The 69970-nt window shown below is 38.7% G+C and overlaps 7 protein-coding genes across 10 annotated transcripts; 5 read left to right on the top strand and 2 right to left on the bottom strand.

The window, feature by feature from the left end:
* Positions 1-17377: 17377 nt before the first annotated feature.
* cfd (complement factor D (adipsin)) lies at positions 17378-20380 on the top strand. Its single transcript, XM_033988107.2, has 5 exons — positions 17378-17477; positions 17878-18034; positions 18895-19036; positions 19486-19776; positions 20149-20380. Exons 1-5 carry the CDS (start codon positions 17414-17416, stop codon positions 20317-20319), a joined length of 825 nt encoding a protein of 274 aa, XP_033843998.1. The 5' UTR covers positions 17378-17413; the 3' UTR covers positions 20320-20380.
* Positions 20381-23523: 3143 nt separating this feature from the next.
* map7a (microtubule-associated protein 7a) lies at positions 23524-32568 on the top strand. 2 transcript variants are annotated; one of them, XM_033988685.2, is made up of 15 exons: positions 23524-23643; positions 24826-24918; positions 25489-25563; positions 26138-26301; positions 26386-26482; positions 26618-26737; positions 27305-27453; positions 27616-27752; positions 28132-28391; positions 28662-28839; positions 29287-29455; positions 30286-30390; positions 30816-30866; positions 31334-31547; positions 31854-32568. In XM_033988685.2, exons 1-15 carry the CDS (start codon positions 23538-23540, stop codon positions 31862-31864), a joined length of 1929 nt encoding a protein of 642 aa, XP_033844576.1. In that variant the 5' UTR covers positions 23524-23537; the 3' UTR covers positions 31865-32568. The 2 variants fall into 2 exon arrangements, with proteins under 2 accessions (XP_033844576.1, XP_055087308.1); XM_055231333.1 differs by lacking the exon at positions 26618-26737 and having other exon boundaries at positions 27329-27453; positions 31854-32516.
* A 46-nt stretch (positions 32569-32614) lies between these two features.
* Positions 32615-35726, bottom strand: LOC117390875 (uncharacterized). Its single transcript, XM_055231263.1, has 11 exons — positions 35633-35726; positions 35233-35352; positions 34788-34907; positions 34591-34710; positions 34183-34302; positions 33685-33893; positions 33541-33586; positions 33339-33472; positions 33143-33274; positions 32922-33036; positions 32615-32841 (listed from the first exon to the last, which is right to left on the bottom strand). The coding sequence occupies exons 1-11, from the start codon at positions 35724-35726 to the stop codon at positions 32615-32617; spliced, it is 1437 nt and encodes a 478-aa protein (XP_055087238.1).
* An 89-nt stretch (positions 35727-35815) lies between these two features.
* Positions 35816-46682, top strand: ahi1 (Abelson helper integration site 1). 3 transcript variants are annotated; one of them, XM_055231331.1, is made up of 26 exons: positions 35816-35962; positions 36245-36321; positions 36460-36575; positions 36732-37270; positions 37491-37579; positions 38633-38822; positions 39176-39368; positions 39442-39540; positions 39651-39836; positions 39908-40060; positions 40210-40342; positions 40428-40551; positions 40800-41136; positions 41217-41335; positions 41806-41936; positions 42014-42154; positions 42490-42689; positions 42778-42823; positions 42902-42954; positions 43521-43638; positions 44124-44182; positions 44250-44321; positions 44441-44603; positions 44875-44957; positions 45083-45171; positions 45603-45893. In XM_055231331.1, exons 2-26 carry the CDS (start codon positions 36312-36314, stop codon positions 45802-45804), a joined length of 3645 nt encoding a protein of 1214 aa, XP_055087306.1. In that variant the 5' UTR covers positions 35816-35962; positions 36245-36311; the 3' UTR covers positions 45805-45893. The 3 variants fall into 3 exon arrangements, with proteins under 3 accessions (XP_055087306.1, XP_033844376.2, XP_055087307.1); XM_055231332.1 differs by having other exon boundaries at positions 35825-35876; XM_033988485.2 differs by lacking the exon at positions 45083-45171 and having other exon boundaries at positions 45603-46682.
* Positions 46683-48432: 1750 nt separating this feature from the next.
* Positions 48433-53190, bottom strand: slc18b1 (solute carrier family 18 member B1). Its single transcript, XM_033988242.2, has 14 exons — positions 53014-53190; positions 52744-52886; positions 52321-52416; positions 52168-52241; positions 51566-51713; positions 50904-51060; positions 50469-50605; positions 50282-50383; positions 50108-50199; positions 49700-49795; positions 49526-49600; positions 48926-49019; positions 48589-48638; positions 48433-48498 (listed from the first exon to the last, which is right to left on the bottom strand). Exons 1-14 carry the CDS (start codon positions 53042-53044, stop codon positions 48444-48446), a joined length of 1350 nt encoding a protein of 449 aa, XP_033844133.1. The 5' UTR covers positions 53045-53190; the 3' UTR covers positions 48433-48443.
* A 2979-nt stretch (positions 53191-56169) lies between these two features.
* LOC117390873 (high-affinity choline transporter 1-like) lies at positions 56170-58948 on the top strand. The gene is made up of 9 exons (XM_055231262.1): positions 56170-56362; positions 56452-56568; positions 56664-56819; positions 56886-57034; positions 57362-57505; positions 57574-57727; positions 58106-58323; positions 58397-58457; positions 58611-58948. Exons 1-9 carry the CDS (start codon positions 56179-56181, stop codon positions 58946-58948), a joined length of 1521 nt encoding a protein of 506 aa, XP_055087237.1. The 5' UTR covers positions 56170-56178.
* Positions 58949-60134: 1186 nt separating this feature from the next.
* Positions 60135-68163, top strand: LOC117390872 (high-affinity choline transporter 1-like). Its single transcript, XM_033988679.1, has 8 exons — positions 60135-60318; positions 62562-62678; positions 63086-63241; positions 63748-63896; positions 65829-65972; positions 66783-66936; positions 67071-67288; positions 67603-68163. Exons 1-8 carry the CDS (start codon positions 60135-60137, stop codon positions 68161-68163), a joined length of 1683 nt encoding a protein of 560 aa, XP_033844570.1.
* The last annotated feature ends 1807 nt before the right edge of the window (positions 68164-69970 follow it).

The following is a 69970-nucleotide window of genomic DNA, read 5'->3' as shown; positions in this document are numbered from 1 at the left end:
CTACACCAAGCACATGTTGGTGAGTATTTAATGTTGTATTTTGCTCTTCACATAATAAACTGAGGTGGTGTGGAAAGAAGAAGAGTGAAAAGAGAAGGGCTCAAACTAGAGCAGCTGCTTCTCCATGTTGAGGGGAGCGAGCTGAGGTGGTTTGGGAATCTGTTCCAGATGTCTCACGGGCCCCTTACTGAGGAAGTGTGCTGGAAATGTCCCATCGTAAGGAGGTCCTGGGGAAGACCCAAGACCCGCTGGCAGGACAATGTCTCTCGGTAGACTTGGGAACACCTTGAGGTCCTCGTGGAGGAGCTGGTAATCCAGGGTGTGAAGAGTGAGGGAAGTCTGGGAGTTTCTGCTCAGAACACTGCACCCGTGAACCAACCCCAGGAGAAGATGGATGGAATTGTGTCATTGGGCAAGACACATCATCTTGCCTAGTGTGAGCGACTGAAGGTTGGTGATGATTGGAGAGACCATTGGTGCAGATTGGCATTCAAATTTGTCAGTTCTAGGGCAGAGTAGCTTACCACCTGGGGCGTGAACTGCAATTAGAGGTGGCCAACTATTTCAATGTCATCACAGTTCATGCAGTTAGTTTGTTTTTTGTATGAAATTAAGAGGAAACCCAAGCCATCTTCTGCTTGTGACAGTTCATACTTCACCATGACTGGTTAAATCCAGCTTTCACTCCCTCAAAGCATGACAGAGAATAACCAATAAGACAAGTATGTGGAAAAAAGTGTAGCTTCAATCATAATATGAAATTACAAAAACAGTATATCATCAGAAACCGTTTTTTTATCACCATGTGAAGTCAGATGTCTTGGCCCAGGCTCAAGATTAGAGGTAGTTTATTTTTGACTAATACAATCAATGCAAAGCTTATTTCTTATTGCTTTGCAGACAATAATAAGTTCCTTCCCAGAGCGCCTAATACAGTGCTTAACAAGTCCCAACAGCTCCAGTCCCCAAATGACAGGTTAGACCAGGACTTGCCCTGTCTGTCTGTGACTACAATCGACTACAATACTGCGCTTAGTACACACAAAGTACACAGCCTAAGTACTTCTACTCCACACCTCCCCATGAGTCATTTGTCACATTTAATAAGGTTTAAACCAAAGTCATAAATCTATCAGAATAAAACAGCGTGTGGAGAAAGTAGCATTAATTACTGATGGAAATTAAATTTCTTGAATCTGAGGTGGGTTTGAGTTGAAAGATGACATTGTTTTTGAGATCTCCTGTAGCAAAGGGGGGATAAGAGCAGGTTAGGACAGGACTCTGAACAGGTGCATGATGGGAGTGGGAGTCTTTGAGGTTGAGGGGGAGGTGGTTCATACATAAGACAAGAGGAGTGAATATTATTTTTTCATGAGATAAGTTTGTGGTAGTGTATGTCTGTCCCAAGCCCAGACAAATGGAGAAGGGCCTGTATGAGGAAGGGCATCCATTGTAAAACTGCACATTGAGCAGCACTCAGAGAGAAAGAGGTAATATCAAATAAAAATAAAAATCTAGTAAAATTTGTAGATGTCTGTAGGCTATACTGCCTGTGATCCTGTGTGTGCCATAAATTAAAAACAGGATAGTGCATGTGATTGAACATACATCATATATGCTGTAAACACAACAAACTGTCGCCTTGGGCTATAAGTTCCATCCCTTTTCCCACATTTGCTCTTGAAAAAAACTCTCATTATTACACATACACCACAGGAGGCTAGGTGCATGAAATGTCTAGCCCAAGGACACGACAACAGTATGCACTTCAACCACTGAGTCACTGCTGCCCCACTATGGCACCTGATACTCGCCCCTTAACATCCGAGATCAGATGAGATCAATTTGACATTCTTAAGGTGGCATTTTTTAACAAACATTCAACTTCTGACATATACAGTTGCACTGGATCATTGCAAATCTAATATACAATTTGAGCTTGAATAATGAAAAAATGCAGGTTCCAGTAACATATATATTGTATCAAAAAATATTCCTGAATATTACCGACATATTCACATACACTGGTCATGGTTTAAATCCTGCCCCCCATGAGCTGTGGTCCGGGAGGAGGGTTCATCCGGAGGGCAGAGGCAGCCTCCGTGGACGAGCAGGCTGGGCTGTGCTTCACCGCTCTGGGTGTGAGTGAGCAGGTCAGGGCCCAGCTGTGGTCAGGAGCTGGAAGTGGCGGCTCACTGACAGGAGCTGTGTGCACTGGCTCAGATCTGGATTGGGGCTCCAGCAGAGGGGGGCTCATCTCACCCCACAGACGTCAGGGTCACTGGGCTGAACAGACAGGGTCCCGTTGGAACAAAGGGTTAATGGCTGGAAAAATGTTTGCTTGGTCCTTGGGAGGGGAGCAGGGAAAAATCTGAAAATTCAGCCAAAACCGAAAACAGATTGAAATGACTCATATTGAATCAATGGAAAATGTTTTTAGGAACATGATACAATTAAACTTCAAATTTTCAGATTTAAAACTTTTTTAAAGCAAAACAGAAATCCTGTCTTTGTCAACATGGCTCATTTAAAAGCGCTGAAAATAAATATAGTAAATCTAAATGATATCTTCTTTATGCACACAAAATACAGTCACAAAATATAAATATATATTACCACAAATACTTGCCAAAAACAGATTCATTTCAGTCTGGTGTCTTGCTCAAGGGCTGTGGTCAGTAGTGAACTCTCTCAGCAGTGAGTTGGTGATTGGCAGCAGTAGGTGTGTGTTTTTATGCGTGTGTGTGTGTGTGGGGGGGGGGGGTTGCATACGTGTGTGTGTGTGTGTGTGTGTGTGTGTGTGTGTGTGTGTGCGTGTGCATGTGTGTGCCTGTGTTGTTTACAGTTTACACAGCAGCCCACTGCCGCAGCCTGTTGCTTTTTGTTTTGAGGTAAACACACCTCTCACCCTGAGACTGCCCCAGGACAAACAGGGACTCCCTGGGACGCCGCTCACAGGCCATGATACCCCTCATCAGCACGGGACACTCCAGAAAGGCTGTGGTGTGCTGTTTGCATCTAATTATAAAGCCTATTCATCCTGTGCGAATCAGGAAATAAGGTGGGGAGCGGGCAGCATGCTAGTTGCTGTTAGCAGTGGCATGAAGGCAAAACTCTGCTCTGATCTCTGAACCTTGTTAAATGTGCTTATAGAGTTATAAGTGGTGAAGAATCAGGATGCTCGGAATGCGTTAGGAAAGTGAAGTTTTTTGTTTTTATAATGGTAAAAATGTAGTACAGCACATTTAACTGGAGTCAGTAATAAACAGTAGTAAATGACCCTTAATGACAAACCCTAACATAAAGCTACATTTATGATGATTGCAGTAATATTTATTCACTTGGCAGTCGTAAGCCGATTCTGCAGTCAGATTTGTCATGGGGCAGAACTGACAAAAGTTCGGCTGGAAACCTACACCCATGACCCGGGCGACAGTAGTTCAGTTGGTAGAGTATTTGTTCACTGATCCTAAGGTTGGCGGTTTGAATCCTGCCCTCGACATAAACAAAGAGCAGTCAGATCCGCTGACCCAAAAGGTTGGTAGTTCCAGCTCTCACAGATGAATGCTGTCATTATGTCTTTGGGCAAGACACTTAACTCACCTCACCCCCAGTGTCTGTGTACATTGGTGTATGAATGCGTGTGTGAACAGACGAGTGGTTCCTTGATGTAAAGGGCTTTCAGTGCCTAGAAGATGGAAAAGCAGGATGTAAAACTATGACCATGTGGGACCATCCATTTAATACAATGTGGTTACAACAAAATATAATCAAGTTTATCAAGAATATTCTATACTTAACAAATAACAAGGATTATGCCCAGATGAATTCCTGCTGCAGTTAGTACAAGTAGACACTAAGCCCATTTTTCCGGAATGTCATACTTAGTCTTTGGTCTGTAGTGTGTGAACAGGGGAGCAGTGGAAACCCCCCTCCAAAGGTACAAACCAGGGTCATCCGCGCCGGTCCGCCAGCTCTGCTCCGGGATGGTGAAGGGGGCAGGGGGCAAGCTCTTCTCACCCCTCTGGCCTTCTTCGAAGCTGGTCATCTGAACACAAATCTGGATGTGAGCCCAGTGGAGCCTGCCAGAGAGGAGGAGGAGCGGGCGCAGGGAGGGCACCCAGCAGGAGATACAAACCTCAACTGACCATTCTGCATGCCCATCAATCGCAGAATAATTATAACCATGTAACGTGCATTTTCTCACAGATTACTTAAGACTCTGACTCCTGATATATTGCAATGTTTGAGTGTCACCCATTGAATTTCCTTTGGATTTTATTCCTTAATTTTTATATCTAACAGAAGTTTAAACATAATTTTGTTTGATCTCTACTTCTTACTTTATTATTTTATTTGACAGGAAGACAATTTTTTTTTATAATATTTGAATTATTTTTTCAGACCAATGTTTAGTTTGTTTTCAAACTTGACAGTTTGGACTGCTCACTCATGGTCTTCCTCAGAGTGGTCACTTGATGTTGCTGTGATGTGTCCGGTCAGCTGATGTAAACAGGTTTTGGTGCTGTCTTCCTATCGGTGAAGGCAGCATGACGGCACCATCTGCACTCCAACTTCTTCAGGACAGTATGCCAGGTGTGTGAGAGTAAAAAAGCCCCCTCATCTTGGTTTAAGGTCCCGTGGGCATGTTTCAGTATTTCGATTGCCTCCTTAATCCAGTGACGTAATCCAGTGTTTCTTGTCCTCTGCTCGTATGACATTTACTCCATTCCAGTCCATAACCTGTTTAAATCATCTGACCTGACACGTCACAGCAACATCACGTGACCACTCTGAGAAAGGCCACTAGTGAGCAGTCAAACCTGGCAGATATGAAAACAAACTAAACCTTGGTCTGAAAAATAATCTATTAAAATAAATTATCAGAAGACCAGATGAACATCATTGGACTACTTTATTATAGGTTTCTATCTTATATCATCCTATGTTTTCCTACTTTTACAGTCAAATGTCCCTGGCTGAATACCCTCTGGCCATGCCACAACTCTTAACCTGATAAATGAAAGCATGACAGTGACCAGGAGTAGTCATGATGTTCTCTATTACGCAGTTCACCTCTTTTTTATTGTTCTTATGGTTCACCTGCTGTCTGTGAGGTCCACATGTGCTTCGGCAAGCTCTACAGCCTAAGAGTCGGTAATAGGAGGCAATAAAGTGGGCGGTACAGAGTGGCACACAGCAGGCAATTACAGCCAGCCTGCCTCTTAAACACTTGTTTGTAATGATTCATGGGTTGCACATAATGTAATTTTCTTGTCAACTCCCTCTCATCTCTCACCGCTGTTCGCCTGGATCCACAGCTAGCCCTCTGCTCACCCCAAAACTCAGGCTCTCAGCACTACCATAGCACTTAAACACCAGCTATTGGTTTTAATGGAGGTATTTATTTGCACCATTGCTTCCAGCGTAAAATAACACCATGTATGAAATTATGTTGCTGAATTATGTAGCGTCACATTTCCAAATAGAATGTCGGAAGGTTGGTTAAGGTTAAGGTATACTTTACTGATCCCACGTGAGAGAAATTCATTCTCTGCATTTGACCCATTCTTCAGCCCGGGCCGCTGGGGCTACCTATCCGGAGGCAAGGCAAATTTATTTGTATAGCACAATTCATACACAAACTAATTCTAAGCGTTTTAAAGAATAAAGAACAAATTAAAATGGGAAATAATCATCAGAAAATTACCATTAAAAGAGAAGAGTGCAGAATAAAAACCTTTCATTAAATGTCATTAAATAGAAGTGTCCTCATGATCTTGAGCTAGAATTGGTCAGGACTACCATAGTTGAAGTACTTTACCAATTGTGCATGTTTTGGGTTGATGGGAGAAACCGGAGTGCCCAGAGAACACCTACCAGACATGGTTAGAACATGCAAACTCCACACAGAAAGGCTTGGGTGACCAGGGAATCGGAATCTTCTAGTGGGACTTCTAGTGGGACATATGTTCAAAGAAAAGTGAGAATAACATTTGTAGAATTGGTAATGTATTGTTTGTTGGATGTGAGTTTAGTCTGTTAATGTCTTAAAATAGGACGCCTGATTGGTAACTGTCCTCTTATCTGACCCACACATTCAAAGGTTATAATACTCCCTACAGTGGATGTGTAGATATCCTTGGATGGACCTAAGTGTTGAGCATTCAAGCCACAAGGTTAATAGTTATAATAAAGAAAAATCTGAAGTTGACTCCAATACGTGCTTGTACTTGTTTATTAACAGAAAGATGAGGCTTGAGATTGACTGGTAAATGCAGTAACAGTCCTACAGTAATGTGGTTGTTGTATCATGTGGTGGAGAAGCTGAATGTAGTTAACACATTTTTACTGTTTACATGTCCATGAGAAATGATATGATACGTTTCTTCCAGTTGTGCAGTCCCCGAGAGATGGGTTATGTAGTTCTATTTCCCAATAAGATCTCAGAGTATAGCTGCTGCTCCTCCTGATCAAGCTTAGGTTATAATAGGAAGTAGCGTTTGACTATAATTGTATGGACCTTGATCTCAGGAACAAGGAACTTTCTTTGTCCTACTTGTTTTCATATATAGTTTTGATATCATATGAAAGAGTGCTGTCCTCATCTATGTCCGTCTCTGTTCTTTGTCTGTGAAGTCATCCTCTGTGACCACAATAAAGCCCTCATACCCCAGGTCTCCTTTAATAACCCAGTTTGCCTGAGACGTCATTCACACGTCCCACAGAAAACCCCTGCACTTCTCCTCTGCTGTTTGTCAAGGCAGAAAGAGACTCGCAGATCCATCCCTCAAATCCACAGCAGACTTCAAAGGCAGGTGGAGTGAAACCATGAAATTACAGGTAAGGTGTCAATTACCCCTTTGAAACCAGGCACTCTCCAAATCCCAGACAAGACCCGGCCAGTCCTGGAATTACGACAAATAAAGATGAACTGCGAGAGGTAGAGCAATGGGGGGAGAGTGAACGGCATGAAGGATCCTAAATCTACTTTAATAATATATCCCCTGTGCTGTTTGGGTGGGACAGTCTGGTCTGGGAAAAATACACTGAAAAATGTGTGTTTTTGCTCAACTTTCACTGAAGGTTTTTATCGAAAAATGGCATTGTAATGAGTGATACTTAAAATGATAGACAGTAAAAACGCAGGGGAAATCCACTTCTAATTTAAAGTGGTTTTATGAGAGATGTAAAAGGGCTATGAGGTGTTTTTCACAAAGTAAGATCAAATTGCTTTGAGAATATAGTTTGAGAAGTAATGCTCATTCAAAACAGAAACAGAGGAGTAATTACTTACATTTGATCACTTCAAGTGTAAGTGTGGTATGGGAATTATAGTTTTACAGTGAATTACATATATTTCACACTAGTAATGATTGCATAACTCAGATTCTCTCATAAAAATATAACCATTGTTTACGTGAGACCATGTGTATCAGTTTAGCTTGAATTAAAGCCATAGTAAGTGACATTTTTTGCATAACAATAAACTTTGTTTGTTTGTACTTTTTTTTTTCTTTATAGACATTTTTATTGCACTGAAAACCAGAGGGGAAAAACTTCATCCTTATTCTGAGTGAACTTGAATGTCCATAAACCTGACTCTTATTAGGCCTGGGCCTCCTCCTGCTTGTTTCCATGGAAATGTTGGTCCTTTGCCTATAATATTCTACAGTATGGCATAAAACTTATTTATCTCCACGAAGAATTTCCCACAGCATGGTTTTTGCTTTCTATTTCAAAAGAATCTTGCAGTTGACGTTCTACTTCCAAAAAGTTACATACTATCACTTTAATGCTCTCAGTACAGCACAGGTGTGGCCAGTTGTACCCTAGAAATGTGTTGTGGGTGTACAATTATTATTATTATTATTATTTAATAATGTCTGTGATCTGAGTCAGCCATTTGAGAATGTTTTGCCTAGAAGTATCGTCTTCATCATGGTGTTAATCCCCTGTCCCAGTCTATGACAGCCTGTGGGAAACAGTCCAAACTGGGTTTAATGTTACACAACACCGAGATCGCACTGACACGGGGAAAAATGCCCAACTCAGAACACCCACCATGACACCACTCCTTCAACCTGCTCAATGCTGTTGCTACAGGTTGCCAATTTAGGCCATAACTCATAGAAATAAAACATAAAACATGGGTTAATTAGGCAAGGTACTGATACGTCATTATGCAAATCACTGTACAAAGATAGATGATACAACAGATTAATACTGAACTTTTATGCTTAAGTCACCCACGTAGATGCCCACCCACTAGAAGACCACAAAATAGAGCTCCACTTCAGTGATGAACTGTGTAACAGCTATCTTTCAGCTCATCTTCTATCTCATATGTTTTGATTGATAAACAAGTGTTACTAGGTTGAATGAAAGACAACACTTCATCTACAAATCCAGCCTGACTCACTGCACCTCAAAACCCTGATAAGGAACCAGAAATGGCAGTAAAAGTTCATTAGAAAGTGTAAAATGAATTGACATTTGTCTGGCTTGTGTACTTGGGAAACCACGGCACCCAAACCCGTGAATGAAGCCCCAACCACAGTCGATGCCAGCGATGTTTAATAATAGGACATGCTTCGCCAACCCATAGAGGAACACAACGTATTATTGTCATTTCCAGTGTTGACAGACAGGCTCCTCTCAGACCTGTTTACACATGGCGACGCTCATTAGCATTTAACCGCAGCATTAAAGCCGTGTAATTATATGCACTGTTTATTAGATATTACTGTATGCACTCACAGTTGACACACAACAACACACAATTTGTAAAAATAATAGGATTCAGAACCAATATAAATACTAAGTGTAAATGTAGCACTTGAGAGTTGATAGGGCGCAGTAACGGGTTTTGTTCAATGAACTGAAGGTGGTTTGAATCCCGCTCTCAACATAAACATCATTGGGTGAGCAGTCAGATCCACTGACTCACAGGTTGGCAGTGTGATTTCAGCTCCCACAGATGTTGTTGTGTCCTTGGGCAAGACACTTAAGGCACCTCAATGCCAGTGTCTGCCGGTGTGTGAATGTGTGTGTGAATGGGTGAGTGGTTCCTTGAGTGGTTCCTTTCAAGTTGTAAAAGTGGTATATAAAAATGTGACCATTTACCATAGTAAATACACTGAATATCAGACTATGTCAATCATTCAGCATAAACTTAAACTATGATCAAATACACAGTTGGGTTCATGTTGAGCAGGTAGGTGAATGTACTCGTGTCCTCAATGCTTTTACACTGCACATAGATATAGAAATGTTAACAACAAAGATTTTAAACAAAAGATACACAGGAAATTTATTTGATATCATCCATAGCACACAACAATGGCTATGATTCTTGAATATTGGTTTGTCTTAGCTGTAGTTTGGGCCCAGCTCTGGTCTCATAGTTTTCAGATGAGTGTGATTGACAGACGGATTGTTCAATCAAAACATATGACAGCTCATGAGGCGTAAAAATGAATAAAATAACACAGATGATAAAAATACTGTTGACTAAATAACCAAAGCAAGCTCTGCATGTTAATATCAAGACAATGTTTGAGTTTGTTCTAAATTACAGACATCAGCACCTGATTGTTTGATTTTTACCTGAGACCCAGAGGACTTCAGTCTAGATTCACAAGACAAATACTTTATCCATTTGTTTCAGAATGATGAAACATTAGGACAGCAGCCATAGCAGTAAACTAATTATATCTTTTGAATGGTCAGTCGTCCTCAAAATGTCACCATATAACAGGAACTGAAACACATAAACAGCCTGGAATATTTTCCCAGCAGTGAGTAAACTGATGTAATGCATAATATTAGTTCAGACTTCATAAGTTGTAGCCACCTGCCTGTCAATGCCTGATCTCATCAAGGTCTCGGAATCTAAACAAGTCCAGGCGTGGTTAGGGAGACGATGGGAGACCACAGAGGGGCAGCAGTGGCTCAGTGGAAACTGTCGATGTCCTATAGGAAAGACACTTCACCAAGACACTTTGCCTTGTCTGAATGTGGTGTGCGTGTGTGCCAGTGGTAGTCGGAGGGGGTGATGGTGCAGACTGGCAGCCTTGTTTCTGTAAGCCTACCCCAGGGCAGATCTGGCTGAAGTAGTAGCTTGCTGCCGTCTAGTATGGGGTGAATGAATAATGCAATGTAATGCACTTTGGGCGTTTTAAAAGGCAATATATAGCTCCAATGGAATGATATTGTTAGGTTGGCCGCGTCTCTCCAGGTACCCAGGTGTAGCGGACCTGTCCTTGTCAACAGCACTTGGTTGACAGTTAATCGTATAGTCCACCTGAGAGGGAACTGATGCAACTTTGAGTCCAAAACAACATGAGGGGGGGTTCAGGGGCCTCTATGGGTATTGTTCAAAGAGGACGTCCCGTTCACTGACAGAGTCTTAAAGTGGTTCAGTTACATGCAGGCACTCAGGCCCTGCTGCAGTGCACTCTGAAATCAGTTTAAATCAGTACAGTTGTTTTTTGGGCGAATAGAGACAAGCTTGGCCTACGTCAGCTGTCTGCGTGTGGCTGTCTAATGAGTCAAGACATAAATTATACTTTAATGACACTTCAATGAGAAAGCTAACGCCGTCCAAAATATGTTCAAGGCTGCTATTGTTTCATTCATAAACATGTCTAGAGGAATTTTACATGTTTTGACAAAGTAAAAAAACACTATATCTCTGCACCGGTTGCAAGTTATTATTAGCCTAAAATGTACTGTATACTTTACAAACTAATAATAATAAGTGAGAGTACTTTGAATATGTATTGACAGATTTAGTAAGTAAAAGTAAAATTTGCCTTAGAGAAGAATTGACATGGTTTGTTCTGTTGCTGTGTTGAGACAAGACAAAATTACCCTCACACTCAGGCACAACAGTATTTAATGGAAATTACATAAATCATAAAAACGCTTGCCACATCAAATGAACAGCTTTCACCGTTCTGAATCTTGTTCTTTCACATGACCTTACTTCATTTATTACTTTGCTAAATCTTTGCTCTGATGAGTCTCCAGGTGTAATATGACCTTTATTTAAGGGCATGGTATCAAAATGGTTTGAGTAACATTTTAGAAAAGAAACTCTTACACATATCAAAAGAAATCTCATCTTATCACAGGATTTTTCAGCTAAAAAGATGTTAAAGCAGCTACCATTTCTGCTAAATCAACTCTCCAGAGCTTTTAACCATGTTATAGTTGTTTTCCCTTCACCATTTACTCACCCAACATTGTATTTGAAGTGATTTGTGCATGTTTGAGCAATTTTTAATCACTTATTTTCAAGATGCCATATTGCAGATCAATCCCCATCACCACCAGCATACACCCACTGCTCTGTACTTACTTCATTATTTTATTTTATTAATCAGTGATACACATAGGATTTGGCAGCGGTGCGTAGACATTTTTTTACAAATTTAAAAAAATCTTCTGCTCACTGGCTTGATCTGCATCTATGCACTGGAGGCGCCGACTCTTTCTGTGATGACGTTTACGCACTGCAGTTCCCTAACACAGAAGTCAGTGGGCTTATCTCTTTTATTAAGTCATTTTAGATTAATATTCTGACTTAAAAGGTCCAAATTATAACATAATGATCGTCATATAGTGTCATAGATTATAACTATATAGCACACACAAGCACAATGGGTCTTTTTTAAGCGTATTTTCTAAAACTTGTTGAAAGTTTGGTGCCAAAGAGGTGTAAGTGACATCATTTTCAAATATAAAATGTTTTACCAATTATATTACTGATTTATAAATTCAGTTGAAATTGTGAATTCTTTTGTGCTTTAAATCTACTAGATGGTCTTGTAAATCCTCTCGTAATCACTCATATCTCGTCTTTACACATGTCACCATTTATCTACACTACACGTATTAGTAGCAGTAGAATATTTAATGTGTTTGTTTTTCTATGATTTCACTCTGCTCTGATTGCTTAACCCACTGCAGTGACACACAATGCTAGCTCAGATCACAATAGCGCTGTTGTCTCCCGAGTGCGTTCCATATTCATATAAATCCATTAGCAGTTTGGATTGAGCTGTTTAGTGCCGAGCCCTCTGGGAAACAGGTGCATTTTACAACTGTACTCAACTGGAGACCACACCAGAGTTTAGATATTTCAATCAGCATTTTATATTAATCAGCCTTTGTGTCCAATCCCCAGCAAGCGCATGATGTTTTATACGGCCAGCGATGCTATCTATGACTCTGTGGGGGTGCTAGCCTGAAGTTCAACACGTCTTTCGTTTTAGTGCTAATCGCGCGGCAGGTGATAGCAGATTTGTTCTTCCTGCAACGCGGATGACAGTTATTGACAATCGCGCTTGAGTCTAGCCATAATAGGCCCAAGGCAAAGGAATTAAGCACTTCCAACATAAACAACGCTGACAAAAATGCGTAAAAAGGTGATTTTACCTTGACGACTGTAACTGTGTTGAAACAAATTAGCACAAGCAGATTTCTAGGATTAGAAATGAAAGGGGCGGCTTGTCTTGTGACTGACACTTGAGGTACTTCAAATATAGCAGACTGTTTGTCCTTGTGTGGTGGTGAAAGTAGTATTGTTATAGTAGATAAAAAAAAACAGTATATTATAAGTACAGTATAGTATTTTTGTCTTAGTCATATATAGACAATTGTGGTGTGGACTACTTCATGCAAAATGGGGGTAAAGAGTGGGGAACGACACTCAAGAAATGTTCTGACAGGCGAACACTGCTCTTCTCCCAATTATTTAATATTTACTTGTTATTCTTTTCATCTCTCAACAGCTTGTTTTTCTCTCACAATAAGAAACTTTGAAGCACGGATATATTGCGATAAACGATAATATTGAAACTACTTTATGACTGACAGAATAGGAATACGATAATTAAAGTCCCAAAATATATTGTCCCAGCTCTCATGACCGAAAAGTCGATATGCCCTCCCTCTAATCCCGACTCTCCATTTCTTTTTAGAATTATCATCCCCAAAAAAACATCTTCTAATTTCTAAATCTCTCTGTGCTTGACAAATACATTAAGTTAGATTGAGTAGGAAATGTTGTCTGACCCAAATAGGATCAAAGGTCATAGCTGAGTAGCTCCTAAAGCCCTTGGGTGTCTGTCCCGCTGAGTGACTCCCAATCCAGTGTGAAGATGTGTGGACGGGTCAGTGCCTCCTCTGACCCTCCGCCTCTGCTCCTGCTCCATCTGCACTTCAAACACACGTCATTAAAGGAACACTGTCACCATAAGACGGCATGGGGCAAAGACAAGACAGGGGAGGGTCATTCTGTTATTTCTGCATTATCTAGAGATTGTTTGAAAAAAAAAAAAAAGTAAAATCTGGTGGTGTGGGTGAAGACCTGATGGACAAAATGGAAAATATCACTTACGTCTCATCACCAAATCAAACAGTAGAGAGTGAGGCTTAGAAGACGGTTTCCTGTTATGTGTTGAAAGAGTTTGGGGAGACACTTTAGTCCTGAGGGTTGTTACTGTCCTCAAACTGCCCTGCCGTTTTGTGCGTTACATAAACTCCATAGCCGTTATCTGAATTTCTTGTCAAAAAATTGCATCACAATTTCCACCCAACATGTCAGAGCAACAGCTAGCATCAGATAGCAAGATGGTAGATGGGGCATGAACCTAAATTAAACTCCAAAACATCTACTGGACCCACAACATTTCCCACGATTGTTTGAAAGCCTGTGTTTTCCAGTCAATCTTCTAATTAGTCTTTGATATTTACACAGGGTTTTAGCAGATTTATTTGTAAGACTTTTTAAGGGTCCTAAAAGAGAGGAACGCTGACTTTGTTTAACTATTACAGTGGGAATATGGACAGTGCTTTTTATTCTTATGGTTCTCATCTGACAATGCCTGGATCAGCAAACATAAAGACATCTTTGCAGATATGGTGACAAAAGGCAGCTTATGGTTGGAGTCAAGTGGATCAAGGTGCATTGTGGGAAACCTGGAATCTCCCTCTCATTCCCCCCAAGACCACCGTCATGTAAAAGTCCATATTAGCATTAGCGGCTTGAGTCTAGCCTGGGAAATGCAATGTCTGACGCACTTGAATATACAGTCCCATAGACAATAATGTGGACCTGTGCTGCTGATGAGAACAGTAGACGCAGGGATTCGCACAGTCAGAGGCGGATTCAAACTTGTCGCTTTTTTCAGTGAAATTTGGCAGGTCTCAAACACTCACGGCTATTCAAATATCTGAGAGACTCTGGCAAACAGCGCCGGATTAGACAGAATTCATCAGAGCAGGATGGGAGAGTGGGAGACAGTCACATGTGGGTATCTATAAGAACAGATACACTTTAAATGTAGATGGACAATTGTGGACTTATGGTCGTGTTTCAAAGAATTTTTAAAAGACAGAAATAAACCATGTAAAAAAGAATTGTGTTTATCTTTTTACACAACTTCTACCTCACCTTCTGACTCAAATCTGTATTCAAATAAACAAGGGAGAAACCCTAATGACATGGACATTTTGGTATTTGGGGCTGAGACAAACTGAGAACGTATTGTCTCTGTCACCAATCACACAAAAAACAAGTACATTAATTGAACTTTACAAATAAGAAATATTAACAAAGGCATCATCCTCATCCTCACATCCAGAACACAATGAGGCTGAAGTCTGTAATTATCCCTTTGAGAAATGCCACTTAAGCATGACTTTTTCCCATGTTGCGCTTTCATAATGTCTGTAAGTGTTCACATCTCTGTGTGAGACTGTGGGTGCAGTAATCCAGTGGATCAGGCAGATTACAGTTAAAGAGCACATGTGGATGTGGAGGTCCCAGAGAGGAGCAGCTCTCACAGACCTGCGCTCAGAGGAAACACCAAACATTACACCAGGATTATACGAGGGGCCCACAGACCACCACTCTAAAGACAACATCAACTCGTCATTATTAGATTATTCAGTTTTTGATCATTTGTTTCTGAAAATATTTTTATGTCTAATTTGTCTTAAGTTATTTTAGTGAAGAGTGGAGAGGATGCAGGCAAAACACTGTCTGCTTAAATATTACCTGAACTTTATTTTAAATTCGTGCAGTTTTTGTGCATTTTTGCCACAAGGATCCTTCCATTTGTTTGTTGTGGGCTGGTTCAGTTTTTGTTTGCTTTAAAGACAAATTGCCACTACAATATCTGCAATAAACTAAACTAATACTGCATTACAAGAAAATAAGTGGCAAGATCAGCTCAAAAAGTGTTTTTTTTTTTTAAATAAATGTTAAAATGACTTTTTCAGAGTGCAGGGAAACCATGGAATTGTGAAATAAAAAACTTTTGAGGAAATGAAATGCAACATTCTCAGGTTGTGACATGTGGATTTAGTTTGCTTTAGTTTAGACAAGGCTTAAGCTCTTGCACTTGTTAAGAATAGATTATCTATATATTTCTGAGTCTTCCACAAACACTGATAGTAAATAGTCTTCCTTGTGTGCACTAGGATTAAACCTTTTCCAGATCATAAAAAACAGTTAAATATTTTCTTCTTTTGATGAAATCACTAAATCAAAGATGAATTAAAAATCAAAGGCCTTAAATGATTGATGGACGGAGCTGCTGCCAGACACACAGAAACTGAGTCATAGTCTGGGAATGAACGGGCGATCGAGGGACGAGAGACAACAGCTCAGACAGGGGAGAGAGAGTGAGGTGGGTGGAGAGAGAGTGCCACAGAGGTGCAGTAATTGAGATTCATAATGTGGAAAATGACTGTGATAACTGGTTGGGTGCCAGACCACACACACGCGGAGCACACACCTGGGTGGGCCCGGGACAGGTGAGGTGGACTCTCGGTCACCACGGCAACGGCAACTCTAGGATACGGATCATGTCGAGGTTTACGAGCTCTAAACACCACCTCTGATAACAATGGTGTCTTTGTTGTGCATCACTGTAATAAAGGTGTGCGATTGACAATTGTTGCTGGCAGGTAAATATGATATTGACTTTACTGACCTCAGGCCCGCCCACTTGTGCCATAAATGTGACTAAACCGCACTTTCTTTGTGGTGGGATTCCTGGTTAAGCGGGAATGTCATTTATTTCAATGGAGATTTTGGGAAGGTTTTGCAGCTAAAATATGATGTAAAGTAGGTTCATTTGTGTAAAATGTTCAATGTGTTCATCAACAAGTCCACGCTACAGTGATTCTCTGGGAGGCTTTAAAATGAGCCGTTTTAAAGCCTCCCAGAACTTATTTACTGTCAAGTTTAGTAGCCACATGCGAAATAATACTACCCCAAAGACGATGGCAATGCCCACGGTAACTTCCAGAATCAGGTGAGTAGGACTATGAGGGAAATGGCAGTTTACATTCATTTTACAAAGGCTAATAACTACATAGCTAATATGTATTCAGTTCTTCAGAGACTGTTAACTGATACAAATATAAAGTTAAAAACAGAAAATTAAACTTGATGTTGGTGCAAATTTCACTTCATATCTTTCCTGCAGCATAGTTCAAACTACTTGGGCCTTAGGTTCCTTGAACAGAAAGCTGTACATATACTACGTGGCTAAAACAAATACTTAATGTTGTATATGATAAGGGGTAGAAAGAGGTTGTGCTTCTGGTGAGCTCCCTGAAGCTTTGAAAATGATCAATATAAACAATTATTCCAGTAGAGAATATTACGACAACTATCCAACTGCACTACTGGAAACTACAATTAATGCTGTGAACATGTATGTATGTATCTATATGTATAGAAGTATGTATGTATATATGTATGTATGTATGTGTATCTTATGTAAAGTACAGATAGCTAAAATGTGCACTTAAGTACAGTACTTTATTACTTTTACATCATTATGTTCCACCATTGCTCATATGAAAGTCAGTGTGAGGCCCTGACCCTGAAAACTATGTACCACTAAAATACCATACTCATTCACTGCTCGATAATATTGGAAAGCTGTTTTCAAAGTGTAATTCGGGGCTTTTCGTTTGTATTTTCACTTCTGTATGTATGCAGCTAACACTTACATAACCATCAACTTTTTCACATTCAGCGTATTTTCTGCTGATATCTTAGATTCAAACAGATGTCTTCCTGTCCTGGACTTTGGGGGGAGCACAGATGTTTGGTCAGAGTTTGTTTTTTTGTCACGTCATAACTGGACATCAAACACAAACAGAGTTTATACACAATGACAGCACTATAGATAAATATTAAAGTGACCATAAAAGTGCATGAATGAAACATGGTGAAGCATGTGCACTATCACAGGCAGAAGTGTGTTTTCCTGTTATTGACTCAGGAAGGAGAAGGATGCTCCACATCACCATCACTTCCTCTTTTGAGTGAAAGTCCATAAAACCGCACTAACCAGAGTTTTTTGGTTTGTTGGACATAGTGATGGGGTCGAAGGGAGAGATGCTCGTGGCAGCTGCAGTTTGTATCTTTGCTCTCATTTCACAGAGTAAGTTGAAAACGTTTCACTGTAAATATTATTTTGAGAGTACCAAATAATTCCAACTTATCTCCACTTTGCGCTTGCACTTTGTGCTTTGTATGTCTTAGTGGTGAGTTATTTGTTGCAATTTGAGAAAAAGCTTTATTTTCATGCCTTTTTTCTGCTGGTACTTGTACTAAGGTTTGGGATATTTTCATTTGAATTGTTCAATCACTCAAGTAACTCAGAAATGTATGTTTTTCTATACACTTAAAACTAAACTACAGGTTAGAGAGCTAAATTAAAAGAAACAGATTTTTATTTTTATTTTTTGCATAAGTGGCATCATAATTAAATATTTTTTTATCAAAAGTAAGACAGGAGAATGTGATCTAACGATAAGTGACATGTATATGCTGCTGTCCAGGTGAGGGTATAATAGGCGGCCGTGAAGCTGTGGCTCACTCTCGCCCGTACATGGCGTCGATCCAGCTCTTCAACGGGGAGCAGAGGACTCACGAGTGCGGGGGCTTCCTGGTGGGGGAGCAGTGGGTCATGACCGCTGTGCACTGCTTTCCACACGGGTGAGACAATAAGCACGTAAACAAGTCCACCGCAGCAGTAAGACCATCAGCCACTTCAGCCTCTCCCTCAACAATGTTTGAGATATTTTCCCCAAGAAATAATCAAATATCTGTACTCTGCCTTTGTTGCATTCATCTGCACCACTGTCTGCTTAAGTTCATCTGAAAAGAAGCTTAAATGTTAAATATTAAACTATCAAAATGAACGTAGGTAACACTTCTTAATCACTGCAGTGTTCTTGTTAATTAGTTAAATTCAAAGGACATATGGTAAACAATGATTGATTATATAAGTTTAAACCTTAAAATAATCTTACTTAAAGCATGAACAAAGACTTAATTCATAATAAACAAATAGTTTATTAAGAATAATTCAGGCTTTGTAACTACTTAACTAGTAATCCCTTAATTAAGTCGTTACCGAGGCTTTTTTTTATGTTTTATTAAGTAAGATGCAGTTATATTAAAGCAGAAATGTAACCAAAAACAAATTAATAATTGGGTACCATATATTCAGTGGCAGTAGCTCAGTTGGTTGAGTGTTTGTCCACTGAAGGTTGGCAGGTCTTATCTGACTCTCGACTCTTCAGATCCACTTCCACAGATGTTGTTGTGTCTTTTTACACCTCGCCCCCAGTGTCTGTGTACACCGGTGTAAGAATGTGTGTGTAAATGTGTGTGTGAACAGGGGAGTGATTTCTTTGAAGGTGGAAAAGTGTTTTATAAAAATGAACATATTTTTGAAGTTAATTAATTTGCAAGGACAATTTGTCACGCACATAACATTTGAATTTAATTTAAATTTCAAATTGAATAAACCCGTAAGGTCACATTTAGTCATTTTCTTCTTGCTGGTTCAGTACTGATAACAGAAAAGTGGTGCTGGGACTGCATTCTCTGACTGAAGCTGAGGACACACAACAAGTCTTTGACATTCTGGAGCTTCACAAAAATCCAAACTACAGAGCGGAGAACTTCGACAACGACATCGCTCTGATTAAGGTAAGAACGCATGAGTCTTCTGTCTTTGCTCCTGTTGTTAAAGGGATGTTTTGCCCTGGTAAAGTAAATGTTCTAAACTAATATAGGTTGTCAGTGCACAGTTTTATATGTTACTGTGTGTTTTGAACTTTAACCCAAATGCCACTGCACCATGCACAGTTTATATGATCTTGACATTTCTTTTTTGAATCATTAAATTGTTTCTTTCATATCAAAATACTGACATAATCTGTAAAACGTACCTCAAAAAAGTGTTGATTCAATGCTGCACCATGACAAATCTGAAATAAATTACACCAAAGGAGCCCCCAAAAAATAAATAATGTGGATTTATAATAGAGAAAATGCAGAGGGGACAAAATGAGTTTGCATTTATGGCCCAGAATTTTCTGAAACCAAAACTGAACCAAACCTAGAAAACAGAGGGTGAGATGTATTTTTATTTACAGCTGGATCGTGTGGTCGTCAACTCCAGTGCGGTCCAAGTGGTGAAATTCCTGCGCAGTGGTGGCACTAACCCGACCACAGATGAGCAGGTGGACACGGCAGGGTGGGGGGCCTCTGATAACCTGGGCTCCAGACCGGACAAGCTGAAAGAGCTGACAGTGGAGGTGGTGAACCCAATGCTGTGTAGACGTGGTGACCACTTTGGGACCAGATACACCAGCAACATGATCTGTGCCCACCATGTGTACGACAAACCAGGGAGCAGGCTCAAGAAAAAGGAGGACACCTGTGACGTGAGTGTGCTACAGGCTTAGTCCTGCTTAAGTCTTGGTTGAGTTCAGTTTTAATCCTGGTTTAGTTTTATTTTATGTTTGATTTAGTGCAGATTTCTGTCTGGTTCATTTGGGAATTGATTCTGGTTTAGTCTTAGTTTTGTCCTGGATTGGTCATATAGTTTAGCCTGGGTTTAGTCATAATTTGGCCCCTAATTACTCTAATAGGCTCACCCACAAGGCAATTACTGTTTCCTTTACTACCAGTACTCAAGATACAATGCTTTTTTTTTACCGACACAATTATAGTGCATTACATGAAGTAATATTGAGTGAGGTTATTCTTAATGACAAATAAAAGTAACTATTTTTGTCCTGATTTTCTTCTGGCAGGGCGACTCTGGGGGTCCTCTGCTCTACAATGGTGTTGTGGTGGGAATTGTGTCCAATGGAGGGATAAAGTGTGGTCAGCTCAGAAAACCAGGCATCTACACCATTGTGTCCCATTACACTGAGTGGCTGGACGGCATCATGGGCCCACAGCCAACCGCCCCACCACAATAAGAGTCTCTCTGCTGCATTTAAGCACAGCTGTCCTGCCATACAAATAAACCACACAAAATAATGTTTCCGTTTGAATTAAATGTGTAGCACTTTGTCAGAAGACCATGGTGGAAATATAATGCAACCTACTGCTTTGGAATACAACGCAATATATATATATATATATATATATATATATATATATATATATATATATATATATATATATATATATATATATATATATATATATATATATATTATAACTTTTTTTTGTATTTTTTGTTGTTTTCTGATACTCTATCACCATCTAGTGGAAACCTTCTAAACTTTATATTTATATTTCTGTATTCCATTCACAATTATAAATATCATTAATAATAGAACATAAATTAAATTATAGCAAGGTAGTTCACCAAGGGTAAATTGCTGTAGAAAAGTCATAGAAGTTTATGTTTATGCCGTGAATAAACGTGGCGGGAAATTTCAGAGCTTTTTCAGGATCACGTCTGAATAAACAGAGTAGTTGACAGCACTACGCGGCCTGCCACAGCCGAAAGACACAGAAACCACGAGCTGCTCCTCACAAACCCAGAGCACAGGCCGCGCGCTCTGCTCCGGAGGCCGCGCGCTCTGCTCACGTACCTCCCGTTTACTTTGGCACATGCCCCGACTCCGCAGGACTAAGACTAAATAGGTTGAAGTGGTGAGAAGACAGTGGCTGCTGCTGAGCGCTCTAAAGGGCCCATGTTGATGACTGAAATGCGTTTTGAGTTGAAAATGCGGTGCAGTCCCGCGTAAAGCGTCCTCTGGTCACCCCAAGAGAACCACACTCATCCTCCGCCCTAAATAACTTTGTAGAATCCACGGCCATGCTGCTGCTCCATAAGTGAACACATTCCACTCTAAACTAGATAGGTTAGAGGTCACGTAGCGCCCTCTAGTGTTATCTCTGGAACAGCACACGGTGCGTCCCCAAACATGACACTCTGGTCTTTGCAGTGAGGTAAATCCTGCGAATTTACAGAGATTTCAGTCTAAATTCCTATTGTGATTTCATCTTCAGGTCTTTCATTTTCAGGCTGAGGGGACAACAGTATTCAAAGAGTGGGGTGAAATTCGACACTTAGAAAAAAAAAAAAGAAAAAAGAATAGTAAGCCAGATGGGCCATATATTTGTTATGTATTGCATCTGGAAACGAGTTCACGTGTTAAGAAGTAGCCTATCGAAGTTTACATTTTTAGAAGACTTATTTGATTACACTCCGAGTTATTTCACAGGTGTAAAAAAAAAAAAAAGTCCCCCTATTGTGGCCGTTGTTGGTACATAATGTCTCCCTCTTGTGGCCATTGTTGGTACATAAAAATTGGCATGATGAAAACTTATTTGGCTTGATAAAAACTTATCCTTTTAAAAACATATGTCAGAATTATGTATAACAGTTTAAAATCTAAATTATCATTTTATTACAGAAACAAATATTGTATCCCAATAAGTTACAGAAAAGAAATAGTGCAAGCAATCTTCCTATCCGTTTTGGATTATGGGGACGTGGTGTACGTGCAGACTTCATCCTATGCTTTTATAACCATGGGATCCACTATTTCACTCGGCCCTTCGTTTTATTACAGGTGATGGATTTGTAACTCATCACTGTTTCTCTATGAAAAAGTGGGTTGGCCATCACTGTTTGTTAGAAGAGAACAGCACTGTATGAAGTTTATCTATAAGGGACTACTTCAAAAACTGCCAGAAAACCTCACCTGTTTGTTAATCATTGATACCAGAACATTTAACACCAGATCACATGACTGCATAAGGGTAAGGACGAGCCGCACCAGAACTGAGATGGGAAAGAGGCTTTTAGCTGTTTTGCTTCACAAAAATGGAATATGCTCCAAGGAAAAGCAAAACTGGACACGTTGGTGACACAATTGCAATTTAATAATCTGATAACAAACTTTTATACACACACCTGCACTTTTATGATGTTTTATATGTACTTATTTGTTTTTGATTGTTTTTTCAGTTTTTATTGTATTTTAAACAGAGCACCCGTGAAAAAGAGAGTCTCTCATTGGGTCCCCCTGTATAAATAAAGATAAATAATTGCATTCAACTATACCCATGTGCAATACGAATACCATGTAAATCTACTGAAGTCACTTTACTGAGATTTATTCTGTTCATATGCTGCAATGTCACTTTTATTGTACATAATAGTCTATTTTTTATTAGAGTCTATTTTTAGTTTATTTTTTAAGTCTATTTTTAAATTATTTTAAGCTATTATCTATTATCTTGTTTTATTGCATATTACCATTTTTCTGCTGTTTTTCAACTGTGCGGTGCAATACTGGAATTTCCCCACTGTGGGACTAATAAAGGCATGTCTTATCTTATCTTGTAAAAATAAATTAAAGAAATGTCTCCCTCTAGTGGCCGTTGTTGGTACATACATGTCTCCCTCTTGTGGCCGTTGTTGGTACATACATGTCTCCCTCTTGTGGCCATTGTTGGTACATACATGTCTCCCTCTTGTGGCCATTGTTGGTACATAAATGTCTCCCTCTTGTGGTCGGTGTTGGTACATACATGTCTCCCTCTTGTGGCCGTTTTTGTTTCATAAATGTCTCCCTCTTGTGGCCGTTGTTGGTACATAAATGTCTCCCTCTTGTGGCCGTTGTTGGTATATAAATGTCTCCCTCTTGTGGCCGTTCTTGGTACACAAATGTCTCCCTCTTGTGGCCATTGTTGGTACATACAGGATGAGAATTTAGCGTAAAATTCACAAATGACATAATGTGAAGGCAGAATATCATGCACTTTACATGCAAATAAGGTCACTACACCGTTTGGACATTTTTGGTTTATTCCTCTATTGGCTCATTTGTTGTTTTTAAGAAAAGTTTGAATGGGTCTTACCAACACAAGAACAACAAATTGACATAAAGAATACAGGTATTAATTATTACAGGTATAATTTAAATGAACAAAGTATTTTACAGTGATTTATTCTTGCTTTGGTTTTGTGATCAGATGGACAGGTTGCTGATGCAAAAGGCAGATCTCCACTCTGAAACCCCCAAGGCTTCTCAAAATAGCATTTCAAACCAGGAGGAGGAAAGAGAGAGAGAAGGAGGAGAGAAAGAGGAGAGAGAGAAAAGAGGAGAGGGGAGGGGGAGTTTGGACTGCGAGCGTTGGTACGCCTGCCTCATAGCATCATAGCAGCCTTAGCATGGCTGTGCAGAAGAAGCAGAGTGTTGTTCCTCCATCGCAGGGACCACTCTCCACACGCACCGTCCAAAGCCAGAGGAGGGCCAGTCCTCCACAGACAGCCAAAGGTGAGTGGATTTTACTGTTCTCTTTGCCTGATGCTTGGATTTGCACTGTTGGAGATAGAACATACACAGTGAATCATCTGACTGTGCTGGTGACGTAGGATTTAAAAACAGTGTGTACTATAGAGCTGATCACAATAAGATCTGTTCATTTTCCATATAATTTTTTCAGGGCTATGATATGAAAGTCAAGGCGAACGACAAGACAGTATAGTAGGTTTAATAAATATGGAAATGTGTCAAATGTGGATGCATGAAAGGCAGGTATATGATGCTCCATATTAATCAGATTAAACAAACCTAAACTAAGACTACGAGTAATACTAACGTGGATTTAAACAAGATTAACTCTAGAACTTGATCATCACCAAACCAGGAACAAGGACCAAATCTAGGACAATAACAGCCTTAAACTATGTCTAACCTGAAAACAACCACACAATCCTCATCTTCATCAGTGACTTCATTTGAGTTGTATATGCTAAACCAAAACAATCCGTATTTTTTATACTTATTTATTTATTTACAACAAATACAACAGCACTTTTAATTCCTCCATTGATCTAAAATAATATACCTTAATTATTTTTTTTCCTACACAGAATAACTGAATTACAGGACCAGTTGTATTTATTAAGATGGGATAATTGCACTGCACAGTTTATAGCCATATTGCATTACTATAAACACATGTATGAACCTGTAATTAAGACACGAAAATAATGTTGAAAATTTGATAATAATTATGACTTGTATAATATGAATCTGAATAATTTAAATTTAAGAGGAGAGTAACTAATTCAGCCCGCTACAGATTCTAATGGGGATCTAAATAAGTAATATTTACCACTAATAAAACTGAATGTTCTAGTTTGGTCTACTTGTTGTAATGATAAGAACAGCACTATAGACTGGGATTGTGTTCTTAAGGAGCGAGTCCATGTGATCTCTAATTACTCATGATGCTAAAGTAGTGCTAAATATCAGTGGTCAGGTGCTAGTTTGTTCTCTCTGCCTTTTACATGCTGACTCTGTATAATAGCCCTTTCATTTGCACATTAGCCTAAAGCTATCCCAAAGCTAAAGTTAACCACTGTTTGGAGGAACGATATTAACTGTTTTTGCTTATTCTGGGCCTATATAATAATTGAGTGTGTTGTCTGTGAGGCCTTTTTTACTTTGTAGAAAATGGGGTTTATGTCAAATCAAGTCCACAGAAGGCGCCCTGTCCTGTCTACAAGTCTGAGCACATCCCAGCCACTTCACGGACTGTTACAGGTTTGATAACACGTCTGGATTTATAAATAATTACCAAAGACCCAAAGACTCATGCAGTGCAGAGGGTCCAGGGTTAGATTCTTCTGCCAAAAAAATCACATCAGTGTCACTGAAGTAAACTCCTTCTTCTTCTTCTTCTTCTCCATCTTCTTCCTTCTTCTGCTTCTTCTTCTTCTTCTCCTCCTCCTCCTCCTCCTTCTTCTTCTTCTTCTCCATCTTCTTCCTTCTTCTGCTTCTTCTTCTCCATCTTTTTCTTCCTTCTTCTGCTTCTTCTTCTCCTCCTCTTCCTTCTTCTTCTTCTCCACCTCCTCCATCTTCTCCTTCTTCTTCTTCTTCTCCTCCTCCTCTTCCTTCTTCTTCTCCACCTCCTCCATCTTCTCCTTCTTCTTCTTCTTCTTCTTCTTCTTCTTCTTCTTCTTCTCCATCTTCTTCTTCCTTTTCTTCTTCTTCTTCTTCTCCATCTTCTTCTTCTTCTTCTTCTGTTTCTTAGTTTAGTTGACATGCATATATGTATATATTTGATAAAAGCGTATGTTTTGTATTTTAACCTGAAAAGTTTCTTATTTCTAGGTCAAAATGGACTAAATGTGGACGAAAGGCTCAAAGCTGCTCGGGAAAGACGGGAGGAGCAGCAGAAGATCATAGGTACCAGTATTAGCACGTTATTACTGGAAAAAGAGTTAGTGCTGCCTGTATATTGTATCAGTGCCATCAATGCCCATAGATCCAGATTTATCTTCATAAGTAGGTTAGCGTGTTAACATCTATCCTTCTCACCCTGGTTATTATAGACTGGTACTACAGCCCTGTCTTGACATTACTGTATTGTATTTTAATAGTAATTGGACTTGAGATCACCTGTATTTGACATTGATGAGCCTTCATGCCTTTTCATTATGTCTTTATTAATAGAATAATTAAAGTGACATAAAGGTACTAATTAAAAGAGATTGTAGATTCAGTCGCATTAGTTGAAAACAGTAATATAAAACTTAATTCTGTATTCATTATTAAGAGGCATATGGCTTGTTGTTGTGTCCCAGAGGAATACAGACTTGATATGTTTTCAGTTGAATATTAATCATATAATGCATAAATAAATACTCTATACAGGTCCATGTAACAGACCCTGCTAAAGTTGTGTAATGTAGAGCACTTTGTGGATGTGGATTTCATTGTGTGCAGTTTTAGTACGATACATGTCTTGATCTGTCTACAGCCTCTCGGGAGAAGAATCGATTGGAGCGAGAGCAGAGAGCCAAACAGCATTATGAACTACAGCTGCAGGAGCGCAAGAAAAGACTCCTGGAACAGCGCCACCGTGAGGAGAGCAGACGCGCTGCTGTGGAGGAGAAGCGCAAACAGAGGCTACAGGAGGAGAAAGTAAGTGATAGTTTTTAGTGATAATTACCTCATGACCGGTATGACCGATGTGAAAAACACTAAAGTCTGTTTTCCAAATTTAAGGAACGATATGAATCTGCAGTTCGCAAGACACTGGAGAAAAGCCAAAGAGCCCAACAGAACAGCCAAAACAGAGGAAGAAAGCCAACCAAATCCAATGGTAAAGTCTTATGTGCCCTTCCTGTCTCCTATCTCTGCTTTTTCATCTTTACTAATCAATGACTATCTGTATCTTCAACTTTTGGCCTGGCTTTTGTTGCTTGCACTAAAAACTTTACACTAATCAATGCACTAGTTCCACGTCAAAGACCGCTGACGACTTGGGAGAAAAATCTGGTCAGGCGCCTGCTCACCCCCACCTGCTCCTATCTGAACCGCAGCAAGAGCGCAGGCTGCCAGGGAACAGTGGAGCAAGGTACTGAGTTACTAAGTTACACTGGTTTTCAGAGAAGTTGAACATGGCTATGATCAGGTTGGACTGATTTACTCGACTCAGCGGTATATCAATAAGAATACAAAACATTTGAAAGATTAATTTGGCCACATTGTAAGTATTGGAATAATATGTGTTAATTCTGGAGCTTTGCCTCTATTTTTGCCTATAGTAATTCGTAATTATATCTAGATTTGTACAGTTTTTTCTGTCTGTATCATCCAGGCCTGAGTCCAGCTATGGTCAAATAAGTCCTGATGATAACATTTAGGTTTATTTAATTCACCCTGGTCCATCCCTGCATTGCGTGGGCCTTATTCAGTGGTTATATTCCAAAAAGATGACAAAAAATGTGGGAATAATGGGAATAAGGGTGCATGGATAACATAATAATAATAATAATAATAATAATAATAATAATAATAATAATAATAATAATAATAATAACAATAATAATAATAATAATTTTTCTTCTCATTTCCATCTTCCTTCACTGTCCTCTATATGTTACACATTTTCCTCATGACCATTTAAAAACATTGTGTTCAGTTGTCCATGTTTGTCGTCGTGCAGTTTCATATCACTCCACTACTACCACCAACACCATCACCACTTCCACCCATCACAAACCCCAGCCCAGACCCCCGGCCTCCCCCAGACCCAAGAATCTGCAGATGAGAAGCACCACTGTGCCACAAGTACGTCCTAAACATCCACATTACAATGCATTTTATGTGTTTAAATTTAAATATGTTATACTGAAGAATTCAAAACCAGCACACTTTTACCAGTAGTATTAGGTAATCGTAAATGTATGGCTCTCACTGAAATTGTGTTAACTGCCTTTGCTTTTGTTTCAGGTTAAAGCTGCCAGGGTGGACAGTGTTAATAAGAAGAGCAGGAACCATTCATTTAATGCCAAATTTCCTGGGGCCAATCCCAGTCCACAAACAACCACACAGAAAGAAAGTAGAGTAGCCACTTCTTCACCAGAGCGGTATGTTTAATGTTGTCTCCCTTGTTAATCTCAACTAGGGCGGTGCAATTAATCAAAACTCAATTATTTCTATTCGCCTGTTATATGCTTAGGTCAATAAAATCATGTGGTCTGGGGCAGAGCTCAGAAATTGGACCAAGATTTTTCGTGGGTCTAATTAAGAGTCTGGCTAGTATAAGATTTATATTTTTATTTGTTTTTTAAGAATTTACCACAGTATATGTATACACAGTCAGACATTAACACTGTGACTTATTTGGGACTAGTAAAACTTTCTAAGAATAGGTTTATATCTTTTCCCATTTGTAGTCAACCATTCATTTACAGTAGGTTAGTATTATCACAACTAGGTCATCGTCGTCTCTTTATGGGTTGCCAGCTCTCCCAGGAAATCAATCCGACGACATTCAGCCCCGCAGCCGCCCGAGCTCCCACCTGTCCCGGAGGAAGAGGTGGGTGCAGGACTGGACGCCCCCTGTCCCGGTAACAAACGGCCTGTCAGGACAATCAGAGCTGTCAGGACGTCCGGTGAAGGTCGCACTGTGAAAATATGTGAAGACTATATAATTGAGGCTCCTCGCTCCAGTCTGTCCGCCATCTTAGAGACCCAAGAGACCAGCAGAACGGATGGAGATGGAAGTAAGGCAATGCACAAAAGAAAAGACATTTACATGGCAAATAAAAATCTGATAAGTACAATGATTAAATAACCCCAAAATTATGTCTGATGTTTTGTGTCAATTAATCAATTCATTTAACTATTGTATTTGGAAGTACAATACATTTTAAAAGATCTTGATGATTGAGAATGACTGAATGTATTTTATTTTTACCTGAAATCTATCTGTTGTTGAAAGGTTTTGTACAAATATGTGGCAATATAAATCTTACTGTGCATTTCTTGCTTAGGCCCCTCACAGGTGCCTCCGTGTCCAGTTCGACGGCTCCCAGAGATCGAGCCCAAGCCCTCGGCCGGGACGTCAGACCCAGAGGAGGCGGCTCGGGTCCTGGCAGAGAAGAGGAGAGAGGCCCGACTGCAAAGAGAACAAGAACAACAGGAAGGGCTGCAGAGGGAGGAGGAGGAACGGTCAGCTGATATGTCCCGCTATGTGCATGTGTGCTAGTGCTTTCATACTAACGAAAAAGCTTGATACTTGATATCAATTTTGATAGGACAAATCAATCAATTTGCATTTTCAACTCAAAATAAGAGTTGTTTCTTTAATAGTATAATGTGGTCTCAGACTCGCTTTGTCCTGTTTATATTTTTTGATACATTCTCAAATGAATAGTGGCAATACTAGTTTTATCATCAATTAATATTTGGGCAGCATTTTTATTTTACATGTTTTAGTTTTTAGTTCTAGTACTTACTATTATTAACATTAAAAAAGCATTTAAAAGTCTTTTGTTTTGTTTTGAGATCCCATAACAGTGACCTGCTTCATCAAAAAATACATGTAGAAATCGTGTGTTATAATCATCAGAAGTGAGGCATTCTGGACAAAATAGTACAATGTTCCGTTCTTTTCAGGAGAAATCGTGAGGCGTTAGAGCGCAGAAAAGCAGAGGAGCGAGCGCAACAGCAGGCTGAAGTCCAGCGTCTGATCGAGGAGAAGAGGAGGAGAGAGGAAGAAGAGCAGAGGAGAGCAGAAGAGGAGAGGGCTCAGGCTCTGAGAGAGGCACAGCTGCTGCAGAAACAGGTCATATAGATACATCTGACTGGTCAATGTAGTGTTTTCATTACAGTGGTGTTTATGTCAAACATGCAGCTGGGTTTTACATGGGGTCACATAAAGATAGTATCGGGATAGAGCTTTTCCTTTTTGACTGATCACAGGGTGTGTCACAGTGTGCACTGGGTCAAATATTGATTTGGAAGTTTTGGAATTTGGACATTTTCCATTGAATGCCTTTCCTGATACAACTCTTTTGGATAGGGTAGAAAAACACTCACTACATACAATCAATCTTGTGATTGCGACAAATCTTATACTAAATGAATACTGCTGTTTTACAAGTATATGAGGTTAATACTTACAAGGTGCAGTATGTAACTTTTCCGTTGAAGAGTCCAGTACCTGCTTGTCGACAATGAAGAGCGCCCTGTGCAAAATAATAATGAAAATAATTTTAAAAAATACTAACAAAAAACAAACACAAGAAATAAGTAAGAAATAAGTATATAAGTTCATTTAAAGCATTAAAAACAAGAGCAGGTGTGAGTATAAATGTTTATCACCAGATTATTAAATTGCATTTGTGACACCAAAGTGTCTAATTTAGCTTGTAATTGAAATATATTCCATTTTTGGGAAGCAAAACAGCCAAAAGCCCTTTTTTCTGCTCAGCTCTGGTGCGGCTACAGTGTTGTTCTTTTCAGACAGATAGCAATAGCCAACCTACTTTTTCAGAGTGTAGAGTGATGGGTTTTTAATTCATCACTGCAACAGGGTCAAAAACACAGAGCTTAAGGCTGGAGGGAAGTCATATGTTGTTGTTATAAATCCTGTATATTTGGTGTGTGTCACAGCGAGAAGAGGAACAGGCCAGGGAAAGAGTCAGAGCCGAGCAGCTGAAACAGGAGAGGGAACAGCTGGCACAGAAAGAGGAGGTGGAACGGCAGGCGAGGAAGAAGGTAAGAAGATGATAAAGCAAAATATTATGAAAACATGCCTCTTATGCAAGACTCAGAGGTTTAACTTCTTCAGTCATTTCAGCTAGACTAATTTGTCTCATTTGTTTCTCACTTTTATTACAACTCTTGATTTTGACTGTATATTAACTATATATATGTATCAGGATAATACTGACCACCCCAGACCAACAACATAAGAGTTTCAACTGGGGAAGTGCAATCAAACCCTTGTCAGAATTTTCTTGATTGATTTGGATGATAAATATTCACTTGCTAATTCTTCCCCACTCACTACCTCCACTCACTAAATGAGGTAAACTGTTTTGTGCCTGATTTTAACTTGTTTTGTGTCCATAAGTGAATACCTTGTTTGGCCATCTTTTTTACTATTGTACGATGCTTAAATCCTGTGTTTTGGTTAACAGAGGCTGGAGGAGATCATGAAGAGAACCAGGAGAACTGACTCTCCAGATACGGTAAAACTTAATGTTTTTATTTTTAGAAAGGACAACTAATTGCCGTGGGGGTCTCATGATCACCACCAAAACTGCTGATGTTTTTTGAAATGTTAAAAGTCACTGTTTAGCCTCGACTAAATGGATAACTAATGTTATTATTTCTAATTAGTAAGTCTTAACAGTTCCAGGTTTTTAATTGGTTACACCTTGTTTGATCAAAACGCAGATAAAAAAAGAAAAGGATGACATTTCATTTTGTGCTTAACCATGTGTCTTCATCAGTCATGTTTATTTTATGAAGTCATATTTCTTCATATGTTACTACATGAAAACCTGAAATACCCAAAATGTTAGAGGATCATTTGTACATTTGGTTTAATGTGGTCTAATCCTGTTGACAAATGAATGTGAAATAATGTGTTAAAGGTAAGATTGTATTTGTTTATACTGTAACAATTTGAAGACCCTTCTCTTTTCTCTTCCAGAAGCCAGTGTCAGTGAGGATCTCTGCTCAGCCGAAGGAGAACACTCAGCCTGTGAGCAGCAGCACCATCGAGGAGGCTGTGAAAGTCGTGACCAAACCCACCTCTTTAGGTCTCCACAGTGACGATGAAGGGGTTCCTGTTGTAGCTTTTAAAGAACGAAGATCTCTGCGAACTCTCACCGGACTGGATGAGATACAGAGCCAGCAGAGAGCAGGTCAGGAGCAGATGTCTGCATTCAATGCAATATTAATACTATGGGTTTCAAAATAGACCAAACCACTGTCCAAAATCTGCTGGACAAGTAAGAACTCTTTAAATACACTGTTTTGCTGTGACGCATTCTTGAGTGTGTGGTAATACTCACTTTCTTGATCATAACCAATTCAGGGTTCAAGTTTGCATTTAAATGATTTGTCCTTATAAAATAAAAAATCTTATTCAAAATAAAGAAAGACATGTCTATAGATGCAATCAAAATCATATATAACAGCTTGTATTTTTCTTTCTGTTGTTGTTTCAGAGGTCATCTGAGTCACTCCAGGGCTAAGTGCTGCTGTCTGTGAATCACTGCAGTGGAGCCGTGTTTGCTTCCTCCAGGCCTCTTTGGGATCATGTAATGTCCCTGCTATGCCTTTAACTTGGAACACAGCATCTGGCTACTTCTCTGTCCTTCACATTTCACCAGGTTTTTGACTTGAAACATAAGAGTAGATTGCGGTGAGTATTTGCAAAAGCTCTGTATTTGTCTTTCCTTTGTAATCATTGAAATTAATAGCTGCTGTAACAATCACAAAATGTCAGCCATATGTGTTTTGCTGATTCCTTATATTGTATTTCTTGCTGGAAAAGCACTTTTTCTTCCCAGTGTTGTGGAATAAGAAAAGCTTGAGCTGCTATCTGCACTAGACATTTTAGTATTGCTTCATATTTGAATTGTATTGTTTTAAATAAATAAAGCAACTGCTATTTCAAAGCAGCTATAGAGTAGTTTCCAAAGACGTTGCTTCAGTTGAGCTAGAGATGACGTAGACCAGGCAAGTTCAAAGCATTTATTGCACTGTAGGTTTGATATTATGTCATTCAACAATGCAAAAAACAGGGTTTGACAATTTATTTAAAAAATAAGGACAAGTCATGATGTAACCAAACATGTGCTTAGCTTATTTTTATTTACTTGCTATAACAAAAGTATACTTCCATTATAATAATATGTTTTAGCAAGAAGATTCAATATTAAATAAAATCAATACAATATAATATCATGTCTGTTGCTTAAAATGTCTAAATGTCTGCCAGATCTTCTGTAATGCATGATTCGTTATGTGGTGTACAAAACTTCCTTAAATTAATTTGGTTAACAGGAAAGGCTTTACTTACTTTACTAAGTTTACTTAAAATAGCAGTACATGAGAAGGATAACAAAGGATTACTTGTTTGTCTAGATACATTCACCAGCCTCGTAATATGCTCTGATGCAACTTGTGCAACCACATGAGATCTTAAAGTACCTAAAAGAGAAAGATACATATGAGTAGGTCAGCTTGTGTTGTTGGAGCTATTTAAACCACATTATATATGTTTTATTTGCCTATGTTAATAAGCTGCTGTAAACATGAAGTCACTTGGAGCAAATCCTCGTCAGACATAGTTTGGTTTTCAAGTGCCATCAGGAGTCCAGATACGCACATGGTATCTGTAACAGCCTACATAAATACAATATATCACTTACAAGGAACAGATATACATAATTTCCTAGTAGATATTCTAGTGACCATAATATATGCTGATACCAATACTGGTCTGTTTTACCTGTGGGCCTAAATCTGAGTTGGCCAAATGAGAGATGATTTTGGAGCAGTGTATCACTATTGTGGGACAGGAGTTATGACAATGAAAAAGTTGACCAATCACATCCAGGACTCCTTCACCCACCAAGACATCCTATGAGACAACATGTGCCATTATTTCCTATTTCCGGGACAAATTAGACTTTTTTAAAACATACTTTATTAGGTGCATGTGCAGACAACATGCACAGTAGTGTTAAGGCTGGCTCAATGTAAATTAGACTGGAAGTTCTCAACAATGTTTTCAATGGCAAAACACAGTCTAGTTCCATCAACCGGACCTGGATCTGCACTGGAAAGGAAATTGTTGAATCTAAAATGTTTTCTATTCACACAAAACATATATATTATCATATTTACCATTGTGGGCAAGAAGGTGGAGACACTGACATGCTTTTGCTGCATTCTGAAAAGAGAAGAATTGAAGCATGTATTTTTGTGTTTTCTTATGTGGGAAAAATTTTGAAGAATTTAAAAATAATAAAATAATGTCTTCATCCATACCTTTGTCACTGTAGAAGACATTAGATTTACTAGAGATCGACTTAAATAGCAGCCACATGCATTTAACAGTGTTGGTTGGAGCTTCAGTATAGAAGCAATATTACACAGAGCTGAACAGCTGAGGAACTGAAGTTGTGAATTAGAGGATTGCAGCAGAAGGACCAAGACTGGAAGAGCCCCGCACTGACACAAGAGTTTAGTTGAATATTCTGAAACAATATAGCACAAGTACAGTTAGCGGTGTTAACTGTTCATTAAACCATTTGTGTTTTTTTATAAAGACATTTTTGAGGTGCATTCACACTTGCACAATCATCACACCAAAATTGGCTAAACTGGGACTAAACCCTGAAGTAACGAAACTGGGCCCAAGCCAGAACCACACCCTTAGTATGGATTGTCAATAATTATAGTAGTGGATCTTGTAGCAATCAAATTTGAATTCAGCCATGCCATTCTTGAAATGTAATAGTGTGGTATCTAGATCAGTGAACTCACCTGACTGTGTAAATTGTAACAAAGCCCAGGCAGCATCCTGCTGAACTTGTGGATCATACGACTTTGCTAAAGCCAACATTGGGATGATACCGTCATGAATGATAGCATCTGCCTTAGCCTCTGTAGCAGAGTTTTAAGAGAACACAAAACATAACATAAATTAATAAGAACTGTCACTTCTTCTCTTGCAAACCCAATTACTATATTTCTTATACTGGGTTAACCTTGGAAAGTGAATAGTTTGTCATAGCCATTTCAGAATATTTTTTCATATGGGACATTGAGTTACCAATAAGAAATGTATGTGTTTGAATGGTAGCGAGGCTAAAGAAATAGCTGTTCAAGGAAAAAAAAAACTCTATGAATGTATGAAACAGTATGATATTCCCATGAAATTTCACTACTTACCTGAAGAGGCGAACATAATTATGCATGCACAGGAGTTAGACTGGGCTACTGCATCGCCAGATTTAAACAGTTCTATCAATGGCTCCAGAATCTTCATGTCAATCACTGTGTTGATACAAACTATAAACAAAACAGACGGAAAGCCCATTTTATGCATTATAAGAAAGAACTGATACAAACACAAAAATCATTCTTACTGGTGTCTTTTAGTAAAAAGTTGACAAGGGAGAGGGAGGTGGTCTTCTGCACGTTCAGGTCAGACGAGTATAGTAATGTGACAACACATCCCAAGAAAGGATCCGGTAAAGGAGATTTCACTAAAACAGTATTCATAGTCAAAACTTCTAGTCAGATCTTTATAAATGAGGCATACAACATATCAATTGGAGGGGTTCTGGAGTTTTTAGTTTTGCTTTGTTTTATTTTGTTTTTCATCCAAATTTGTAGGATTAGCTAAGTAAACAAAGCTATAGTTCAACATGCATACTACTACACGTCCAAGGCTCCTACCACTAACTGTCTACTACTAACTGTCTGTTTGAACAAGATCACAAAAACTGTTGGCAGTTTGCATAGAACTGGTCACACTTGACAATGTAGGACTGTTTAAAGCATTACAATGACAATAAGTGTTTTACTTACAGTGTTTACTGAGATGTAAAAAATACTCTGCTGCAGTGTGTTGTATCTTTGAGCTTTCTGATGATGCCTGTCTTTTCAGTATTTCAAGGTCTAGGTAATTACATAGTTGAATTTCATCTTCTAAAAAAGATAATATAAACAAACATATGATAATTTAAGAATGTCATATTGCAAGTTTTATCTTTATTCTTTATTAGAAATAAAATAAAGCTTATAACCAACCATTCAACTGTAGCACTGTGGGATCCTCAGGACTTTGAAACCAAGTAGAACACTGTAAAATTATTCTCCAAAACACAGTTAGTTTTTGTCCAGCTCTTACAAAAACATTTTTCACATGAGCAGCACATTCACAGAGCAGGCAGCATTCACATAATCCTGAAGCCATGTCCTCTCAGACGGGAGTGCACCTCTGACCTGTCCTCTGGGAGCACACACTTGCAGAGGGAGAAGCGTGTGGAGAGCTGGAGAGCAAGGACTGAGCTCTCACTCATGTTAAGGATACGGACTCGTCTGTGATTGGTGGAAAGGTTTTGTTTTTCCGTATTACGTCAAAAACATGGCATTCAGACTCCGCCTCTTTCTTGTTTCCATGGTTACGGAAGCAGCGTTGTTGAAGTTGTATCGCGTCCCAATCACTGCAGGTGAAACAAACTACACAGAACCGTCTGTATTTCATTAAAATATATTTATTTACAGCACGTTAAATCTTCATAACCACCCTGAAATGGTAAGATACCCTTTGTATTGTCTGTCTATACTAGAGATGGTGTCTTTGTTGCTAGAAGGTTGTTAGCTTAGCATGCTAACTGCTAGCTGCTAACGTTAGCGTGCAACATTTGTGCAACCTTGATAGCTCTCCTCCAATCAGTCTGAAAGTACATTCTTGGGGTTGAAATGAATAGGTTAGTTCTGAGGCGATTAAATCGTGCTCGGTGTGTTGTTTGTAACCCCATGAGTCACGAGAAATCCTTCACAACGTGTAAACAATAAGCAGATTTTCTAATTTTAGAAGTAACGCTCTCCCCTTTGGCTTGACAACTACGTTACTGGGATCAGAAGAGTCATGGTAGTTAAGGATGCCAACAGGTAAGAATTATTTCACTACAATCTAGTAATAATACCATAATTACTAATCTTGCTAAATATTTTGCATGTGAGTTGCTTATTTTTTATGCGTGTAAAACATTACTTGTTTTACTAATTTTCCCATACCATATTTTACAGTTGAGAGTGACGAACGGGCAAACACCCGAGAAAGATTCGATGAAATCTTCAAGAAGTACACAGAGGAAAACAAAAAGAAAAAGAAGAAAAAAGACAAAGCACAAGATGACATTGCAGTATGTTTTGACTTCTTATGTGTATAGAATAACAGAGCAAATGTTTGATTTGTAAAATATTTTTACAGTGTTATCATATGCAGCCTATGTTTTAGTAGTTGCAACTGAGTTAAAAAAAATTATAATAATTTCATGTATTTTACTGGGCCATTTCAGCTTCAGACTCTAAAGAAAACCCTCAACCTTGATAAGGGCACAGATCAAGATGAGACTATCCTCCAAAACACGTACGACCCGCAACATTGCAGCCCCCGTTTCACAAAGAACGAACGCAGAGAGAAGGAATCATCCGAGAAGGTCAATATCAACAACAGCTTAAATGAAGAGGAGACTCAAGGTTCAAAAGTTAAGAAGAAAAGTAAAAAAGAAAAGAGAAGCCTGCCTCCCCTTCCTTCAGCGGATGACAATATTAAAGATGTTTCTAAATTTGAGATAATTTCAGAAGCAGTTAAGGAGCCAAAGCGAAAAAGTAAAAAGGGCAGAGCCAAAGAGGACAATCAGGACATAGAGGGAAGTCACTTGGAGGATGCAGAGGACAAACTGTTGCTTGATTATCAGCAGCAGATTGCACAGGAGGAGGCACAGACAAAAACAGAAGAGGAAACCACCTTCTCTCAAAACATAACACTCAATAATGATGTTGGAAAGAAGAAAAAGAAGAAATTAAAATCTGCCCCACTAGACTCTGATGTTGGGTAAGTGTATAAATGTGGTTTCTGTCTCATTTTCCTTTTATTACATTATGAGCTTATAATAAAATGTCAATTAATGTCAAGCCCTAATGTTATTTATTCATGAAACTTTTTAGCACAGTATATTTTCATTCATACATATTGACAATCAACTGAAACACTAGAATGTGTTCCTTACATTTATAGACTTAAAAAAAGTTTGACAATAGAATTGTTCCTTCAGGAGCCAAGAGGAACGTGCAGATCCAAACTCTGATGTTGAAAATGAAGCAGAATCTAAAGGAAAGAAGAAAAAGAAGAAAAAAAAACATGGTACTATGAACTTAGCGTTGTATAATTGTATTTTTTGCCACCTGTTCGTCTCCTTATGACGAAATATAAGGGTCACTTAAAAAAAATATGTGGGCATTACAAGAACAAAATTGTTACATTTCGACATTAAAGTTGTAATTTTAAAAATAAAGAATAAAGTCTTAGTCAAGGTAAAGACGGTATTTTATCCAGATTTAGGGACTGATATGGTAAAATGAAGAAGAGCAATTCGCCACCACGACCAGTGTGCAAAAGTACGACCAGTTAAATATTGCAAAAATTAATCATGCAGGTGCTACGAGAATAAAGTCGTAACATTTCGACATTAAAGTCGTAATTTTATGATTTGGGGTTCAACGCTGAATCAAAGGGAATGCTGAAAGGCTGGTGCTTGGATGAGTGAAAAGCTGACATAAGTATACAGACAGAGCGGTATACTGTGATCGATTCCACATAAAGAATTAGGGACTGAAACCAGTTTCACCTCTGTGTATTGGACTAAACTGGACACATTTGGAGACAGAAACAAGATTGTGCACTAGTGCAGTGGCAATAAAGATTAGGCTACATTATACAGCTCCACAAGCCCATAACGAGAGTTATTTACAATGAGCACATCTTTAAACGGTGTTTGTTTGCAAAGTGCCCACGTTTAGAGCAGTAGAGAAGTGATGCTCAGTGGAGTATGGGTAAAGAGCGTGCTGAGCCGTCTGCTAACCCTAACTCATTAGCCTAACTATTGACTTTAATTTGGTAAAATTGCGTTTTTGGCTACAACTTTAATCTCAAAACATTATGACTTTATTCTCGCAAAATTACAACTTTTTCTGGCTTCGACTTTATTCTCATTAAATTCCGACTTTACTGTTGAAATGGTAGACTTTATTCTCGTGGTGGCTGCATAATTTATTGTTTTTTAGGTGACCCTTACTGTGTCATATCTCCATGATATGGCTTTGTCGCGAATGTTTTTTTTTGTTGTTGTTTTGTATTAGTTTGTATTAGTCATGTGCAGAGTCAATAATGTATTATTTTCTTTGTTTGTTTGTGTAGTTGCAGAAGAAGAGAATGCAATAGAAGCCACAGAAGAGCCACAGAGACCAGCCTTTGATGACAGTCTTGTCCTGGGGGTCTACATTCACCGCACGGACCGCCTTAAAACGGATCTGCTCATCTCACATCCCATGGTCAAGGTCCATGTAGTCGATGAAATCACAGGGCAGTATGTGAAGAAGGAGGACTGGTAAGAAGAATCAGCATGACCTATAATTCTTCATGTTACATTAAAGGTGCACTATGTAACTTTTTGGCAGGGGGATCTTCCATCAGTAGAGATGTTATTACTTTGTCTAGAATGTTCCACATTATACCTTGAAAAACTTACCGTGAGCGGAGTTGCCCCTCCACAGAACTGTTTGCACCTGCTTGTCTTCATGAAAATAAATGCACTTTAATTCCATACAATGGAACATTCCAGGTAAAGCAGTTACATCTGCAGACCTACCTGAAAAGTTACCTATTGTGCCTTTAATAGAGTTGGTTATACTAGCTAATATTAAGTGAAAATATTGTTAGACTTTTGTTTTTTTTTTGTAGTCATCGCCCAGTGTCCTCCTTTTATGAAAATGAGAGTGTGGATCATATCCTGCCCATCATGACTCAGCCATTCGATTTTAAGATAAATAAATCTGTTATCCCCGAGTGGCAGGAACAAATCATCTTTAATGAACGCTTTTGTCGGTTTGTGCAAAACCAGGAGGAGAGCCCTAGAGTGTTACTTTTCTTTGAAGTGAGTAGCATTTCAAGAACAATATTTTAGCATTTTATAAACACTTAAATTGTTTCATCTTGGGTTTTTTTAGATTTTGGATTTCATGAGCATGGGAGAAGTGGCAAAAGCCAATGTTGACATCCACAAACATGAGCAAGGATTTAGAAAGATAGCCTGGGCATTCCTCAAGGTATTTGGATCTGAAGTTTATACATTAAATATTATATACATCACATATCAACCAAATAAGTGTGTAGTTTGCATCAATTGTGTTCTTACATTTGTATGTTTTTTTTGTAGCTTGTAGGAGCAAATGGGGTCTTGAACATTGACAGTAAGCTCCGCCTCCAGCTTTTCTGCCCTCCGATCCAGGCTAAAAGGCAACCGAAAACTATTGAGGTGATCGAGTGGTGGAGAAAGTATCCTAGACACAAATATCCTTCTACACTTTATGTTACCGTGAAAGGGATCAAAATACCTGAGCATGTAAGCTTTTTTCCTAGAGAGATCCCTGAAATCTGTTGTTTTTCCACATTTCTACTATTTATGTATTCTAGGTGGAGCCTTCTTTGCGTTCAATGATGCCACTACAAGAGGAGAGGGGCAGCACCACTTACAGTGAGCTCCAAAATGAAGTGACAAGGAAAAGCATTTCTCAGGTGCTGGACGACAAACCACCAATCTTTAAGTGGAGTCGGCTCCCCGGCCAGGTGTGTAACGAGATCAGGAGGGATTTATCTTACATTTTATTATATTACAGGTCATTGGATTCATAAATGTGATTAAATAATTTGGGATTAATACAATTGTTGATTGACTGATCAATTCTGTATATAATGTGGTGTTTTGGTTTTAACAGGTCTGTAGGATTCCCAATAAGTCCATGTTAGCGTTTCGTGGTGGTCAGATGGGCTGCTTCACTGTGCTCTTCTCTAATGCGGGGACCATGATGGCAGCCGCTTGTGCTGACAGAGATACGTTTCCTGTTGTGGGTCAGTGACACTTTTCATAATTTAGTACATTTAAATGTACAGTATTGCAGAAATTTTTTGTCACTTTGTGGTGTTTTTTCCACAGTGTATGAGATCCCTTCTGGCAGAGTTTTGGCTGCCTTCAATGGACATTTTAAAGTAGTCTACGATCTCTGCTGGTCCAGAGATGACAGAAGACTTTTGTCGGTTTCTTCTGATGGAACTGTTAGGTCAGAAAATGTCCATTTTATTTTAATATATTTTTTGTATCCTGTTCAAATAACATCAATTTCAAAATTTTTGATATTAATTAGAATTTATAGAACTGCAGACGGATTGTTTTGTAGATAAATATAAATTGTGTTTATTTAATTGTATTCAGGCAATCTTTAGTACCATGTTCTAAACCCTGGCTAAATTTCAACCACCAGGGGGAGTAAATGTCTTTCTAATAGCACCGTTCATTCATGTCTGACAGAGAGTGGGACATTGAACGTTTGTCAGCAAATGCCCAGAAGATGCTCCCTCACCCCTCATTCGTGTACAGTGCCCAGTACCACCCGTCCGCCCAGAGTCTAGTGGTCACTGGGGGGTACGACAGTCTTGTCCGCGTCTGGAGATTAGACGTACAAGATGTGAACGGGCAACTATTGCAGGAGTTTGAAGGACACTCCAGCTTCATCAACACTATTTGTTTTGACTCAGAAGGAGGGAGAATGTTTTCTGCTGACAATGCTGGCACATTAATTGTTTGGCAAAGTTCGGTTAAAGACAGCTCCTGTCGTCAGCCCTGTCAGCACTGGTGTGTAGAAAGGGTAAGTATCACATTCAGATTTACTATGTACAGTGTATTGTTTATTTTATATATGTTATTTACCTTTTTTGTTCTTTACAGAAAATTGAGGAGGCAGATCTCCGAGGTGTTCCTATCAACAAACTGCAGCTCCATCCAAATGGGCGCTGTCTACTGATCCACGCCAAAGACAGTGTCCTGCGGATGATTGATCTGAGAATGTAATTACAACCAGAAATCCACTGATTAAATTGCATTAACTGTGTTCTTAGGTTAAAATAACGTACCAGAAAAACACTATGCAACAAGAACAATTATACAGGGCTATCATAAAATATTAGGGGCTGGTACTTTAATGTTCCCTGTATTAACATAAATAATGCGTGAGAAATAAAGATTTGTATGTAAAGACAATAGGGAGTGTGACATGTAGGAAAAAAATATACATTTTATCCAAGTGCACAAAGACTTTTATGATTAGTTAATTATTGAATATGTAACTGTTTAACTACTGTCATATTATTAATTACTGACGTATGATTAATCCACATAGTGTCTATTATGCAATTTAAGAGCATGTCTTTTATATCAATTTCATATTGCCACTAGGGGTCAGTAATGTCAATGTATTTTTAACAAATGTAGAAAATACTAACAAACTGAAAGATTTTATTTGATTTTGTCTCTTCAGTTTGGCTGTAAAGAAATACATTGGTGCTATAAACTACAAAGAGAGGATCTACAGCACTTTCACACCATGTGGTAACTTCATTTTCTCTGGGAGTGAAGACGGCATGGCGTATGTCTGGAACACAGACACTGGTGCGCACTACAGTTTTTGTGCCTTTTCTTGAGTGGACCCATCTTGTTACTTATTAAGTCTGCTTTTCTTATCACAGGAGACCAGGTAGCGGTGTACTCGGAGCTGTGTTATCCCACTGCTCTCCATGGGGTGTCCTTCCATCCTCACGAAAACATGGTGGCGTTCTGCGCCTTCGGACAGAGCCATCCCATCCATGTGTATATCTACGATCGCAAAGGTTTGTTTCATTTAATTTGTTATATTTTTAGTCAATGGTCAATGCACATCTTTACAACCTGCCATGTGTCTTATTCATGATTATAATGCATGCAAGTATTTAATTCCCATTTCAGAAAAGTCATTAACTTTACTAATCTACATATGTATTTGGTGTTTATTTGTCTTAAAGCCACCATCCGTAAGTTTGTTACATTTTTTTCCACCAGTAGAAGGCATATATGAAACTTGCACTTGCCAACCATATTACAGACTAAGAAAATGAATATAGCCCAATGACAAAAAATATTCACACTAACTATTCCATTATGCTTTATGCTTGTTCTTTTACTGTAGTTTCGCAGCTGGAGGTGTACAATATAAAGGGATTGAGCCGAGCGACTTCAGTGGACCCGAGGACTGTGAGGAACACCCCGGACTCTGCGCTGCACCCGGACACCCCTGTCTCCTCCACTGCAGCTCTGGACCAGTTTGCCCAATCCACCAGACTGGCCCTGAGAATGCAAACTGTTAAAGAGAAACTCGACTCAGTGCTGGTCAGTCAACATCACTTTATACAGTTTGACATGTTTGACAATAATTTAAAAATAAAAAAATGGTTCAACACCTAAAACATCTTTTTAGGAACCACATCAGAGGTCCTCAACATCTGGATTGCTTTTTGAACAAGGTAAAATTATTCAGCCTGGTCCAGGAACAAACTCATTTCAAACTATATAGGTCAACTAATTTGCTCTATTTCCTATAGACAGAAAAGGTTTCTCTCACACAGGAAGGGGCTTGACCATCGACACTGGGATGGTGAGTGTTTCTGTCTGATCTAAAAATTAGACGTCCTACGTTTATTTATTTCTCGACATGCAGAAGCAGCAGCTCTACTCCCAGCTCCTCCTGAGCAGCTGCTCCTTTATGTTGAGATGTGCTAGCTGTGGCGGCTCGGGCACCTGTTCCCGATGCCTAATGGATGTATCCCAGGGAGGTGTTCCAGGCATGTCCCACCAGGAGGAGGCCCTGGGGAAAACCCAGGACACGCTGAAGGGACTATGTCTCTTTGCTGGCCTGGGAACGACTTGGGGTCACAACATTCCTATTTTTTGTCATTGTGAAATTCATGGATATTTTTATGTGTTCTTTACTTTCTGTTATATCTGTAAATAGTTTTTGGTTAGTGCACTATAACAAAAACCCTAAAACAAAACTATGATTTGTTTGAAAATGTCAGTGTGTATTATAAGTATCACTTATGTTACTGCAGTAACTATTGTGAAGATTGGAAAACTCAGCAATGACATTTTAATCATGTACTTTTATGTCTTGAATCTGAGGAAAAAAGTTATAATTAAAGTGCACATTCTTTCTTTCCTCAGATGGGATTAAACAGCCCGTTGCCTCCTCCCCCTTTCCTGTCTCCTCACTCAAAGCTGCAGTTCTCGGGGGCTCTGATCGAGCAGCTTATCCCACAGGCCGCTCTGAGCACACACAACCGTGAGTATCTGAAACAGTTAATAACACCTCCCCCTTTAACCTAATGTGCTCAACTCGCTGAAGCCACATATTTCTGTGTATTAGTCTAACACACAGGCGTTAAGTACAGTAATCCTGAAGCATGTATACTGTGCAGAGGGTCGCAGACAGACTTCTGTCTCTTACTGTAAGTTTAAAAGGGCTGGACCAAGGCTCCCTGCAGTGCTTACAGAATGTCCAAACGCTGCAGCTCGTCTGCTGACAAAAACTAAGAGACCTCTGCCTGTCAGATCCTCTCTGAAAACCAACCTCTTCTCCCTGGCATTTAATACAAGCTAGACAGGATATCTTAGTGTTTTTATTGTTGTTCTTCTATGCTGTATATTTGTTTTTTGGTATTGTTTTGTTTACTTATGTGAAGCACTTCAGTTGTTTTAAATATGCTGTATAAATAAACATGAACTGAACTGAAAAGTTTTTAATGAGGAACAAATTTGAAATGTCAGGTGGTTTTACTCCAGTGGGCCAACGTCTGAGAGGAGCAGCTCCATTCAGACTTCCAAGGGTAAGAAAGTTACTTATTTACTATTTGGGAAAAGCCATAAGATGCCATTTCTATTGCATATTTCCAGACACTGCGTGATAGTGTGTCTTCAGCTATTCTCGGAACTACTGGTACTGATGCTCCCCAAGTTCAACAAGTGGTAAGTCTCTCCCATTGTAAATAACTTAACACCTTGAAACTAAACACCATTTTGTTACCTCTATCTTATTAGTTTAAATGCAACATATGGTTTATTTATCTTTTTTTTTTTTTTTTTAGGTTGTTGCTCTCTACGACTACAAAGCCAATCGTTCAGATGAGCTCACGATCCACAGAGGGGATGTGATCCAGGTGCTTTATAAGGACAATGAGAACTGGTGGTTTGGACAACTCTCCAACAGGCAGCAGGGGTACTTCCTGGCTTCATATGTGGTGGACGAGAGTAAGTGCAATTTACACAGAAGATACAGGATAAAGGTCTCTGTAAAAAGCAAGCAAAAGATTTATTTTGAAACGTTTGATACATTTAAGTATTTTGTATTTAATTAGTTTTTTATGTTTTGGGGGCTTGTTCAAGTTTTGAGTCGATTAGAACCTTATTTTGTCCTGTTTTATCATTTTATCCCTTGGCAGCAGCTTGGAGAAATTTTCAATGTTGTCTCTCATTGTTCCCAGAGCAACCTAATTTTAAAGTTTGTGAAATTTTGTTATAGGGGACTACAACGAAGATGCATCAAAGACAGTAGAGGCTCCAGCTTTGTTTGAAGGAACACTAGATCGCTCCACACCTACAAGGGTAAGAAATCTACATCTAATTTACATCTGTATTGGTGGTTACTTCTCTCCTGTCATTTCCCTGGGTTGTATAACTGGGTACTGTATTTGGTGATGGTGGACTGTTTCCTGCTTCATAACTTTAAGGTGTCAGCTGCCATTAGCTCTTCTGGGGAACTCAGGTTTCTCTCTGAACCAACTCTTTCGGACACAGAGCCAGAGCTGATCAGTACCAAGTAAGTGACGCTGACTATACAAATATGCAAATTTAAACATTCAAATGTATTAGATTTGATTAAGGGCGTGTTCAAAAGCACATTAAAATTTATTTGCACTGAACTTCTAGTCATGGTTTAGTTCTGATCTAGTCCAGGTTTAGTTAGAAATGGTTCAAATCATAACCAAACCATGGCATGTGTGCACGCATCCTGAAAACCCCGTAGATCTTCTAAGATAAACTAGTAGATCATTGTCAGAACTAAAAGATGCAAAAGGAACAATAAGCAGTAAATAACTCAAGACCACAATGTGATAAATATGAAGCTAAATTATGTAAAATGAGTGTAAAATACATTTAGGACACACTCCCTTTCCAAAGTACAAACCAATTCATGTGTATCACTCTTTCATGATATACTAATACTATGGTTTGTTTTCTTTTTGATAGAAGTAAAAGAAAGAAGAAGCTGAAAAAGCCTGGTTTGTCCATGTCTGCATCTCGGGGAACATTTTCAGAGACAGATGTGGCAGGTCCCAGCACCAGCACTAGGACAGTTCAGACTTTAGACAGACCGGTCCGGACTTCAGGAAGACCATTGCCAAAGAGACCCAGTGGAAAGACCAACAGTGCCTTTGAGCCTGACCCCTGAACTCATTACGGACTTTGTTTGCACATAATATGCATTTTATGTAAAAATGAACTATTTTGTATTCACTTGTTTACACTTTTATATTGTATTTAGTTTCTTTTGTATTTAATGTAAACTAGAAAATTTTACTTTTCCTATCTTTTTATAACGTTACATTTTTAGATTATTTTAAGAACATTGTTGTTTCCACAGAAATGATAGAAACACTGCATTTTTAAAATATGATCTCATCACACTAAAAACACATACACATCTTATTGATACTTTGCCAATGTCGTAAACATTCCCTGGGGGTGTGATGCTAACTGTAGACATGCTCTGTCTGAGGCTTTGTTAGACTTTAATCTGAACTTGAACAACATTTCAACAGTTTGACCAGAAAGAAAGAACTGACTTAGTTGGAACTACAACAGGTGAGCAAATTTTTAGACTCCTGAAAATATTTTGTCTAAATCCATTTAGTATTTTTTCTTGAGTTTGCTGACGATCTAAAATCATTTTTGACAGTGCTTGCTAATGTCTGTGTAATCCCTCAGTTGTCTAGGTCTGATCCGTAGTAAAAGCCAAAAGTAAAATCTGTCAAATGGATACAAAAGTTGTAGGAGTGAAGACATTTAGCTGCTCATCCAAGCCGCTTCTTCAGCTCTGGGCAGATTTCTGGTAGACACCTAGCCTAACATACAGAAACTGTTGACAATAGCTGTTTCCAGTTTCAGTGTACTTAGTTCCTCCCTTCAGATAGATATAAGACAGTGTCCACCAGCAATCTGACCAGAGCTTTCAGCTTTGGGTTTGTACCTCATCAATGATTCAGATGTTCAGAACAAAAAACTAAGCTGTAAGTTATGGCTGTGCTTCTTTTATTTATTTGAACCCCTTCAAACATTAAATAAATTTACAAAAATAGTGTTAAATAATTAATAATAATAATTAATATAAAACTAACACGTTTTTGTACCAGTCTATGCTGTCATGTGATACTTTAACAAAAGCACGACTGTGTTGGTTCTCATTCTTTCCTACAAATTTTCCCTCTCCCTCCCTTTCCCACAAATGAAAACGATCAAACACATAAGTCATGTCTAATATGATCTCAGTCAGGCAGTGCGGGTGGATATGTCTGTAGGTCTGAAAGGAAAAACTATAGAAAATTGGCACTCCACATTTTCATAGACTAGACCGAGTAGCTGCTCAAATTCAGTGATTAGAAATAAAAATATTTGGACTAAACTTAAGTATAAGATCAATTTATGAAGATATTTCAAGATCCAAGGCGCACGTAAACATTTTAAATAAATACCACCAGTAGAGAGCAGTTCTGTCTGTTACCAGGGGTGTAGCCATTTAAAATAAATTTAAGTGCATTTGAGTCAAGTTCCTCGTTTCGCCACACGATGGCAGTGCACCAGAGAGATCTTTCTGTTTAAACAACGCTGGAAAGCAAACATTAATTACAAAAACAAATGGTGGTTATCTGGGTAAGCCCTGGCCACATTTTAGTTTTATTATCTTATTACGGTCACTGACATTACTGTAAATGTATTTTTAGGTTACAGAAATAGGTGGAGAAAAGGTGACTGCACTGGCACTGATTGGCTGCAGGTGCTGGGGTTTAGGTGGCGACCATTCAGATCAGAGCCATTTTAGGTTTAAACCAACTGGATTTCAGCTTTGAAACTTGCAACCCAAATGAGAGACTCGTTCTGCTTTCTGATTGTATAATCACCTTGAGAACAAATCACATTTTAACATAAATATGTTTTTGTAATTAAGAAGGAATCATCATTACAGTTGTTATTAGTAAACACTATATTTGATTTTAACATGTCTGTCTTGTATCTGGGGACACAGTTGGGTAATGTTTAGGAAATTTAAAAGCAAAATCTTACACAGGGCCTCAAAGGAGGGCAGCATGTGGAAGGGCCCCTCTACCTGCCTATCTTCAGTTCTTGACCACTTATTCCGCTAAATGACTCCTCTTATTATATTAAGTATAACTGAGATGCTGTACGCACATTTAGACAGTTGCTTATTTTTCACTTTGCTGAGAAACATGCATGGTGTGACCCAGTAAATGAAGTGACGTAATTGCTCCTTCTGGGCAGCTCTTCACTGTTGTTTTTCAAGCACCAGTTTTCCACAGAGTCACTGCAAACAGCTGACCGACCCGTCCACCATCTGCGCTACTGAGAGGAAGACAGAGAATATGAAGCACTAAAACAGAAGCTCCAATTTGCAGAGCCCCACCATATGCTAAACTGTATATATAAATACTTGATACTTTTTTTATACAGTTTATGTGTACAGTCCACTGAAATTAATAGACTCATGTCACAACCATAATCCCCTGGAGAAATGCAGAACTAAAACTCAGGAGAAACTAAGGCAGCAGAAAGAAAATGGATAATGGAAAATGTACATAGAACAACATAAATTTAATAAGAAAAAACAGTAAGAAATACAAGAAATTCATAGTTTGCAAAAGTCACAGACAACAGAAATAACCCATAAGTTCTTCTTTCCAATCCTGATTTTTTTTTTTTTAATGATGTAATCCCTACTGACTCCTGCGAGCAGTTTGCAGACCACTTCCTGTGACAGTACCAACTACCTGACGTTGTATCTTGACATTTTGAGCTTTATGGATTCAGAAGTGGAGAGGTTTCTTCTTGTGTTGTTAATTCAGTTATTTGCCTTAATCAAAATGAGAGAGAAACCGTTACCAAAATGTTTAGGAGACAACAACAAATGTGAAAGTACCCTAAATGTAGTGTTAGTCATTACCTTTGTGTTGGCGGTTTGTGAAAGATGTAGTGTAGACCCAGTAAAAATGCCTAAGACACAAGAGCAAAGAATTGTATACTAACAGATTTGAATTTTTCCTCTACTATTGTCTACATCATATGGCTTTAGAACTCACTACACTTACACCTAATATTGTTTTGGTTCTGAAAAATAGCTTTGAAACCTTATTGTGTGAACATGCTGTACTGTACTATAGACCTCCTAGATAAACCAGGACTGGCAAAGGCTAAAAGACTGGACTAAAGACTACCAGAATGAGTCAGATTCAAATGCTCACATCCAAAATACAATATTCATTCTATGATAAGGTTCTTACAGCCACAAAGGCCAGTCCTCCTTGTATCACTGCTGCCCACTCAAAGCTTAGGTTCTGTGTAATAAGACCGCCGACGATGGGTCCATAAAACATGCTGAAAATAGAAAAGATATTTCTTTTTACCAAAACAAACAAACACAGTCCATGTATTTTGAGCACAAGAAGTACAATACAATACAATAAATAGATAAATGACCATAATGATAAGAATTATGTATGCATTGAACTGACAAAACAAATGATCTGAACGTATACCTCATGACTCAGATAATAATGGGTTCTTCAAAGTTTGTAATTAAAAAGGCATTTGGTGGCATTTAGTCTTTGTGTCACAGATTGTCGACACTACTAGAGACAGAATAACTTTTATATTTAAGTTGCACATCTGAACCATGAGCTTACCTCACTTATTGTACATAACTGTGCTGTAGCATATTTTATTATACTTACACGGTGTTATGTTAAATGTAAGTCTATTTTCTAATGTTTATTTATCTTGATTTTTGAATGACTATTTCTATTCTCTTGCTGTTACTGAAAGGTGTGTTGCAGAACTGGAATTTTCCCATTGTGGGAGACATGAAGGGTTTTGTATCTTACCCAAAGGACCAAACTGCTCCAAACAAGCCAGACACCATCCCCAGTGTGCTCAGGCCTTCCTCAAATCCTTGGTCACTTGAAGAACAGACGCAATGTTACTTTGAGGCCTACTGTGTGTCTTTCTAAAGCTCATATTTGCTCCAGGCGGTGAATGTAGCATGTGAAGGCACTCACTACACACATGTGATGATCTCTGGGAACGTAGGGAGAGCAGTCATGCCCAGAGAAAACCCAATTACACCGAGCATGACAACCAACAGCCACAGCGGCCTAACACATGCAAAACAGGGAGGAGAGCAACATCTTAATTGTATTATAAACATGGCATGACCCACTGTGGAAAAGTATAGTAGCTACATTTGGGAGCCAAGACAGATTTTTTTTTTCACTTGTAGGTTATACACTTTTTGTTTGATAATCTTTAGAACGGGTAAATGTCTTCAAAATGTTGCCTATAAATATATTTTATCCACTTCATTTTTATAGGCAATATCAGTTAAACTACATGGGGTATTTCATTTGCATTCAGGGTCTGTTAGTCACAGGGTTGTCAAACTGTACAAACCCAAATTTGCTTCTCACCCAGAAATATTCAAAAATGGAGCAGGGCCAAGCAGACAGAAACCAACTGCAGTAGCGAACCCCCCGGTCACCATAAACCAACTCCTGGTGGCCTATAATTCAGGAATGGACAGTAATTCACAAATTATTGATTTGAAAACATAACACATTTATGAATATACTGTTTATACTCACAGGATATTTATCAGTGAAATAGCCCATCAGTGGAGATGCCAGGCAGTAAGGTAAAGACAAGCCAAGCATGATGAGGCCAACATAGCCTGGGGAGAGATTGAACTGGGGATACAATGGCATGGGAAATTATTTATTATTATTATTATTTAGTTTATGTGGTCATATAAGTAAATGTGTAGAATAGTACCTTCTCAATGGCAAAAAGTGACAATGTTGTATCCAGGAAACCCAAGCCTGCACTTAATGTGAATATGACATAGCTGATAAGGAGTATTTTTAAATTCTTCAGAAGACGAAAGAAGGAGTCTTTGGATGGATCCGCATCTGTAAAGAAAAAAAATAAAGAAAACACGATGAAATGTACAAAAAATTAAATATATAGACAAACAATGAATTGCAAAAGAAGATAAAAAAAATACAACAGCACCCTGAAAATGTACTTTTCTTGCTGAGGCTAATAGGCTATAGTCCCAAGATTGTTGTTTCGAGGTGAATCAGCTTTTTGATCTCACAATAAAATATATGACACTCATAACAAATCCTTAAGTAATAATTTAAATTTGTATCATTTAGACAGTACCCCAGAAATATTCGGAGGATAGTAGATTGACAAATTACTTACCAATAGTGGGTAAGACGTAAATATTGAAGGGGACCATAATTAAGAGGAAACAGCCAAGAAGCATGAATGGGACTTCATATCCAAAAGACTGGTAAAACCATCCCCCGACTGGTGGTCCCAGGATCAGCCCAAGGCCAGTGAAGATCTCCAGACTACCCTGAAACATCAAAGATAATACCAGTTTGGAAATAATATTAAAAATAATTTTACATGCTTCTGGTTGCAGTTAGAGATTCCTGTCTTTCACTGCCATCAAAAAAGCACACATCTAAATTGTTTTTAAAGACAACCACAGAAATCAACCACTCAAGAGGATATAAACACAGAAAAAACATTTAAATCAAACACAGAGGGTCCAGTGGAGCAATGGTTTCCTGCATCCCATTTGAAGTAATGCTGTTGTTGTCTATCTGAGCAATACACTTCCCCCCCTTTTCACTCTACAGCCACAATAATGTGTCTTTGCATCAAGACGGGCATCGGCCAATTTATTACTTTTTTTTTTCTTTTTTTTTTTCCTTATTTATCTAATATTTTTCCTATTCCAAGACATGTATCATACAACTACCAATGGTCGTCAAAACAACACAAAACAACAGCTTTTACTCGTGATTCAAATGTCAAAACAACATACCAACCACACAAGGGGTGTCTACACTCACCAAAACAGTTGCCACATTGTTGGGGAAGATTTTCGCTGTCAGTGCAAAAGAAGAGGTCATTGCAGCAGCAAAGCCCAACGCATCTATGGACCGCACTATAAAACACAGAGCAATGAAAGGAGGGCCTGCAGGTACACGGTCCAGTAATCTGAAAGAGACACAAGATAAATGCTTAAGTCTCAAAATATTCAAACATCTAGTCTGAAGTACAACGAGATAATGTGCAATGGATTATTCAAACCAAGGACCAAGTCAGAGTTGAAATATTTGGACAGAGGATTAAGATTAGTGTAACAATCCTCTTCCAAATGTTAAATCTTATTTAGTTTCAGTCATATTCATGGTTACATGCTATACTTCATAGGCTAAAATGCAGCAAGCTGTGCAGCATAAATCATTACTAACCCATTTGCATAAATATTTTTCAGTCCTTAAACTTTTTTGTCAAGAATGCTTTTTCAATAACCACTAACTTATCTTCTTGAATAATAATTCCAGTTGGGATTTCATTTTTAACATGTTTGATCTAATTTCACATGCAACCACTTTTTAGGTTTTCACTATCATGCTATATGCTCACATTTAAGTTTTTGAGTCCTTACCCAAATATTATGGTGCATCCTGATGACACAAATAGTCCTGCAACAAGCATAAACTTTGCACCTATTTGGACAATCTGCAACAGATTATTAACAATCATATTAAAGACTAGAAAGCAATTTTGTGAAATATTTACAAATATATTTCAAACTTACATATTTTCCTAAAATTAATGAACCAATTAAATTACAGACAGCATAGCAGCCAAATATGAGGCCTATGTCAGTTTGACTGGCACCTTTTTTTACAGCCTGAAAAGGAAACCAAACAGGAAAATATCATTGAAGTATATTTAATAACCATAAAGAAATATGAATTCTATCATAATATAGCATTGGCATGGTTTGTATTAAGCTCACAACATATCAAAGTAGCTTCATTTCATATCTATAGCTGATCTTGTATTTACACATGAGTCACCTGGCACCTTTTGCCCACAAACACAAGGGCAAAGCCTATATATCTATAACACTGGCAATTTAAGAATTGTAAACAGGGAATAAATCATCAACTTTGGACTATTAGTAGGTGTATAAATAGTTATTGTTATATTTATTTCATAGGCTATTAAACAATACCTCATTTGGGAAAAAAGGACCTAAAATTGAGTAACATATCATTGAGCTGAAGTTCACTGATGCTATAGAAATGAGGGTGAGGATCTGCTGTTTTGTCATCCTCTGTGATGGCTCTGGAGAGTCAATGTGGGCATTATTGACATCTGGAACAGACAAAAAACAATGAATACAAGTTACTGATAGATTTTTGAAGTCGTTCACTGTGATTGGGTACGCTGTAATAGAGAAAATAAAGTGTTAAATTGTTGGTTACACTTTTATATCACTTGCCTCTCTGTTCAAATTCATTATCCGTGTCCATGGTTACGCTCCAGTCCTTAATGTCCGGCAAATGTAACAGAAAAACAAATTGGCCACATATCTACGCTCTCAAAAACTTGTGCAGACTCTTCCAATGGCAGTAATCCGCTGTAGTTTGCTCATTGTAAAGCCTGCCCTCATGCTATTATCATGTTATGGCTAATAAACAGCACGCTTTCCTGTCCACCTTCAGCATAAAACTCTCGAAATAATACATTCCAATAATCAACGCGTGTTCATGTTGGTGTAGTTAGCAGAATTTTATATTTAGAACACAACAATAGTATGTTTATATTCGTATTACAGCTTTTAATTTAAAGTTTCTCGTAAAAAAAAAAAAAAGTCATGGACAAAAGTGCACGATCCACTTCCGGTAACAAACAAGTCACGTGACACGCGGCGACCGTCCCTATTGGCTGACTGACTTTTATAGTAAAGTTTTCTGAGCGGAGTTCTTGTGTCTGTTTTATAAATTAGTCTTGAAGAAGAATAAACAGTAACATGTAGGCTTAATGAATATGTGGACAAGACATTTTCTTTTTGTATCCTATTTATTTTTCTCCCCATGATGACTTTTAGGAGGTTTTAGTTATAATGCGCAGCATGCTTTGTATTTGATTATTATATTGTCCGACTATTCCTGACTGTTTTGACTGGTTAATGTCATAAAAATTGCAAATTTATTCTGTACTGAGTTGTTGAAATATTTGGCTGCTCAGGATTAGAGAGTAGTCTGCTGTTACAGTTCCTGTGGTTACTGAGTGCTCTTAATAATGATATATTTATTACTACAGTAAAAACTGTAATAGTACTGTAGTCTTTTTCATGTTCAAAGCCACATTTAAGCCTCCATCCCAATTTTTTATTATATGTTGACAATTTGAACTCAACTCAAAATCAGCTGTGCATGCTCTGCAGCTCCAGCACTATGGGAAGTGCAGACTGGCATGGCTTTATCTGAGTTGTATTGTTTTGGACGATGTCATTCATATTTTAGTGTTATGATAACAGTCACAGCAGCCCTGCAGTGTGTTTCTGCAGTAGGGCTGACTAATATGTATATGTAACACAGCTCAATCTCTCCTCTTCTTCCTTTTTTCCTCTGAAGCCTTGCAGCTTTATGGATGCTGATGACATTATGGTGTAGCGATCCTGCTCCTCTGCACCAGTGCCGCGGTGAGGACTAACTCCAGGATGAGGAGTTTGTTGCTTCACTTTCTTAATATGTTCTTAATAAACTGTAGTTTTCGGCCATGTAAGAAGAAGACATTATGACAAAATGTTGAAAATGTGAATTGAATGAGTTGTTGTCAAAAACTAATTTAGATTAAAACAGCTGCAGTACATCCAGAATGCTGCTACTCGGGTCCTGACTCATACCAGGAAGTACGAGGAAGTACGAGCACATAAGTCCTGTGCTCAGGTCTCTGCACTGGCTCCTGTGGCTCAGAGAATAGACTTTAAAGTAGCTCTGCTTGTGAACAAATCTCTCCATGGACCAGCACCAAAGTACATCTCCCACATGTTAGTACCATATGAACCATCTCACAATCTGAGGCCTTCAAGGACCGGCCTCCTGCTCTGCTCAGAGTCAGGGCTAAACAAGGGGAATCAGCATTTCAATTTGTCTGCAATTAAAACCTGAAACAATCTTCCTGAAAATGTGACACCCTGACAATGTTTAAATCCAGGCTCACAATGGTTCTGTTGAGCTGTGCATATGACTGAAAGGTTTTTATTCTGCACTTTTCTCCTTTAATGTACATTTTATGATGATTATTTTTGTTTTGATTTATTTGTATTATGAGTTTAATGTCTTTCTTATTCTGTAAAGCACTTTGCATTACTTGGTGTACAAATTGTGTTAAACAAATAAACTTGCCTTGCCTAGATTGTGACATTACTATTCAGTGTGTTCATACTGCTTGTAATATAATTATATAATTCATTATTATAATTATTACCTTATATAGATATTTTGTTGTAGCTGTTCCCAATAATCATTTTTCAAAATGTTGTGAGGTCCACTTGTGGTTCATGGTCTATTGTTTGGTTTAGTAACACTGTAATACGGACACAAAATGTTTCCTCTACTGACAAATTTATTAGAATCCATCTTGCACATGAATCCAAATAAATACATCAGTGAAACTAAAGAAACACACAGATAGAACAATAATTAATTTAATAAAAAAAAAAAAAGACATTCGACGATTACTTCTCAAAAATAAAATAGACATAAAATAACCTTGTTGGCTGTTTACTGATAGGGATTAACTTAGGTGTCTTCTTTCTACTTAAATATATCTTTAAATTTTAACTTAATTATCTGCTCTTAATCATGCCACTTAACCCTTTGTGATGAGATGCTTCTTCTACTACTAGCCTTGCCTCGTGTGGACATTGACGTTACACTGCGCTACTGTGCCCTCTAGTGACATTTCACAAAATTACATCAAAATGATATAATACACATTAAAACATATAAAAACTACAACATGTCAGTTACAAACACATTGAAGGAGCAATTTTACAACTGCTTTTCTCAAACTGTCTGATGGCCTGGGGGAACTTGGCTTGTCTGTGGTACATTTCTGTTGCCTGCAGCAGAAAAGGAGGAGGGGGAAAGCAGTACTGGTGGTCACCCTAAGATGTCCATATGGTCAAATAAACCTCAAGATGCGGACTTGAAGTGTAATTCCATGTAAAGGGCTATGAACTGGTAATGACCATTTTGGCATCGGTTCATGTTTTTGGCACCAACTTACCTGTTGTTAATAATAATGCATTCCAATTTGTATATTGGTTTGTGTGATTTGAAGTTGTTAAATGCAAGAGAAAATAAAGTTTTATGAACTGGGCATGTGGCCAACCACAGTGCTCTTACAAAACTATCCCTTATGAGCTCCTACACACTATGCCTATGGTCTGATGGTGTTAAAAATATTAAAATGTGACAAACCAGAATTTTTTCTCCTCTCCTTGCCCTTAAGTACCTTTAGCCCCTGAAATGGTCTTGCTTGCCCTGTCAACAATAAACTAGACACTTTTAGCAGGAAAGGAGGAGGGACGAGCTCACCAGGCAATGTGAGCTCTTTCTTATGCCATAGGTCTCTCTGCCTTGTTTGAAGCATCATGGCAGTGAACATACCTGGAGTTATAGCCATTGTGCTCTTTTATCTGCTGGTTCTGGGGACTGGGATCTGGGCTTCCTTTAAGTCCAAAAGAGAGCAGAAGAAAAGTGGAGCCAAAGAGATGGAGATGGCTGTCCTGGGAAACCGTAAAATCAACTTAGTTGTTGGGATTTTTACCATGACAGGTATGTTGTTCATTATTATTAGATTCATCTGATTGTTGTGTCTAAAATTTTAAGAGCATTTGCAACTTTAAGATGGACTTATCTTGCAGCCACATGGGTTGGAGGAGGATTTGTAGTGGGCACCACAGAAATGGCCTACACTCCTTCAATGGGACTAACCTTCACTATGTTAATGCTGATGGCATACTTTGCAACTTTTGTCATTTGTAAGTGGATGTATGAGGAACTCACTACAAGGAAATTTTATAGTTAAATATGTGAGCCTGAAATGTGTCTCTCAAGTATTTATTTATTTTTTTAGGTGGATTTATGTTTGCAAAGCCAATGAGAGATAAGAAATATGCAACAATGTTGGACCCATTCCAGAGGCAGTATGGGAGAGCCCTGACTGCTGCGCTAACTCTGGTGTCTGTCTGCCTGGACCTTCTTATGTTGGCCGGAATCCTCATCTGCCTTGGTAAAATACAAAACTCCTTCATAATATCAGAAAGGAAAGAAATAAGACATGTGTTTGTTCTTACAGGCTCGACACTGAGCGTGGTCCTGGATGTGTCTTACAGTGTATGTATCTGGGTCTCTGCTCTTGTGGCCATCACCTACACTCTGCTGGGAGGCCTCTACTCCGTGGCCTACACAGACATTATACAGCTCATCCTGGTATTTGGCAGCTTGGTAAGCTTATATATGTGTGAATGTTTTACAGCATCCTGGCTTAACACAATTGCAACATTCTGCCATTACTGTATGCACCAAACACGTAATCAGATCAGGCATTAACTCCTCCAGTAATGCAATATCATCTCATCTTTTTTAACAGATCAAAGGGCAACATTTGGTACAAATTAACATTGCATAAACAACACACAATGTCAATGGAAAAAAGATCACTTGATGTGTACTAACCCACTCATTACCATGTGCAAGAGTGATGATTAACAATGTTCACTTCATGTCAGTCATTATTTGTTTATTTTCAAGAGTTGCTCTGTGTTTCTATAGTGGCTGTGTGTCCCCTTTGTCCTGATGAACCCTTCTACTCTAGACATTAGCCAGACTTTCATCAATAACACACTACAAGCTCCGTGGGCCGGGCAAACGGATGTGAACACCATTGGGATAAAACTGGATGATTTCTTATATTTGGTGAGTCTTCTTTCCTACATTCCTACACCGATATTTGATTTATATAAAACAGGGGTTTGACCTCTCAGGCCTTGGGAAGTCTGGGATACCAGTGTGTTCACCAGAGGACACTGTCGGCCTCCTCTACTCGCACAGCCACAATCACCTGCTGCTTTGCTTCTGTCCTCACTGTGGTACTGGGGATTCCCTCACTTCTGATTGGAGCTGCAGCCTCCTCAACAGGTATTCTTCATAAATTTTACCAGTTTGGATGCATTTTCGCCTTTAATGTTTTCCTTTATGTTTACTACTTTCTACATTTTATATATGGAAGATATCAAATATGTGAAGCAAGATATATGGAATTATGTGGCAAAAAAAGAAATAGCTCAGCTTAATATATTCTTTTTACATTTTAGATTCAAATTCCCCAAAGTAGCAACCATTTGCCTACCAAGCACCTTAAAGGTAACCACCATAACAACATGCCACAGTCATAAAAAGCAGAAAGAAACATAAATGAAAATGTGTGTCCAAACTTTTGACTGGTAGGGTACATACATTTCAATCAAGGCCATGCAAAAGACAGAGAAATTAGCAATATTTTGTATCTTGCTTCAGACTGGAACCAGACGTCTTATGGCTCTCCGTCTCCATATGAACGGGGAGAAGCTGCTCGAGTCCTGCCCATCTCTCTGCAGCACCTCACCCCGTCCTACATCTCCATCATTGGGATTGGCTGTGTGGCTGCTGCCGCCATGTCCTCTGCAGACTCTGTGATGCTGTCTGCTGCCTCTGTCTTCACTGTCAACATTTACAAGAGCATTATCAGACCTCAAGTAAGAGAAAATACTTGTACTGCGATCTTCAGTTTTTTTAATAACTTAAAATATGTGATCGTTTCTTCTCTAGGCATCTGGCAGAGAGTTCCAGTGGGTGATCCGTGTGTCTGTGACTGTAGCTGGTGTAATTGGTACTCTTCTCACTAATCTTAAAAATAGTGCCATATTGATTATTTTGATTGGTGCAGAGGTGGCGTACCTTGTTGTTTTTCCCCAGTTAGTTTGTGTTCTGTTCTTTAAGTTTTCAAATGCCTATGGAGCAATAATAGGCTTCTTTGCTGGAGTTTGTTTAAGGCTTCTGTGTGGGGCTCCAACCATAGGCCTGCCTGTGATACTACATTTCCCAGGATGCACTCTGGAGGACGGTGTCTATGTACAGTACTCTCCAGTTAAAACCATCTGTATGCTGTGTACCCTGGCAGCCATCTTGTTCTTCTCCTACCTGGCTTCTTTACTTTTCAGCAGAGGCCTACTTCCTGAGAGCTGGGACGTGTTTCAGATCAAACTGCAGAACTTGCCTCCTCCACCTGCTCCACTAGAGGGAACTCAAGGGCACGTTACTGATGTGACTAAGAATAATGACTGTGAGGTAGAACTCATTGAGCCAATGATGAGCTTCTGATGTAGTATTCATCCATTTTCTTTCGCTTTATGGGCTGGGTGGTGGAGGCAGCAGCCTGAGCAGAGGGGTCCAGACTTTCCTTTTCCAGGGGACCCACCTCAGCAGACCCCACAATTGGAAGAGTTCAAATATCTTTGGGTCTTGTTCACGAGTGAGCGAAGGATGGATATTGCAGTGATGCGGTCTCTGGATCGGACTGTTGTGGTGAAAAAGGAGCACAGTCAAAAGGCATAGTTTTCAATTTACCAATCAATCTACGTTCCTACTCTCACCTATGATCATGAGCTTTGGGTAATGACTGAAAGGCATTACAAGCGGTCAATTAATGTTTCCTTTACACTGTGGCTGGGCGCGTCATCAGAGAGTGAGGATTTGTGGAGGTTGTACCCATGATTGTCACAGTTTGACAGGCACACTTCCAGCCTGCCCTGACCTGTGGCCATAAAAAGTGTGACAGAAGTGAAAGAGGTGTTTCTATACATTCAAAAATAAAACACATACTATTTTGTGCTTCTTCTATTTTATAAATTATGTGTGTCTTCATTTTTTACACCATCAACAGATTTTTTTCTTACTAACCAATTTACACAAAACCATCACAAAAGGTTTTTGAAAGTTTTCTTTTCAGGATACTGTTTTTAAACATAAGGACCGATAGTGCGCTCCTCCTCCACACACATGCAGTACTGGAGCCATTATTGTTTCAGTGAGACTGTTTTCACTGCTGCATTGTGCTCCAGAGAGAAATGGAAGTTATGTCACTGATCAGGCAGGTCTGCAAAGCATTTTAAGCATAAGAAAAAAGGTTTAGGAAAGTAGAGAATAGCATATCTAGTCAAAACAATTTGCATAAAGATAAACATTTTTGGAAACAGGGAAGGAGTGACTTTGGTCTGTGTGTGGTAGGTATGAGGTTTACAAAGAGGCTCAACATTGTGACAAAGAGAGTGGAAAATTACAACTGCATGATGGGTAAAAAAAATATGATTTGGCTTATCTTAAATTATCATTGTCATGATAATTGTCAAGGCAGATGGACTGACTTTATTTAACTTTTTTCAGTAAGTAGTAGTTTTTTTTTGTTTAAACCTGTTTTTCTAGATTGTGTAGTGTAACAGGGCGTGGGTGGTGCAAACATTTCTTCAACTCGACTCGCAAAAGATGATCATACATAAGTGGGGACATCATGGCAGTGAACATACCTGGAGTTATAGTCATTGTGCTCTTCTATCTGCTGGTTCTGGGGACTGGGATCTGGGCATCTTTCAAGTCCAAAAGAGAGCAGAAGAAAAGTGGAGCCAAAGAGATGGAGATGACCGTCCTGGGAAACCGGAGCATCAGTCTGGTCTTGGGCGTCTTCACAATGACAGGTGAAGCTTTCAGATTTCATACAGATATGATGGAGGTAGCTCAAATGTTTATGGTTAAAATACAGAATGTTGTTTTAATATAGTGAGATCTAATGGAAATATTCAAGTTAAACCTTTGTAAATTGCCCTCCATTGTCAGAAATCTGGCCCACACCAGGGGTATGTTTTCACTTTAACAGAGGATAATAATATTTAGAATTTAAGATGTTCAGATAAAATAACTAAAACAGATAAAACAACAACAACAACAACAACAACAACAAAAAAAGAAATTAATACTAACTAGGTTTCTGTTTAGATATTACAGATATATAATCCAAACAATTAAGTATAAAAACTATAACATTGTATTTGAAGTACTGGGAGTATAGAACAAATCTTTTTTGGCAATTATTTTCTATGGAAAGTTTTTCACAATAAGAAATCAAAAACAAGTACAAGTAGCCTACAAAAAGGTTTTACCTTATGTTTGCATTGAAAAACATGACTCTGGAATGATATACTGTTGTGTATATGCATGAAAAGAGCAGCACAAACCATCAGTGATATCACCATTACAGTATTTATATCATCTCGAATAATAAATATCAGCCTGTAGCCTTAACATAAATCTCAAACGTTCCATTTTACACCAGTCCTGTAGTGAAGGTGGGTCCGGTTGTGTAATTGTCTTTTTTGCACATTTTAAATAAATATATGACATTATTTTGGTAAATAAGTAAAGTGACATTTTGAGTTAATAATGCTGATTATTTGTCCAGTTGTTAATTCAACATCCATCTTTAAGCTTGCACTGGTTCAAATTGTGTGGGTATGTTGAGCCACAACCAACTTATTAGTTGCTTGCAGGTTATGAAGACGATCTTGCGATACAAGATTGATTCATTAGAGTCTAGTTCCAAATGTGTTACTTTTTACAATTTATGATAAATATTGTTCTCATCTAGTGTTGTAACGACTGACAGGGGAGAACAACGAGACAGAACAAAGAAAATTTTAAAAATGTTTATTAACAGTTTTAAATGTGTAAATTAAGGCTGTTCGATCAGGGAGGGGATCAGGTTTGATTGCTGATTAGGTGTAGGTGTGTACGGGAGGAGCCTGAATCTCCATCCAGCTCCAGGCTTATATACAGAAGGGAGGGGGGAAACAGGGCAAAAAGGCAGGACAGACTGGGATCATGACATCCAGCATCTTGCAATAAGCTGTACATTTGTATTGTATTTGAACCTTACATAAATTTGCTAAGTTTGAGTCAAAAGCCAACCATCCAAGTAACCATCTGTGGTCTGGTCCACTCATTTGAATTTTTTTTACAATTTGAAACCATGTAAAGTATGCCAATGGAGTCAGTTCTTTATGACTATTTGTTTTAGGTTTTTAATCCCCAATCAAATCGTGAATTGGTACATTTCCCCATACACACTCCAGCTCCATCCACCTTGTGCCACAAGAACTATCACACCACTGTATTAGTCTAATGCTTTGAGTTGTGCTGCCAAATAGTAATCACAGAGATTTGGTTATGACAATCCCCCTTTTTCTTTGCAGAAGGTTAATGTACAGTATTTTACATGCATTTTTTGTCCCTTCCAAAAAAGTTGTATTTATTTGTTCCAGTCAACTGAGAAATTGGAACATTGATGGGCAATGACATAAACAGATATAATCTGGGCAAACCTGACCTTTAAATTAGAGAATAACACAGTTTTTTTCATTGAAGCTGTGCAGAGGTGGGGCTGGAGATCAATGGATGGCAACTAGTAGACAGTGGAGTTGGCCAGAGGGGGTCAGGTAAGTAGCAGGTAGCCAATAGTAACAACCTGGCAAGGAGTCACAGGGCTGGTGAGCTTCTTGTACTGCAGAGCTCATGAGTTCATCTCTATACCTTTTGAGAATTTGTTTTTCTCTAGTGGTTCAATATAGAGTACAAACAGGGTTGGTGATAAATGGCATCCTGTATGAGTCACCCTCTCTAGCTTTATGCTATCTGTTAAACAGACATTTATTTTTACTTTTGCCGTACATCTGGCTTTCTTTAGAGCCTTCTGTAATTCAGTTTTAAGCATTTGTTAAGATAAACATACATTCTGTTTTGTTTTTTTAATTGATGTTAAAGATAAAATATCAAGAAACTTGGAGAGGTTTCAGCAGCAACCTGAAAGTACTGGTTTGCAGAGTTAGAATTTAGCCCCAAGCCAGTTTGAATTCATGACATTCTTTTGTCCTGTGTTGTCTTATAGCTTCTTGGGTCGGAGGAGGCTACATTTTGGCCACAGCAGAAATGGCCTACAACCCTTCAATGGGACTCATCTATACTTTTACCATGATCATGTCCTACTTCATGACTTTTATCCTATGTAAGTATTTAAAAATCTGAGCTCAACCCAACTCAACCCTGCTTAGCTTCCAAGATCAGACATTCTCCAGGTGAAGTGGTCCAAATGCAGTTGATTCTGTTTATTTGATTGAACTATTAATCTGTGGTGAACCAATTGAAATATTTAAAAAGAAGGCAAGAAGATTAAAATCATCAAAACAATGAAGAATGTCTGATTTAAGTATAACTGGTGCATATCCCCAACATGTCCCAGATTTTTTCTAGTACCACATTCTATAGTTTTACAATTATGGACTCATGTTTTCAATTTACCAGAGAGAAGACTTGAAGTAAAAAATGTTAAATTCATGAATGTGGTGAAAAAAGAAACTAATTGGTGTGAAGGAAAACAGTTGTTATGTCTGTAAAAGTTGTCTATAATTGTAGGTGGTTTGGTATTTGCAAAGCCATTAAGGGAAGGCAAATGTGTCACCATGTTGGACCATTTCAAACTGAAGTATGGGAAAGCCCTGACCGCTCCTCTGTCTTTGGCTTCAATGTCTCTTGATCTGATGTGTGTCTGTCTCACATTCATTTGCTTAGGTAAGTGCTCATAAACTCTGACTTCCACAGCCAGGAAAGGCTCATGATTTTTCTTAACCCTCTGGTGCACAGCGGTCACTGCAGTGGACAGCTACTAAAACAACTTTCTCTTTAATGCATTGGTTTATGAGGTGGAGCCTCTGGAGTGCTCTCTGCTGCCACACTCCATTGAGATCAATTCAGTGGTCAGTCGGTGTACCTGCAAGTAAATTTCCTCTGGTTTTCTTATTCAGGCCTAAACATTGCACATAAACAGTGTTAAAATTTCCCCAAAAATGTTGAAATGTTTTTCAAAGCATAAAAAGAAAGATGTGTTTGTATATTTACAATAGAACACAAGTTAATTCATATTTACAGGCAGTTCACAATGTTGTTTCATGTCCCGAGAAGAAGAAAAACACTTCAGAAAAAAAAAAAAATCTTGACCAAGGCTTTCATAATTCATGCATCAGAGGGTTAATATTAATAATATTATTGTTCTTGTTGTTGTTGTTATTATTACTTAGGTTCAACTTTGAGCATTGTTTTGGATTTATCCTATGAGTTATGCATCTGGGTGTCTGCTGCTGTGGCGGTCACCTATACTGTGCTGGGCGGCCTCTACTCTGTGGCCTACACAGATGTCATACAGCTCATCCTGGTGTTTGTCTCTATGGTGAGGACGATTCAGTTCATATCTGTGTAAACCCTCAGTTGTCCAGGTCTGATCCATAGCAAAATACAAAGTTAAAATCTGTCAGCTGGACAAATCATTGCCTTATATCCATCTGAAGGGAGGGGCTAACTACACTGAAATTGTAAACATCTATTGTCTCCATTTTTTGATGGAACTACCCTATTCAGCCCTTAATGACCCTGCTATGGTTCTCATTGTTCTGGGTCTGAGGATGGTGTTGTAGATGGAGGAGAGATTATGTCTCAGGCCCCCATTTCTGTTTAAGGAAGGATTCTCTTTCCTAACAAAAACAGCTTCTTTAACTCCTCTCTCAAACCATTTCTTTTCTCTGGCTAAGATCTGAACTTCACTGTCTTCAAAGGAGTGGTTAGTGGCTTTGAGATGGAGATGAACAGCAGACTGGGGTCCGGAGGAGCTCTCATGCTGGTGTTGGCTTTTATGGAGCAGCTGTTTAGTTTCTCCAATGTACCGCTCACTGCACTCTTGACTACACTGAATAGATTAGACTACATTATTTTGTTTATGGCTCAGGATTTTGTCCTTTGGGTGAAACAGTTTTTATCTTAAAGTGTTTGTAGTTTTGAAAAAAACAAGAATCTCATACTGTCTGAAAAAAGTTTTTCAGACACACCCGCTGCATAAGGAATGGTAACACTTTTCCTTCTGGGTTCAGATTCCCTGTTGTCCTGTAAGCCAGCGACCTTAAGAGCTGGACAGGGTAGTTCCAGCTGAAACTGGAGACAATAGATGTTTACAGTTTCAGTGTAGTTAGCCCCTCCCTTCAGATAGATATAAGGCAGTGACCACCAGCAATCTGACCAGAACTGAAGAAGCAGCTTGGATGAGCAGCAAAATGTCTTCACTCTTACAATGATTTGTCCGGTTGACAGATTTGAACTTAGTCTTTTGCTACGATTCAGTTCAATTAACAGTTTATCCAAAGTAACAATTGTTTCCTTAAATGACAACTGTATAGATAAAGCAGTAATTTTAATTGGTTATTGACTGTTTCTTGAACAGAGACGGATACTGCAAACATAGACTAACACCGTGATCTGATACAAGTATCCTAATGATAATTCACGGCACCAGTCCCAAGAAAATCAAATAGTATGAAAAATCCCACACACTTACAAACTCATGCACTCCCACTTTAATATGTATTACACTAATTATATGGTTCTGGTTACCTGTCCAAGCTTCTTTTTCTTTTTCACTTTCTGACTTAACAGAAGCAGCACTGACTTTTTGTGATTTAAACCATGAATCATGGCCACAGTAATTTTTGACAAATACTGACTGTTGAACAATGGAAACTCCAGACGAGAATATTTGAGATCACCTTCTGAGTCGCCTTCAAGGGCAAGACTGGGGCCAGTGTTTTCCCCAGTGGGTCGCTGGCTTAAACTCACCCATGCACAGATGACATATACACTCTCTTCGGGCATGTTTTTGATGAGGAAACAACATTATAACATAGTAGAAACCTTCGAAAACTCCATTTTGCATAAAGCCCCTCTAATGAGTAGAGATAGATATTGTTATATTGTATAGATATATATTGTTTAGTTTAGAATATAGTTTAATACAGTAGTTGTATTAGTACAGTTTAAGCTATAGAAAGGACTACGGAGGACTCAACAATAGGCCATAGACTACAAAGCAGGACTTGACTCAAATACCTTTGCTGTAGTTTGTGAACCACTGATCTAAAGTGATAGATTGATAAAAAGAGATTTCCGCCCCTGGTCACCTTACCCTAGACACAAAAAAACTATGGTCAAACACTACACCTGAGCCAATTTATATCTCCAACTAATAACAGATGCCATAATGCAGAGCTCACTCCACCTGTCAGTGCTCATGTTGCTATGTTTGATTGGTGTACACTAACCTGTGCTGCTTCTGCAGTGGATTTGTGTTCCCTTTGTTTTGATCAGTCCTGCCACTTTGGACATCAGCCAGACTCTCCTGAACAACACCCTACATGCTCCATGGATCGGAAATATAGATCCCAAAAAGGCAGGGATTATCCTGGATGACTTTTTATTATTGGTAATATTTTCTGCTCTCTACATTCTCACCATTTACTCTCCAAGACATGCAGTGGGTGTATTTACAAATATGTAAATAAGAGCTATGTCGTTGAAGAGCATATACTGTATATTTGGTCATGAGATCAATCGTTTGGACAATTTACTGAATCTACACTTAAAGCAAACCTATTAAGCGAAATTGACTTTTTAGAGCTTTTAACCATATTATAGTTGTTTCCCTTTGCCATTTACTCACCTGAAGGTGTATTTGGAGTGATTCGTGCATGTTTGAGCAATCTTTAATAGCATATTTTCAAGGCCTGAATCTCCATTTTCACCGCCACCGGCATAAGCCCAAGGACAATAGGTCTTCCCTTAAGTCCAGGGGTGTCCAAACTTTTTCACTGAGGGCTACATATAGAAACATATTTAAAGTGGAGGGCCACTGATCACTGGTCCACGGCAGATCATTCAGATAGATGCATTTAACTTAACTCTGACAGACACTCCAGCTTTAGTCATCATTCATTCTCAAAAGGTGCTGGTAGTAAGCTACTTCTGTAGCCACAGCTGTCCTGATAGTAAACTGACAGAAGTGAGGCTGCTAATCTGTGCCACACAGACCTCCATCATGGACGCACACAATACATTTTTACATTCATGGGTGGGTGGGATTTGCCAAGAATATGACAGTACGTACTTGACTTGTGATGAACCAGCAACCTTTGGGTTGTGAGTGACAGCTTCAACCCTAGAGTCACCCTTTGTTTTTTATAAAACTCTATTCTGCTGTAAACAGGCTCATGACCTGTATCTGTAAACTGTGCAGGGTCTGGGGTCTCTGGGATACCAGAGTTTACATCAGAGGACGATGGCTGCCATTTCCACCCGTACGGCTAAGATCACCTCCTGTTTTGCCGCAGTCCTCTACGTTACATTTGGGATTCCCCCAATGCTGCTCGGGGCAGCTGCTGCCTCCACAGGTACTGGCTTTGTTTATTTATTATTACAGTAATATAACCTGAAAATGCATAATAATAATAATAATAATGCATAATGTATGTTGTGTGATCATGGCCATGAGTACATTCTATACTGTCCAGAATTTCAATTTCAGACTGGAACCAGACGTCTTATGGCTCTCCATCTCCATATGAACGGGGAGAAGCTGCTCGAGTCCTGCCCATCTCTCTGCAGCACCTCACCCCGTCCTACATCTCCATTATTGGGATCGGCTGTGTGGCTGCTGCCGTCATGTCCTCTGCAGACTCTTTGATGCTTGCTTCAGCCTCTGTCTTCACAGCGAACATTTATAAGTCCATAATAAGACCTAGGGTAAGAGAAATTTCTCCATGTTGATCAAACACTAGTCAACAGTCATAATCAAAATATTATATTGGGTGATAAACAGTTAAGAAGTTATTCTAGTACTTCAATATCAACATTCTTTTTACTTCTACATAAGAATTATTCATTTGATATGAATTTCTAATTATGACTTTCAAAAACATTATGTTCAGTCATTTGTCAACATATAATTTCTAATTGATAAACATTTTAAAATATAAGACATATTTCACCACTTGAAGACTAAACGTCCGTGGATGAAAAGCATATTTATACAACATTGATATGACCTATTTTTGCAGGCATCGGACAGGGAGATCCAGATTGTGATCCGTGTCTCTGTGGTGGGAGTAGGCATAATAGGGACATTACTCACCAGTTTCAAAAACAGCATCCTTTTGTTTTGGTTTCTTAGTGCTGAAATTGCCTACAACATAATCTTCCCTCAGTTAGTCTGTATCCTCTTCTTTAATATCACAAATGGTTATGGAGCTATAATGGGCTTTGTCGTGGGAATACCTTTAAGGCTTCTGTGTGGAGAGCCATCCATAAGCCTGCCTGTCACACTACATTTCCCAGGATGCATTCTGGAGGACGGCGTCTACGTACAGTACTCTCCAGTTAAAACCATCTGTATGCTGTGTGCCCTGGCGGCCATCTTGTTCTTCTCCTACCTGGCTTCTGTGCTTTTCAGCAGAGGCCTGCTTCCTGAGAGATGGAACATATTTCAAATAAAACTACATAACATCCCTCCTCCACCTGCTCCACTAGAGGGAACTCAAGAGCACAACACAAATCTGAATAAGGGGAAGGATTTTGAAATGGAAGTTGCTGAGCCAATGTTAAAAATGTCAAGCAGTTGATTGACTGATTTATGTTAAAACCACAATCACAAGGAAATATTTGTGATTCTGTGATCATTGGCTGTGGTCACTTTTGGCTGACACATAACCTGGACCACTTTGGAAATACAGTAGACATTGAGTGATGGAGAAGTGATTTAATGTAGGTTTTTCTCCGAGTGTCAAAAATATAATCAAATCAATATGTGCTAAACACATTGTAATTTGGTGTTCTTTAAAGTTATGATCTAATTCTTTTTCTTGCAACAATCCCTACAAATTGCATAGTAACCAAATTGTGCAAACCATGATAGATTCAATGCAGAAGATTTAAAGTTTTTTTTAATTATGTTTCCAAACTCATCAACATTTAGTGAACAAGAGGATAGAGTTTCAGTGCACCCTTCCCCCACCTCCAGCTGAGCACCATGATCAAAGAAATGAAGCTGAGTATCTCACAGTAGGACTGAAATGTTTTTTTCTTACAGAAACTTGGTCTGCAAAGTAATTAATGACAGACAATGAAGTCAATATGGAAACGCAAATCTAGAGAGAACAACTCATAATTAAAGCCGCATGTTGAAACCACTTAATCAAAAATGAACATCATTAAGACATTTCAGATATTGTCACGGCTGCATGGTTGGAGATGAGAATTTCAGCATGACATGGAGGATGTGTGTACTGAATATATATATATATATATATATATATATATATATATATATATATATATATATATATATATATAAAATACATAAAATAAAATGGTGCGCCGTTGATACAAAGAGGCGATACCACTGTATCTGTTCTGCCTCGTGTTTGACTCACAGCTCATCTCTCCACAGAGCAGTGCACAGAGGACATAAAACTGCACATTCAGCTCAGCTGTGACCATATGTGACTGTCACATGAAATATACAAATATTTAGGACTCAAAAGGTTTCTATAGTTCACTTGTGTTTACAATAGCAGTATGTTAATGTTGCTAAGTGGTGCTGGTGATTATTTGCTTGTGCTGCGTTTTATCTTTTTGACCTAACCTTCAGAATACCATCTGTTGTTATGTATGGGTGTATCTCTTGTTTGTGCGTCTAGCGGCCTCCAGCCACATTGATTAGACTAAACAGGCATGATTATTTTGATGGTATAAATACTCTGTATGTATTTTCTTTGTCAGCTGAGGGCGAGACGATACTGCTAGGGACAGCAGCTCTTTGACGATTGTGCACAATTGATTCAATAAACCAGACTTTTTGATTCAAGACAACTTCTCTGTTGATTTCATATATATTTATGTTTTTTAAGTTTTTTACTATTAGAAATTCCACTACATCTGCATATAGACTGGGCCAGCCCTGACTGCAGTGGCTCTCGTGCACCTTGCCCAGTATGAATGTGGTGTGTGTGTGGTGGGGGTTAGAGGTCGATGGCGCAGATTGACAGCCTTGCCTCCATCAGTCTGCCCCAGGGCAGCTGTGCTACAATAGTAACTTTCCACTGCTGAGTATAGAATGAATGAATAATGCATGAAATTGCACTGGGACATCCAGAAAAGCACTACATAGAACTGATGCACTATTATTAATAAAGCTGCACTGTTGCATTATTATTACACACATTTAAATAGTTTACAGTCAATTTTAAAAATAATAATAACAGCAGGGACCAAAGCTGAACTGTTGAAAATCCTCTAATGATCTCATATTTGGTGTTAGGGTTCTTGTAACTGTTTATGTTTTGCTGCTTTTGTATGTGACAAGTTGATGTAAAGGTTCTGTTCGTCCGTTACTGGTCTGTTTTGGAGACTGTCTCTGCTGAGTTGAGA

This window comes from Periophthalmus magnuspinnatus, chromosome 22 (assembly GCF_009829125.3).
Source record: "Periophthalmus magnuspinnatus isolate fPerMag1 chromosome 22, fPerMag1.2.pri, whole genome shotgun sequence".
NCBI classification, from domain to species: Eukaryota; Metazoa; Chordata; class Actinopteri; order Gobiiformes; family Gobiidae; genus Periophthalmus; species Periophthalmus magnuspinnatus.
Note: the sequence above shows the minus strand (reverse complement) of the source record. Positions and strands in the feature narration are given on the sequence as shown.

Excerpts from the sequence above, each read along its gene's own strand:
- map7a (XM_033988685.2), top strand. The coding sequence starts at position 23,538 with ATGGCTGTGCAGAAGAAGCAGAGTGTTGTTCCTCCATCGCAGGGACCA. Across the intron at positions 25,564-26,137 it reads GGAGCAGCAGAAGATCATAG|CCTCTCGGGAGAAGAATCGA; the intron begins GTACCAGTATTA and ends ATCTGTCTACAG. Across the intron at positions 26,302-26,385 it reads AGAGGCTACAGGAGGAGAAA|GAACGATATGAATCTGCAGT; the intron begins GTAAGTGATAGT and ends TCCAAATTTAAG.
- LOC117390875 (XM_055231263.1), bottom strand. The coding sequence starts at position 35,726 with ATGAGTGAGAGCTCAGTCCTTGCTCTCCAGCTCTCCACACGCTTCTCC. Across the intron at positions 33,473-33,540 it reads CCACCTTCTTGCCCACAATG|TGCAGATCCAGGTCCGGTTG; the intron begins GTAAATATGATA and ends TTTCCTTTCCAG. Across the intron at positions 33,037-33,142 it reads ACTCAGATTTAGGCCCACAG|GCTGTTACAGATACCATGTG; the intron begins GTAAAACAGACC and ends GTATTTATGTAG.
- LOC117390872 (XM_033988679.1), top strand. The coding sequence starts at position 60,135 with ATGGCAGTGAACATACCTGGAGTTATAGTCATTGTGCTCTTCTATCTG. Across the intron at positions 60,319-62,561 it reads GGGCGTCTTCACAATGACAG|CTTCTTGGGTCGGAGGAGGC; the intron begins GTGAAGCTTTCA and ends GTTGTCTTATAG. Across the intron at positions 67,289-67,602 it reads AGTCCATAATAAGACCTAGG|GCATCGGACAGGGAGATCCA; the intron begins GTAAGAGAAATT and ends CTATTTTTGCAG.
- cfd (XM_033988107.2), top strand. The coding sequence starts at position 17,414 with ATGGGGTCGAAGGGAGAGATGCTCGTGGCAGCTGCAGTTTGTATCTTT. Across the intron at positions 17,478-17,877 it reads CTTTGCTCTCATTTCACAGA|GTGAGGGTATAATAGGCGGC; the intron begins GTAAGTTGAAAA and ends GCTGCTGTCCAG. Across the intron at positions 19,777-20,148 it reads AAAAGGAGGACACCTGTGAC|GGCGACTCTGGGGGTCCTCT; the intron begins GTGAGTGTGCTA and ends TTCTTCTGGCAG.
- slc18b1 (XM_033988242.2), bottom strand. The coding sequence starts at position 53,044 with ATGGACACGGATAATGAATTTGAACAGAGAG. Across the intron at positions 52,417-52,743 it reads GTCCTTTTTTCCCAAATGAG|GCTGTAAAAAAAGGTGCCAG; the intron begins GTATTGTTTAAT and ends TTTCCTTTTCAG. Across the intron at positions 52,242-52,320 it reads CATTAATTTTAGGAAAATAT|ATTGTCCAAATAGGTGCAAA; the intron begins GTAAGTTTGAAA and ends AATCTGTTGCAG.
- ahi1 (XM_055231331.1), top strand. Across the intron at positions 37,580-38,632 it reads AAAGAAGAAAAAAAAACATG|TTGCAGAAGAAGAGAATGCA; the intron begins GTACTATGAACT and ends TTGTTTGTGTAG. Across the intron at positions 44,322-44,440 it reads CTCCCCAAGTTCAACAAGTG|GTTGTTGCTCTCTACGACTA; the intron begins GTAAGTCTCTCC and ends TTTTTTTTTTAG.
- LOC117390873 (XM_055231262.1), top strand. The coding sequence starts at position 56,179 with ATGGCAGTGAACATACCTGGAGTTATAGCCATTGTGCTCTTTTATCTG. Across the intron at positions 57,035-57,361 it reads TCCTGGTATTTGGCAGCTTG|TGGCTGTGTGTCCCCTTTGT; the intron begins GTAAGCTTATAT and ends GTGTTTCTATAG. Across the intron at positions 58,458-58,610 it reads GACTGTAGCTGGTGTAATTG|TTTGTTTAAGGCTTCTGTGT; the intron begins GTACTCTTCTCA and ends TCTTTGCTGGAG.